Raw genomic sequence first — 72,089 nt, 5'->3', positions numbered from 1 at the left:
ACCCTATGAGGGACATTTATCTCTTAGAAAATGCCAAAGTCGTTTGCAGAGTGTTGATTTCATGTTGCGCTTCAAGCAGCTTCAACAAGCATCAAAATACAATCAAGGCCCATGAAGCAGGAAAAGCAACACAGGAGACAAGGAAAACATTGTTCCCGTGACAATCGATGGCTCATGTATTTGAATTATGGGCCAGTCAGACAGCTTTTAAAGTCCTCCAAGCTGACCACACACCCCCAGGACACCTTCAGGAGTATAAAAATTGCAAATCTCTTTTTTATTTTTGCTGTTGGTTAAAATAGAGAAGGCTTCAAAGTGAAGACCCATGTGGGTAGCAGTGGTCAAGTGGGGGAAACTCTGGATTCAGAAACCTGGCTCCATTTCTCACTGGCTACGTGACCTTGGCTGAGCTACCTACCTCCTTGAGCCTCAATCTCCTCATCTCTAAAATGTGGATTATAATAGCGCCCATCGCATGGGATGGGAATGGATTGAATAAGGTAATATCTCTGAAGTGCTTAGCATAGCGTCTGAATATGGCAAGCACTCAATAAATGTTAACTTTTAAAATTCCAGTTGACCCTTGAACAACACTAATTTGAACTGGGCGGGCCTACTTATATGCAGATTTTTTTATAGTATGTATTTTCTCTTCCTTTTGATTTTTCTCAATGTGTTTTCTCTAGCTTACTTTATGGAAAGAATACAATTTTGTATTCAATTCAGCAGTGTGCACACATACAAAATATGTGTGAATCGACTATGCTATCAGTAAGGCTTCTGGTCAACAATAGGCTACTAATTAGGTTTGGGGGGAGTCAAAAGTTATATGCAGAACTTTGACAGCTCAGGGGATTGGCGCCCCTAACCCGCGCATTGCTCAAGGGTCAAGTGTAGTATTATTTTCTTGTTGTTAAAAGTAAAAGCAAAGATTATTTAACATTCTTTGTTTTTAAGTTTGAGAACTCCAGTAAATATTAATGCTACATGACCGGCTTCATTGCTATGTAAGGCCCTTGGGAGCACTTGGTACTATCCCTGAGGCACTTCTCTCTCACATTGAAATAAAACCACCAGACCCTTTGTGGGTCTTGGAGCCTTTGCTGTTAGCTCCCTGTATGCTGTGATCTCACCGGTGCATATAAATCATCTGAATGTTTCCTACCCCAATTAATTAGTAATTCATTTATACAGGCTGCCTTGCTAGGTTGCACATTATAAAGAGGGTTTTCACAGATCATCAACTAACTTTCTGGATGTGTTCTAGTGGCAGGAGGCTGCTACTAATTTTACCAGTGTCCTCAATTTTTCAAATTATTTACTATGGCACTGACTGGAGCAAGATGCTGGAAATAACCTAAATGTTATGTTTAAATAAATTTCAGCACATACAGTATCATGCAGCTATAGAAACAAATCAGAACATTCTATGTACTTGTAATGTGCTATTACCAAGATGCAGTTTTATGTGCAAAAGGCAAAATGCTAACCATGTGTGTACATGGCCATTTGTATGGGAAGAAAGGCAAGGAAAGTACACACGTACACACGCACACACCCACACAATATAAACTGGGCTACTGGGGGACAGTGTTTGCGGGGGACAGTTTCACCTCAGATCCTATTGACTTTTGAATTTTGTATCATGGGCTGATATGAACAATTTTTAAAACAATATTAAAATAAATAAAAGTTAATACATTATTTTGGTATTTAAAATTTAAGTAGAATAAAAGGATTAAGGGTGCCTGGGTGGCTCAGTGATTCAGCATCTGCCTTTGGCTCAGGTCGTGATCCCGGAGTCCTGGGGTCAAGCAGAGAGCCTGCTTCTCCCTCTACTTGTGTCTCTGCCTCTCTCTGTGTGTCTCTCATGAATAAATAAATAAAATATAAAAAGAAAAGAAAAGAAAAGAAGACGAAGAAAGAAGAAGAGAAAAAGAATTAAGTACAAAGTTCCCAGAGAAGGGATTATATCATAGGAAATGACAAATGGGCTCAGACACATGATTCGGAATGTTGTCACTAACCAACAAGCAGAGATAAGTGTCCTTAATCGGAAATTAGGTAAAGACTATTCATAATGAAAGCACAAATAAGTGCCTTAAACACACACACACACACACACACACACAAGTGCCTTAGAAGCAAGCTGCCAGAGGAAGATGCTGAGGAAAAACTCATCTTCAGAGGCTTTTCCCTCCATTCCTCTTAGTTTCCCACCTTAAGAGGGTGGGAAAAATGGTCATCGAGTGACAAAGATGGGGGCTCTCCAAGGGGCGTTGAGTGGTTTCTCCGACTGGAGGGCTGGGTCTGCAGGGCTCAGAAGGTTTGGGGGGAGATTCCAGCCTCTCTAGCCTGAAGAAAGCTTTCTCTTCTGTTGAATTTCTAGGACACTTTAATATGTGAATGGCTACTCTGAGCCTCCCAGAAGAAGGCGGTCATTTCCCAAACACTTGACCATCAAGAGCAGAGCACCTTGTTTGACCAGAACTCCTCAGAATGCTCGCTGGAACCCTGGCCCACTCAGAGTCCTGCCACCCAAGGCAGATAGAGATGAAGCGCCTGAGCTCACATGCACAAACCAGCTCCTGGTAGCAAAGATCCTTGCTTCTTCCCTGCAAGCCTCAACTTTGCCAACTGTAAAATGGGGGACAGAGAGAGAAATTCACAGCTACATCCACCTTCCTCATTCTTCCAAAGACTGCAGTATTTATCTTCCAAATGTGACATTTTTCCCATTCTCTCTTGTGTTGCATTTGCATGGATCCTTGTTCTATTCAACTCCAGTGGCCTGTAGACAACTTGAGTGCAGAGATTTTGCCTTTGTTTGCAAAGCATTCAAACACATGTAATGGATGAAATGCTCTAACTGTGCAACACAGACAAGAGGCATAAAAGGATTAGGGGAGGAAAAAGACAGTGGAGTCTGGTGGTGTTCCTGGCAGCAGAGCAGGAAAATACAATGAGCAGAGAGGAGCGATGGGATGGGTGGGGACAGGTTCAGAGCGGGGAATGGTTCAGAGGGGGGAATGGGTTCAGAGGGAGGCATACACACCTGAATGAATTACAGAAGCAATGAGCATAATGTCTACAGTGACTGCAATACAAGTTTGTTCTGTTATTTTTAAAATAAAAATCTTGGATCTTAACCATTTCCACACGGATGTACCCAGAGAGTTGGAGGCAAATTTTTTTAGAATTCTGACCACATGGAAAGGGAGGTGGATGGGGAGGTGGGGGTGACTGGGTGACGGGCATGAGGGGGGCACTTGATGGGATGAGCACTGGGTGTTATTCTATATGTTGGCAAATTGAACACCAATAAAAAATAAAAAAATAAAAAAATAAAAGAATTCTGACCACAATCCTCCCTTGGTTACAACCCTTCTGAAGTGTAGCCGCTCTGGAAAACAGTATGGCAGTTCCTCAAAAAGTTGAAAATAGAGGTACCCTACGACCCAGTTTTCCAGTCAGTGGAAAAGCACCTGTAGCAATTGCACTACTGAGTATCTACCCAAAAGTTACAAATGTAGTGATCTGAAGGGGCACGTGCACCCCACTGTTTATAGCAGCAGTGTCCACAATAGCCAAGGTATGGAAACAGCTCAGATGTCCATTAACAGATGAATGGATAAAGAAGATGTGGTGTGTGTGTGTGTGTGTGTGTGTGTGTCTACACACACAATAGAATATTACTCAACCATCAAAAGATGAAGTCTTGTCATTTGCAATGATGTAGATGAAACTAGAGGGTATTATGCTAAGCAAAATGAGTCAATCAGAGAAAGACAATCAGCATATGATCTCACTCATGTGGAATTTAAGAAACAAAATAGAGGCACATGGGGAGGGGAGGGAAAAATAAAACAAGATGAAATCAGTGAAATCATAAGAGACTCTTAATCATAGGAAACAAACTGAGGGCTGCTGGAGGGGAGGGCGGTGGGGGGACGGGGGTACTGGGTGATGGGCATTAAGGAGGACACATGATGTGATGAGCACCGGGTGTTATGTAAGACTAATGAATCACTGAACTCCACCTCTGAAACTAATAATATGCTGTATGTTAATTAATTAAAGTAAAAAAAACCTGCAAAAATAAAGTATCTTGTTATTGCTCTAATAATTCTCATTTCTTGCATTTCTAGTGACAGGGAGAATAGTTTCTTCAGTTTATTAGTCATCTCTATTTCTCCTAAAACAAGTTTGCACTCCAGCTTGACTTCATACCTCCTTAGGGCTGTTATCTGGCAACGGGGCTGGGGGTGGGGGTGGAGATGCAGACTGGTCTATGGTGGTTCTCAGACTGTGTCCCCTCCTCATCTGAATAAGAACTTTTCTTTAATGGTCCTCAAAACTGAATGGCTTCTCCTGAGCTGTGGGTGAAGAGATTCTTAGCCTTACTCCCTTAAAGATGTCCTAGGAATTCCTCTCAGCAAACACCAACCCACAGCAAAACAATGAGACTGGGGTTTAGCTCTACTGCAACCCCACCTGCCCCATCAGGGCTCTGATCCACCATATCCCAATATGCCCATACCCACGGCGCTGGCCATCTCCGTCCCTACCTGAGGAGCCCCACCTGGGTGCCTTCCTGGCACAGTCACACACCAACTTTTCTCTCTCATAACATAACCATCCTGCCTGCTTCAGTTCTTTTTTAATAAGTTAATTGTGGCTGTAGGTTAATGTGCTTGACCTGCTAAAAGACCTATTTACATTTGGACACAACAGCAATAGCTTAACCCAAAGGGATAATTTTAATAATAATAACCACTATTTAATAAGTGGTTAGCATATGCTGAGTATGCTAAAGACATTATCTAAATTACATTAAGCCCTCGAGTTAGGATATAATTACCTCAATTTTATACAGGAAGAAAATGAAGAGTTGAGAGCCAAGTTATTTGTCCAAGGTCACACAGCTGGTGGTGCTGAGAGCCATCTGTGCTCTAAATTGTGCCACCTTGAGGCATTTCAGCCTCTGGGAAAGTGAGAGAGGGAGAGGGTGGGGTCTGCAGCATCCTACAACCCCAAAAACCAAAACACTTGGAATTAGAAGGCCTGTATTCTAATCTTTGTATCTGTCTGCATTTCTTTCAAGATATTGGCTAAATTACAACTTTCCTGGCCTTAGTTTCCTCTACTGAAAATTAGGATAGTGAAACCTGCTTACCTTAAAAGACTAGAGAGGGCAGCCCCAATGGCCCAGCGGTTTAGCGCCGCCTTCAGCCCAGGGCGTGATCCTGGAGACCTGGGATCAAGTCCCACGTCAGGCTCCCTGCATGGAGCCTGCTTCTGCCTCTGCCTGTGTCTCTGCCTCTCTCTCTCTCCCTCTGTCCCTCATGAATAAATAAATAAAATCTTAAAAAAAAAAAAAAAAAGACTAGAGATACACCAGTGAAGGAAAAGGGAAAAGCAATTTTTTAGCTCTCGAATGCTGCACAAAATGAAAGGCATTTGTCTTTAGGGAGCAAAGTACTCTGGCTGCCTGTAGGACGAGGCCTGGTCAGCCCTATAGTTTACCAAGTTTCTGAGCTCAAGATGTTGAGTTTCAGTGGAAAAGCACCTGTGATCTGACTTCCAATTGCATATGTTTGTTTGACATTTTATATTCATAAATACGATGGTGGACATTATGTCTCTTCTAGTAGTGATAACTCAATTTATGTGTTTTCCCTGAATTACATTCATATTACGAATAAATCAAAGGTATCACATTAAAGCTTTCTTAACTCTTTTACCTTCACTCCTATGGACCACAAAACTGACACTTTTACCTTGAGATGACTAGAAATTGAAGAAAAAGAGGAAACTAAGAATAAGTCTATAAGTACAAAGTGGTTGGGATTTTGATTACAAAGAGATCAAGTTCCCCCAAAAGAAAGCCCTGGATTCTCACTCGAATGCTGGCCCCATGGTGTCCCTTTGGGAACAGCCATATTTAAGTGACGCTTCTTCAGGACCAATTTTATGTAGCTAGGCCTGAAGATTTGAGGACTTCAGCTACATATCTTGTCATTTAATTTAATGGGACCTCTTGGCCACAGAGAATTAGACAAAAAGGGAAACAGTAGGCTGGACAGTAGCCTACAGTGCAATAGGAAGGGTTTTGACTTCCTGGATCAATTCAGTTTCCTCTCTTCAAAAGTTTGAATATGGCTCCCTAGTGAGAGAGCTAGTAGTTGATAGTGGAAGGAAAACTAAAAAATCATAGAGGAATAATGTGAGAAAGTAGCAGCTTTGTGTCCAGAGAGGTCTGAGCGACCAGGTTGAGCAGAGTGGCCCCCCAACCTGTGCTGGACATGTGTTGTAAATAAGGTAGAAATGTGTGTGCTCCCCCACTAACGTGCTGAAGTTGTTTTTACTACTACTGACTGATTCAGTTCCTTTCCTTCCTTTTAGTCTCAAACTAGGACTGACCTTAAAGTTTTCTCATTTTTTTGTCGTCTTATTCGTTCTCTACATTTCATCTCAAGTATGATCATCCTGCTTTGTGGTTTTAATACCAGTTTTATAGAGATGCTTCCTAAGGAAGCTGTATACCCGGATGCCTATAGCTTCGCTTGAATTTCCAGCCATCACTTAAAATCCATCCAGTTCTATTCAAAAACTATGCACCTGGCTTTATGCTGGTTGCTGAAGATGCAGAGGTGAATAAGACAAACAGATACTTAAATAGGTAACCTTAATTTAAACTCCATAACTTCAACAGCAACAACAACAAAAAACTCACTATACTTCCTACACAAGTAAGACATGTTTGCCTGAATACCTGGTAACTATACCATGGACAGTTCTTTCTCCTCATTCCACCTTAGCCAGCATGGGAGGTAGTATTGGCTCTCTTCGAATTCTCTCTCCTTCCCCCGAATCAAAATGGGCACAAGTTCCTTTGTTCTTTCTGAGGAAATGCTACTCAGAGCGCCCTCTTCATCCCTTGGGCATAGCTTGGGTCCCTCATTTTTGCCCCACAGCTATCTGGCTTCTCTGCCTCTCTCATCCCCAGGTAGATACATCTAAATTTCTAAAACACCAATGCCTTAGTATCACCCATTCAGGAACATTAAATGACTTTCCTGACATTCCAAACCCCATTAAATCTAAATTCTTCATTGCAGTTTTCATCATCTACCCCAAATGTATGTTTCTACTTCTCTACATAACAATAGTAATTTATCTAAATGTATTGAGCCCTAAGTATGCAGCTAACACTATGTTAAATTCTTTTGTTCACTCCTTCATTAAATCCTTACTACTATTCCATGAAACAGAAGGATTATTAACCTCATTCACAGGCGAGAAAACTAAGACTTGAAGAGGTGAAGCAAGCCCAAGGTCAAATAGTAAGTGGTTTTAAACTTGGATCCTAAATTATGCGCCCTTCTGTAACATGGGAGCAGGAATCATACTTCATACTTGCTTATAAACCCACAGCTTTGAGCACAGTGCCAAGCAAACAGTAATTGCATTTGTAATAGTTATTGATTGATTAAAATATTGTCTCTAAACTATTCTGGTAAAAATATATATATATGCATAAGTTGATTTTTTTTTTCCTAAAAGAGGCAAGATCCCTAAGAGATCAGGATGGACAGGTCTGAGCCAGTAATCTGGAAGTTAAGAAAGAAGAAGACAAAAGAGTCATGAAGGAGCTAAAAAGTTAGTTTGTCCTCTCAACTTTTTCGGGTTTTTTGTTTGCTTCACATTAAGAGATTTTACATATCAGATACTGCCTTGGAGAATTCCATTAAGGGGAACTGAAGAAAGCTGGATGGATCGGGGTGGGGGGTGGGGGTAAGCTGGTGCCAAGAAAGTGAAATGTGGCCTAGCCTATCGAAAAATCGATATTTTTCCAAAGAAGACATAGATAGCCAACATACACATAAAAAGATGCTCAAACTTTGTGAACAAAGTTAAGGGACTCTTAAAACCTGAGGTGTGATTCTGAAGTTTATGTGAGGTCCAACCTTTACCCTAATTCACCCTGCCTAATTAAATAACTTTCTAAAAATTCCAATTAAGGACTTGCCATGTGGGGAACCAAAGGACTGCCTACCCAAAAGAAGAGATATTTTGAGTTCCATTGAGAAAAAAAGGGAATAACAAAGCAGGAGTGAGGAATCCTCCTAAAATACCTCCTGAACCATTCAAGTATAGAGTGAGACTGAAATGAGGTTGGTGGCTAGGAAGTGTTACCAAGTGCAATAACAAGAATTGCTCAGTTTTCAGGATATGATGGAATGATCAAACATTGAACAGTTTTATCTGTTGATCTCTTGAGTCATCACTGGAAACCTCAACTATCCTGTTGCAGATAAAATATGAAAATACTAACTAATAGTGATTCCTGTTTGATGGACGCTGAATAGAAATGGTAAGTGTGGTGAAAAAGAAAGTAGTTAAATCCAGAGACAGGAGCAGAGCCCTGGTTATATCTGCAGCTTGCTCTGATGGCCTCATGTCTGGCACTAAAAGACTCAATTCCTATACATGTAAAACAAGAAGGTTGGCAGCCTCCAACATCCTTTCCAAATCAAACATTATATTATTTGATATATATGGCATACCATATATGACAGGTCATATATGACAGACCCATGGCTGCCATCGTACTCAATGCAGGAAAGCTGAAAGCAACAAGACAAGGATATCCACTCTTGACACTTTTATTCAACATAACACCGGAAGTCCCAGCCACAGCAATTAGAAACAAAAAGAAATAAAAGTCACCCAAATTAGTAAGAAAGAAAGAAAACTGTCATTATTTGCAGATGACATGATGCTATATATAGAAAATCCTAAAGATTCCACCAAAAAACTATTATAACTAATAAATGAATTCAATTAAACTGATGGATACAAAATTAATATACATAAATCTGTTATACTTCTATACATTCATAACAAAGTAGCAGAAAGAGAAATTTGGAAAACAATCCCATGTACAATTGCACCAAAAAGAATAAAATATATAGGAATAAATTGAACTAAAGAGGTGAAAGACTTGAACTCTGAAAACTACAAAAGACTGATGAAAGAAAGAAATTGAAAGCAATACAAGCTAACGGAAAGAGAGAATATGCTCATGAATTGGAAGGTTTATATTATTAAAATGTCCATACTACCCAAAACAATCTACAGATTCAATGAAATTTCTACCAAAATACCAATAGAATTTTTCACAGAACTAGAATAAATAATCCTAAAATTTGTATGGAATCATCAAAGATCCCAAATAGCCAAATCAATCTTGAAAAGAAAGAACAAAACTAGAGGTGTCATAATCCTAGATTTCAAGAAACACAATGGTAATCAAAACGGTATGGTTACTGACACAAAAATAGACACAGGATAGATCAATAGAGCAGGATATAGAGCCCAGAAATAAACCTATGCTTATATGATTAATTAATTTATGACAAAAGAGACAAGAATATAAAATGGGAAAAGACAATCTCTTCAATAAATGTGCTGGGGAAACTGGACAGCTACATGCAAAAGAATGAAAGTAGACAACTTTCTCACACCACACACTAAAACAAACTCATAAATGAATTAAAGACATAAATGTTAGACTTGAAATCATAAAACTTTTTTTTAAGATTTTATTTACTTAAAAAAAAGATTTTATTTATTCATGAAAGAGACACAGAGAGAGGCAGAGACACAAGCAGAGGGAAAAGCAGGCTTCCTGTGGGGAACCCACTGCAGGACTCAATCCCAAAACACTGGGATCACGACCTGAACCAAAGGCACTCAATCACTAGCCACCCAGGTGCCCCGAAACCATAAAACTTTTAAAAGAAATCATAGGCAATAATCTCTTGGAAATCAGCCTTAGTAACACTTTTCTGAATATTTCTCCTCAGGCGAGAAAAACAAAAGCAAAAATAAACTATTGGGAAATACAACAAAATAAAAAGCTTTTACATAACAAAGGAAACCAACAAAACAAAGGCAATCTACAGAATGGGAGAAGGTATTTGCAAATGATGTATCCAAATAAAGGTTAATATCCAAAGTATATAAAGAACTTATACATCTCAACATCAAAAAATAAATAATCCAATTTAAAAATCGATATTTTTCCAAAGACATAGATGGCCAACATACACATAAAAAGATGCTCAACTTCACTAACCATCAGGAAATGCAAATTGAAACTGCAACGAGATATCACCTTACACCATTCAGAATGATTAGTATAAAAATACAAATTTCGGTAAGGATGTGGAGAAAAGGGAACACTTGTGCACTTTTAGTTGGAACGTAAATTGTGCAATCACTGCGAAAAATAGTATGGAGTTTCCTCAAAAAATTAAAAGTAGAAATATTATAAGATATAGTAATTCCACTACCAAGCACTTACCCAAGAAAAATGAAAACACTAATTCAAAAAGATATATGCGCCCCAATGTTTATTGCAGTGTTACTTACAATAGCAAACTAGAAAAAACCTAGAACGAAAAAAAACTAGAAAACTAGAATAGTAGCAAACTAGATATCTATCGGTAGATGAATGAGTAAAGAAGATATGATAGCTATAGACAGATATAGATATAGATACAGTGGAATATTACTCAGCCATGAAAAGAACGAGATCTTGCATTTATGACAACGTGGATAGACCTGGAGGGTATTATGCTAAGTGAAATAAGTCAAAGAAAGAAAAATACTGCATGATTTCACTTATATGTGGAATCTAAAAAAATAAAGCAGATAAATAAACTAAAAAGAATCATAAATACAGAGAACAAACTAGTGGTTGACGAGGGGAGGTGGTTGCAGGGATGGCTGAAGTAGATGAAGGAGATCAAGAGGCACCAAACTTCCAGTTATAAGACAAAGAAGTCATGGGAATAGAGAATATAGTCAATAATATTATAATAGTGTCATATGGTGACAGAGGGTAACTATACTTACCGTAGTTTGCATAAGTTACTGCATAGAATTGTCAACTCACTATGCTGTAAACCTGAAGCTAATATAACATTGAGCGTCAACTATACTTCCAATAAAAATGTATATTGTTTGAAGATGTTTTAAAACATGCTTTAAAATAAAATAAAGAAAAATAAAATAAAGTAGAATTAATTAAAATATGTATAGAATATTTTGATTCCTTCTTTTCATTTTCTTAATCACGTAATGCCATTTGAAGAAGAATTTTAAAACTTTTCATCAACTATGGGAAATTATTTTCTACAGAAAACTACAGGAAAATATTTTCTTTAGGAAATACACTGAAAAAAAGGACAGTCGGGTGAAGAAGACTAGGAAGGCATAGGTTGAAAATGGCTCAAGAGACACATCAATGAATTACGGTGCGTGGGCCTCATTTTGATGATGACAAACTATAATAAATATTGAGAAAATTGGGGTAATTTGAAAACTGACTGTATTTTGGATGATGTGGGATCATTTCTATTTATTCTTTTACTTATTGTGATTCTGATTTTTTTTTTTGTGATTGTGATTTTTAACAAGAGTTTGTTACTTTCAAAGCTGCTGAAATATTTACTGATCACGTGATCTGATGTCTGGAATTTGCTTCAGAATCATCCATTGAGGAGAGGGGAAGGTAAGGGGTGTAGACAAAACAAGACGAGCCATGATTTGATAATTGTTAAAGCCGGTATGTGGGTGTCAAGGGGAAAGGGTACTATTTTAGTGTTTGGGTAAAATTTTCCCTGATAAAAAATTTGCATAAAACATTACCACTTTTACTAAAATATGAGACATTGATTTGTTATTACCAACCTGATCTGATTTGATGAGACATGGTGACACACGAGAGAGTTAGGACGGAGCAGTGACAGGGTTTGCTGATGGACTGGAAACGGGAGAGGATATGCCACTTCTAAGACTGGGTTATACGAGAGGTGTCAAGGATGACTCCCCTGGCTTCTGACCTTCAGAACTCCCGGGTGTTGGTGCCACTTATTGATACAGAGAACACAAGAGAAGAGAACATCAGCAGAGGTTTGCGTGGGAAGATCCTGACTCAGGTTTTAAATGTGCTGAGCTTTAAATGGCCTCTCAGGTGTCAAGTAGGTTCAATAAATGTCTGTTTAATGAATGAGTAAACCAGCCAGCCAATGCTGTAGGGACGTAGAATTCGATAGCAGAGCTTCTTAAACTTTTGGGGGTTATGGATTCTCTTGTGAATATATTGAAAGCTGTCAGCCTTTATTCTTCCATAAGCACAAAATTTCACATCACTTCGGAGCCATGCAGAGAACCTCTAGGGATACTTGGACCCCAGGTGAAGAATTTCCTTTGCCTTTCATTATTGCAATTGTATCTCCTCTCTCTGGAACGTGATAACTCTCTCTACAAAACACAAATGGTAGAAATTTGAATGTTTTTAATTATCTTTCTCACTTCCTCACGCTCTATACAGCATAAATCTCAAAAGTTAAGGAAAGGTTGTAGCCATCCTCTTGTTCCTTCGCCAAATAACCCAGTAACTAAACGCCCAACAAACTTGAGATATCCACTAGCTTCTCAGTACAGCCACCTCTGTGCTGCCATGTAGAAGAAGAGAATGTACCAGAATAGGGGTGGAGAGATTTGGGTTAACTGCCAACCTTGGGCAGGCTACTTGTCCCCCTTGTGCTTTGTGAGATGAAGATGTTCCTAGCTTCACCGTCAACTCTGCAGGGTCCCTGGCCATCTTAACCACAGAAAGAATTCGACTTGTTTCTCCACTGATTGCTCAGGTGGTTTGTCTTGGTTCTTGGATCTAAAGAGGAGATGTGGGTCCTGTTCATATCTCTCTGCTTCATGGGTTGGACAATCTTTTGACTCATAAAAAGCCCTATTAGCCTATGCCTTCTTGGGTTTTCCAGCCAATGGTAGATAGGCTGGATTCATTTGTCATGGTTTTAGCACCATAAGAGCACGTGGTTTAGCGGTTCAGACATAGCCGGCTATAGTGGGTCATCCTCCAGCACTGGGCCTGCTGTCTGCTCTCTCTGGCTCACCTCCAACTAAATAGTTTTTACTCATTATCTCAGCACATGAATCCTCATAACCTCCCTATGAGACAGATGCTATTATTATCCCAATTTTATAGATAAGGAACCCAAAGCTTCATGAGGTTAGGTGATTTGTTCAATGCCACATAGCAAATAAGTGGTGGAGATAGAATTTGAAGAAGTAGTCTGACCATGTGTTTCACTGCTATACTACTATTATTTCTCCCAGACCAGAGAAACAGAAACCTTTCTAGATACACAAGCAAAAAGAGACGTACTGCTCTTTATGTCCTATTATGTGTTACAAAACTATTCAGAGTTACGTGCTTACAACTATGTGCTTCCAAATTATTATTTGTGATTATGCACTCACAAAAGAGTTAGAAGACCTGGAAGAGAAAAGCCAGGAGGATGCCAAAAAGTTGTTTTGGTCATATGGCCACAAGCTATGACCCAGAATTTAGGATGCTGTTGGTGCCGACAAGAGACCAGAAAGCTTCAGGAGCCACTGCCAAAACCAGCGTTGCCCCACAACACCAAAGCCACCAAATGGCAGAGGGAGGCAGAGTCTGGCTAGACACTAGAAAACTCATCCACTGAAGCCCGTATGTACTGCAGGATGAATGGCTTCTGCTTCTGTCTGCTTCCCAAATATCAACTCATTCACCGAATCTAGATCATATCCAGAACCCTGATGGGAAGGGAGTCTGAGAAATGTAGTTCCTCCCAGGAGGAAGCGTCCAAGGAGTGAGCGTAGGTGCCAGAGGGCAAGCGTACTGCACAGAAAATATCCAGTGCTTCTAGAGGTCACATAGGAGCCAGCCTCCAATTTGGCTCTCAATGATCTCGGGCTCCTGGTGTCCACACGTGTAGACCACGACCACACTTTACCAAGGTTAGTCTTTGGGACCAATAAGACATGGAAGGAGAGGATATGCCACTTCTAAGACTGGGTTATAAGAAAACTATCACTTCTGTCTTCAGAGTACCCTCTCTGTTGGACCTCTGGCTCTGGGAAAAGGGAGTTACATGCTGTGCAGAGAATCAGGTTGGGGCCAGGGAAAGAAGAAACAAAATGATAAAGAGGAGCAGAGGAAGAGCAAGGCAATGGGTCCTGAGACTTGGAGAACACTCAAGCGAAGACCAGAAAATCCTAAGGTGGCTCTGCATTCTGAGGTCACAGGTCCTCCTGCAGACTGGTTGTTTTATCATACCTTAGGGCCCTTGAGGGGCACTGGCCATGTGGCTAAGTCCCTAATGATCCCTAAAGTCCTAAATTCAAATTCCTCATTACTGCCTGAGGTAGCATGAGTGAGTCTACACTCCTTGCAACGGGGCAGCCTAACCAGCACACGCTGTTGACCTGACTACTGTCTCTCATTACGTATTCAAGAAAGCCTCCCATCCTCAGTGCCTTGACTGCCAGAAAAATCCATGTGTGGCCCACACTTTCTCTGGTGCTAATGTGAAGTGGAAGGCCCTTGCCGGAAGACTTGGCCTGGCTCCGCCATGGCTCAGGTCCCAAGGGTGTGGATTCTCTACAGAAGGATTCACCTCCAACAAGCCAGAAGAAGGAACCCAAGGTTGGTGAAGTGACACAGCATATCCAGCCACCATGCTTAGGAAGTCACTCCACTTCTTTCTTTACTGGAAGCTCAAATTAGTACAAAGTCACCTTGATCAAAATCCTTACAATTGCGTGTTAGCTGCCCAAAGCCTTTGCCAGTGCATTTGCCCTGGTGATCCTCATTCATTTTGAGGTCTGGCCTTTGGGTTTTTCTACAAACACTTTTAGGGCACTGACTAGACGTCTTCACTGCTTTTCTTTGTCCCAAGGGCCATGACTCTTCACCTTTCTCGTTCTTCCAGGGTCTCCTCCGTGCACACTTGCCTTGTAAGAACATTTCAGCTCATGTGCTTGGAGTGCTACCTGCAGGGGGAGATATGCTTGTAAGAACCACCTGTGCTTCTAGAGTAAAAATGGGGGCGGGGGAGGGGGAGATGGGATAAAAAAAAAAACCTGGAGGAAGCAGGACAAAGGTGTAGAGAAAGCAAAAGGGAGGAAAAGGTAGGTTTTCTAGTCTGAGCCAAGTCACCCAAGAGCAACTCCCAAGTCCACCTCATGGTGGAACATTTGACTCAAGCCAGGACATTTTTCTCAAAGGTCTCTCCTTTGCCCATGTTGAAAAGGCTGTGTTGCTACAGGCTCTGCTCTTCCCTCGTCCAGGAAGAACTAGCTGAGATCAAATCTCATCTTTTACCGCCGTCATGACAATTCCTGACACTACCAAGGGAGAGTCCAGTAAAGTGGAGGGACTCAGGGTCCCAGGGGAGGAGGCTAGGCGAATATCTGGTCCCACACTTCCCAGGGGCCTGATTTTTTTTGAAGGGGCCACTTGACTGGAGACTTCTGGTGAGGTGGGGGGACCACAGGGCAGGCTGGTGGGGCCTGGCCATAGAGAGTGCCCCTAGCACAGCCTGTGTATCCTATGTTTTGCTGCTGGCTCAGGGAGTGGGTGATTCTCTCAGGAACAGCCTATTTTCGTAATTACACTGTGTTTTCAGTATATTGTTTGTTTTCCACTTGTTCAACTTATTAATCAGATTATAAATGTGCAGATCTAGAAATACACAGAATCTTAAACACATCCCTTTAGAAGTATTTGAATGCATTTTCTCTCTTCCTCTTCAGAGAAGAACAGCCCAGTTTGGGGAGATCTGGGAAGTGGGCAATATGCTGCTTCCCACCACGGCAGAGGTTGCTGCAGGACAAAACCTACTCTCTGCCATACGGTGAAGAGCAGAGGGATCCAGCCGACGCTCCCCAGGGTGGACAGCCCAGTCTGGGCACAGAAGAGTGGGGCTCCCAGCTCGGGGAGAGGAGCCAAGAGATCTTGCCTTATAATTACAGCACACGGGCAAGGAGGCCAGAAACCACAGGCCAGCTTACAATTTTAACCATGGCCCTGTCACCAAGAGTGAAGGTAGGCAGAGCAAGCCAGTACCAACAAGCTGCAGACACTGGCTGCCAGGGAGAGGGTCTCTAGGGATGAGAAATGGCTCTTTGGGAGACCCGTGGTGTCACGCAGGAGAAGGGTGGTGGCACCGAGGAACAGACTTTGTTTCTGACCTTCATGACCCAAGTGGCACATCCTAGGGCAGTGGAAGCTGACTCAGGAAGGGACCACGGCCTTATACTCACGTGCAGGAGTGCAGTGAGGTGAAGGCCGGGCAAAGGCTCCGTTTTGTCCATCTCCTGACTTCATGCTCATCACATGCCTTTTTCTTTGTCACCGACCTGTATATTATTACATACATAACACATACGTGTGCGTCACAAAACACTGGAAACTCGATGCACGCTTCTCTTACTTACCTCCTTCTGTGCCCAGGTGTCATCCTCCCACCGCCCATGTTCATGCTGGCCACTACTGTCCTGACCTCACTTCAGTGACTATGAGTGTTTGCCAGTTTTCATGAACATGACAGCAGAGCGGGCGCAGGGAAGTCACAAGGGGGACCATGCTGCAGAGCACACGTCATTTCACTCTAAAAAGTTGCCTCTTGCATTTTTCTCTCCAGAGCATTCCCTTTCGTGCTGCCACTTGGGATTCCCACTCCATCTTGGCCTCCCCAGCCCTCTTTAGAGTGAACACCCTTCCTTCCTGTTTCCCACCCAACAGCTACCTCCCCAACACCCACCACACCCCTTCCCCCAATGCACACGCTTCTTCCCTGAAGACACAGAGGCAGTCAACCCTCTGCCAAGCTCGGGAGGTCCAGCTTCTTCACAAAGCAAGCTTACGGCACTCTCTTCTCAACCATTGAAGGCACCTCCATAAAGGATCCGCAAACCATTTGTGACAAGGTAGAGATTTCTTCACTATATTACATTTCTCATCATGTTGGGAGAAGAGTTACAGCAGTTGAGTTTGGTGCTTCTTGCCTATTCCACACTTCAAAAGCCTTTGCACTTCGGTTTCCTCACCTGTAAATTGGGGGTGTTACTAATATACCTTCTACAATGGTTTCTGAGAATTGAGTTAATGAAGGCAAAGTGCTTAGAACATTATCTGCCACATAATAAATTTTTAAATGTCAACTATTTCTACCATTTTCTGTTATGATCTTTTTTCATGCTAACACACACAATTCATTCCACGCTAAGCCATACACATGTGCCAGGGAGAGGGCGAGTGACAGGGGCAACCTTATTTTATCAGCTGCCATGTGGAACAGGATTGGTGAGTCTCTCACTCTGTGCAGTAACAGGTGTGGTCGGTGAGGGCCCAAGAACCCTTGTTACACCTCACTGAGACAGGTGACTTCAGTGACAGATGACAGGGGACGGGAGGTCCAGAATTAGGAAACTGGATAAATCTTTTTCTTTTTATCATTGATCACTTATTGGCTTATTTTGTATCTACAAAACACATTAGTCACTCATCATTTAAATATCTAAATTCATTAGAAACCATTTTAACACTTTCTCTCCCACCTGCCATAAAAGTGCAATAAACCATCTGCTTTTAAAAACAACAATGAACACGTACTCCAATTCCTTCTCACCCAACTACTATGTCCCTCAGTGACAGCAGTTTGTAAGTCAGTAAGACAGTAGGCTAAAGACTGGGGTTCAAATGATCTTCCAGTTAAAGTGTAAACAAGCTATGGAACCTGCAAGTTACAAAGCTGCCAAACACTTCTGTGATCTTTTAGGGAAAAATCCTTTCTAAAAGCAGCCAGTTTCCATGGGACACCTGAGTGGTTCAGTGGGTTAAGCGAGCTGACTTATGATTCTGGCTCAGGTCGTGATCTCAGGGTGGTGAGATGGAGCCCTGGTGTGGGGCTCTGTGCTGGGCAGGAAGTCTGCTTGGAATTCTCTCTCCCTCTCCCTCTGCCCCTCCCCTCAATAAATAAATAAATAAATAAATAAATAAATAAATAAATAAATAAAAACAAATAAATAAATTTTTAAAATCTTAAATAAAATAAAATAAAAGCAGCCTGTTCCTTCAACGGTCCTCTGAAAAAGCTGCAATGTCTACCCGGCTAATGGCATTTCCTGAAGCAAAGCAGAATAAGGCCAAGTCAACTCTCCTCCTGATTGCCAATGCTGAAGATTTTTCAGAGGTGCCACCTGTTTAGTGTAAATGAGTACATGTTGTCAACTATAAACCCTATACCAACGTTCAGTGGAAGTCTCCCCATCATCTTCTGTAAGTGACAGGAAGCGAGACTCACTCACAGCTCTTGCTGCCACCACCATCTCACCGTGCTTGAGTGGCCTTTGCCTGCACTTCTCTGTCTCTCTCCCCACGATGTCCCTGGTAAGACTCATCTTTTTTTTTTTTTAAGATTTATTTATTTATTTATTTATGATAGACAGAGAGAGGCAGAGACACAAGCAGAGGGAGAAGCAGGCTCCATGCAGGGAGCCCCACACGGGACTCGATCCTGGGACTCCAGGACCACGCCCTGGGCCAGAGGCAGGCGCCAAACCACTGAGCCACCCAGGGATCCCAAGACTCATCTTCTTCATGAGCTTTGACAGCTCCTTCTTGGGGAAGTCTTTTCCCGCCACCCCTGGGAAAGACAGCGGCTCTGTCTATTGAGCCACACCGCACTGGGTGTGCAATGTTATCTCACACTGGACTGTCTGCTCACCTAAACCCTGAGCTCCTTCCTCATATGCCCAGCTCTCATCAGTAGGTGGTGAAATCTTGTAGAATTGACCTGGACTGGAAAAAAAAAATTGACCTGGACTGCCAGTCGGTGTATCAGCTGATTTCTGACCCATCGATATTCATTGCACTTTTTAAAAAAGATTTTATTTATTTATTCATGAAAGACAGAGAAAGAGGCAGAGACAGAGGGAGAAGCAGGCTCTTTGCAAGGAGTCCAATGTGGGACTCGATCCCAGGATCCTGGGATCATGACCTGACCCAAAGCAGATGCTCAATCACTGAGCCACTGAGGTGCCCTGCTCATTGCACTTTAGATGCTTCATCTGTAAAATGATGGTAACTCTGCTGTCTTCAGATTTTAAGATGACTCCGTGAGCTATGGTGAGATAGCTATGGTGAGATCAAATCTGACCCAGCAGCATGTACAAAATTCCTCTCAAAGCAGCTTACTGGGCAGCCTGGCTGGCTCAGCGGTTTAGTACCTCCTTCGGGCCAGGGCATGATCCTGGAGACCCGGGATAGAGTCCCACACTGGGCACCCTGCGTGGAGCCTGTTTCTCCCTCTGCTTGTGTCTCTGACTCTCTCTCTGTCTCTATGAATAAATAATAATAAATAAATAAAATCTTCAAAAAAAAAAAGCAGCTTACTTCCCCTCTCCACCAGTGTAGGCTGGACTTAATAACTCACTTCCACAGAATAGAGAATTGAAAGGGATAAATCATCCTTTACAGTGGAGCAACCTGGCAGACAGTACTTTAACCAAATGATCAAGGTTAACAGCCCCCCAATAAGTCATATAGATGTCATAACACCCCTGATATGAAATGATAAGGAGGGCTCTTCACCTCTATGGACTTCTTCTCAGAAACTACTAAACTAAAAAAAAAAAAAAAAAAAAAAAGGAAAGCAAGAAAGAGAAAGAAAGAAAGAAGGAAGAAGAAAGAAAGAAAGAAAGAAAGAAAGAAAGAAAGAAAGAAAGAAAGAAAGAAAGAAGAGAAAGAAAGAAAGAAAGAAAGAAAAAAAAACTACTAACCTCAGTTTCTCCATAAAAAAAAATCAGGCAAATTCAAATTGGGCTTATTCTATAAAATATCTGGTCATTACTCCTTAAAACTGTCAAGGTCATGGCAAACAAGGGACATCTGGGATATTGTCAGAAACCCAAAGACAGTAAGGAGACATGATGACTAAACCCAATGAGATATCCTCGACTGGATCCTGGAGGGGAAAAAAAGGGGGTTGCATGTGTGTAATAATTTAGTGTAAAAACTGGTAAAATCCAAATGAAGTCTGAAATTTAGTTAAAAGTAGTGTACCAATATTAATTGCTTAGTTTTGATGAATATACTGCAGTTATTTAAGATGCTAATATGATGAGAAACTGGATGAAACATATACAGGCGCTCTGCATTATCCTTGCAACTTTTCTATAAGCACATGACAGAGGATGGTCACACCCCAGCTTAGCACTTACACAATTCAATTCATGAAACCAGTAGAAAACTGACTAGTATCTCTGAGTCCCAATTACAAATTCCCAATAGAGAAAATCCGACTGGTCCAGCTTGGGTCAAGCACTCTCTTATGATCTAACAGCCTGTGGCTGAAGGAAGCAGTCATGGAGTACACATATGGCCACAGGAACCTATTATTCTGAAAAGAAGAAGAGGAGGGTCTCAGAATAGGAGTCTAAGGATGGGGAAGCCACTCAAAAGCTGTCTATGGTGGCGCAGCGGTTTGGCGCCTGCCTTTGGCCCAGGGCGTGATCCTGGAGACCCGGGATCGAATCCCACGTCGGGCTCCCGGCATGGAGCCTGCTTCTCCCTCTGCCTGTGTCTCTGCCTCTCTCTCTCTCTCTGTGTGACTATCATAAATAAATAAAAATTAAAAAAAAACAAAACAAAAGCTGTCTATCTTAGTAGTATTACTCAAATTGTGGTCCATGGGTCAACACCATCAGCATCACCTGGGAGTTGGTTGGAAACGAAAATTCTTGGCCTCATCCCAGACCTTTGTAGTCAGAATCTAGGAGAGGAGAAGTGAAGGGGCTGTGAATTGGTTTTAACACAAACTTTCAGGGTGATTCTTATGCATGCTATATTTTTCATCCATGACCAAGAAAAAAAAATATCCTCTAAAAATCCTGGAGGAGAATTAGACTACTATACATAAAGAATTAGATGTCTCAAAAACAAAAAGACAAACAACCCAATTTTTTAAATGGGCAAAGGACTTGAATAGTCATTTCTCCAAAGAAGATAGCAAAAAAGCTAACAAAAAGACATAAAATGATCAACTTCATTAGTCAGTTAGCAGATGCAAATCAAAACCACCATAAGATACTACTTCGGACCCACTATGATGGCTGGTAGCAAAAAGTCAGATAATAACAAGTGATGAAAAGGATGTAGAGAAACTGGAGCCCTAGTACAGTACTGATGAGAATGTGAATGGCTCGGCCACCAAGGAGAATATTTTGGCAGTTCCTCAAAAAGTTAAACATAGAATTAAAATTTGACCCCACAGTTCAACTCCTAGGTGTGTACCCCCAAAATTGAAAACAGGTGCTCAGACAAGTATATGTACATACATGTTTATAGCAGCACTGTTCACAATAACCAAAAGGTAAAAATAACCCCGGGGTACCTGGGTGGCTCAGTCAGTTGAGTGTCCAACTCTTGATCCCAGCTCAAGTCTTGATCTTGGGGTCATGAGTTCAGGCCCCACACTGGGCTCCAGGCAGTGGTGTGAAACCTACTTAAAAAAAAAAAAGAGGTAGAATAACCCAGATGCCCATCAATTGATGAGTGGATAAGCAAAATGTGGTAAAAATATGCACTAGAATATTATTCAGCCATAAAAAGGAATGAAGTACAGCTATAGGCTTCAGTGTCAGTGAAGCTTAAAAACATCATGGTAACTAAAAAAGCCAGACACAGAAGACCACATATTGCATGATTCCATTTATATGAAATACCTAGAACAGATAAATCTATAGAAAGAGACTGCAGATCAGGGGTTGCCAGGAGTGGGGGGTAGGAGAGAATGGGGAGAAACTGCTGAGTGAGTAAGAGCTTTGACTTTGGATTAATGGAAGAGTTTTGAAACTAGATAGAGGTGGTGTTTGCACAACATTGCAAGTGCACAAACCCCACCAAACTGTTCACTTTAACATAATTAAGTTCATGTCATATGGATTTCATCTCAATAAGTTATATGATGATGGCATTTTTTCCTGATCACCTTCCATCGACAGGTGGGAAAAGATCCAGAGAGATTATGTGATTTTATCCAGGACTGACCTTAGCTCAAGCATTATTCAGTCTAAGACAACACACAGGTCTCTGGCCTACTCCAAACTCTTTCCCTCCACCCTGTTCCTAATTCCTAACAATTCACTCTGAGATGCTTGTTCCTACTGGAGAGGAACTATTTCCAGTTCCTATCTGCTTTACTGGAGATAAAGATGAAACAGATATGTTCTTAGAAGGATGGTGCTAAGATTCCACAGTCGATGGGGAGAGGGGGATCTGAAGCGTCACCTAGCACCTTCTGTATTTGTTGCCATAATGATCAAGAAGACATCCCTGCCTGTGGTTGAAGTCCATTCCTCCTTTGTCAGGCCTCTGTTGAGGTAGAGAACCACGACAGTTGTCCTAGTAGTGCCTGAAATACAAGACAGCTACTAAATCACTTCCAATCCTTCTCTCTTCCAGGTGAAAGAATGTCAGGCCCTTTGTCCTTTTATTCAAAGGAATGATGTTCTGGCCCTTTAATCAATGGTGTGGCATTTTCTCTGATCCTCACTCCTGTTTCCCCTCGCCTGTCAAATCTTGGGGCTGTAAACTACACAAAGTTCTTGTATAAGGGCCAGACTGATGTCAAGTAAAGTACACAGAGCATTTCCCAGCTCTTGCATGTTACATTCCTATAGTTCAACCTGGTAAGGTTTTGACATGAAGTAATTCTCTTCCCTACTCTCCTCTTCCCTTAACCCTAGCATCTGTTCTGGCTGGCCCTGGAACACAGAAATCATCTTCTCATGGTTAAAGTCTTGTCCTTACTGAACTTCTTACAGAGAGTTGGTTGTTGCTGTGACTCAGATGTTTGTTTGGCATTACAGTCCTGAGAAAAAGTGGCAAAGTCACAAATGCATTTAAGAGGAATTTCCAATTTCCTTCTCAAAAGGGCTCAAACTAAGTACTTGGTTTTCTATATCAGGTGAGCCATTTGCATTCAGATTTTTGCAGGTAAAAAAAAAATGGTCCAATAGCAGTGATTTCATATTGTTCAACCTAATGAAAGAAAATAAGAGCAACAATTCACAGGTGGCAACATAGAATGTATATGGCATTTTTTCAGAAGTGCAGACAGAGCTTATCTGGAAAATCAGTGTAAGCCACATTGGTGTGATTACAGAGCTTCTGAGCAGCACCCTGCCTGTCAGAAAACCCTCTCCTACTTATGCCCAGAAACCTCCACCTGGCCTGAAATTCACATCAACCTTTTGGGGATCACTGACCTGCTGAAAGCTATAAACTCTCTTCACTGTAGGTACAATGAAAACATAATTACCCCTGGAATAGAACATAATGACTTCATTTAGCCAACATGCGAGCTACATGTATAATACCCAATGCTGATAATCTTTAATGCAAATAAAACACAAAATAGATTTTCTTGATCCATAGAACAATCACAGTTGTGAACCAGAGGTCAGCAATGCTTTGAGAGCAGACCTTTAGTGAGACAAGCCATGTATACAACTGCCAAGGAGATACCATGGAAAACTCACACCTCCTGGCATTCTGCAGCTCACAAGTCTCCTGAGTCCAGATCAGTCCTCATATATTTTAATGCCTCTGAAGCCAAAATAAGGGACTAAATAATACAGCCTGTAAGGTTGGGTTTTCTCAATCCCAGTAGTCATGGATTGGAGTATAACCCAATACAAAACCTAGGAAACAGAAGCATTCCCTATGATCTGATGGTGCTAAGCTTGGAAACAAGCCCTCTTGATATTGGCCCGGCCCACCAACCTTCAGAACCCAGAAGGTTCAGAAACTTCCGTAGATGCACAGTGGTGTTTGGGGCCAGGACTGGCTCAGAGGCAAAGAGCAAGGAAAGGCTCCTGTCTTCTGCCTATCAACCCACTCTGCAGAGATAATCACTTTTAACAGCACAATTTTAGTTGTGTGCTTTAGGTTGTTTGACTCTTAAAAATAACAATAATAATAATAATAAAGAAAATAAGTTTTTTGAATCTCATATACTCATAATACCGGAAATGAGGCTTAAAGTTAACTTTTGCATGCAGTGATAGTTTTCCCTTTTAGACCAACTTTATATTTTGTTTCTCTTCCTCAGCATTCGGGCCGTGCTTTATATTACAGGCATTTGTCTATCCGACTATCCTCTCCAGCTATAATTTCCTGTTGGGCTGAAACCAGATCTCACTATCTTCACTGCTTAGTATCATCTCTGACATAAAATGGATTCTAAAAACTGTCTTTAGAATGAATAAATAAATAAGTGACAGGTTTAGTATTTAAGCTGAATGTCAGCTGGTGTTGAGATAAAAGATGTAAGCACGTAGCCATCACTTTGACTTTCATAGTGAATATTGCCTTAGATACTATTTTTCAGTTTTGTGTATTAAATACATTGACTGTGCTGATACAATTCAGTCGTATGTAATTGTAAGCTCCAGCATTATCTGCGTCTGGTCCATAATTCTAAAGATGCTTCCTGAAATAGCCTAAGTAAAATATAAAGTCCTTATTACAGTCCTGTCATGCTCAGACTTCCTTGAGAGATTTCATTTCTGGAAACAGAGGCAACTCTATTTCAATAGCCTTAGTGTTTTTTTTACTGATGTCCTTTCTTAGCCAAGACTTGTCATCTGGCAGGCAACAGACCATCCCACTCCCTCCTTGACTAATTAAAATGTGTGATTCTCCAGAGGTGAAGAAAGCAACGTTTGGCAACAGATTGCCAGAGTGAAGCACCAACAAATAGAAATGGTATGTGGACAAGTCAGCAGCACCCTCCTCTCTCTGGTGTAACAGTTGATATCTACACTGCACTTAAGAATTCACAACTGCTGACACTCTTTTAGGTTACACACAAGACCCTGTATGACTCCCACCATTTTTTCACGCAACAATAATTTGATTCCAGCCACAGCAGCACATTAAAATCATACTTCCAGAAAAAATCTCTTTCTGTCGTCTTTTTTTCTCTCCAAGGTGCTCATCATGGCGGCCCTGTTCCTAAATACCTCTAGACTGGTCATCCATTAGAATGGAAGCTTCCAGATTTCATGGTGCACCAAGGCCAGCCTAACCACACGTGGTAAGTTAGGAACAGGCATTTGGCCAGACATGTATTTAAAACAAGGACACATTGCCCAAAAATTGCATGAAAAAATACTCAGCGTCACTTTAGCCAGAGAAATACAAATTAAAACTCAAAATGCGATCATGCATGGGCCTATTAAGGTGGTGGAAACAAAATGAAGTACTGTATGTAGTTGCGTCCAAGAGTCTGAGATGTGTAAATTGATAGTCTTTGTATCAGATAGCTTATCAATATTGATAAGAGCCTTTTAAAAACCACATGCCTTCTGACTCAGTAGTTACATTTATAGGAATTTAACCCCAGAAAGCAGCTAACCATGTGGATAAGAGATTTAACTATAAGACTTTATTGCAGCGCTGTGGCAAAAAAATGAAATCCGCCTCAATATCCAATATTAGAGAATTTATTGAGTACATTATGCCAGAACAAAACACCACAGAAGCCATTAGAGAAGCACTATCGACTTGGGGAGATGTGCATGGAATATTTTGAATGCAGCAACCAGTTCACAGGAAACTTTGTATGGAAAGATCATATATAGAAGAGTTATGTCCAAAATATATACAGTGGTCCTATAGCTCAGAGGTGGAATTATGGCCGCTTTTTTTTATCTCCTTTGGTTTATTTGATCACATGATTTGTCTACAATGAATATGAATCCCTTGTGTAATAAAAGCTATTTAAAACAAAATATTATGATGCAGATCGCATGCCCTAAAAGATCCCAATAAGCTGAAGAGCTGCATAGCCTTTGAAATCGGATAATGATTGAGTACATCCCACAAATCCCCTTATGGCAGAGATGATGACATTATCTGGGCCAGCTCCAGAAACCCTGTGAGTGAGTTCTGCTCTCATCAAGGCTAAACCCTAGGACGAAGCAGCCGCTTCCAGAGCAGGATTTGAGGACCTTTCCACACTGAGGCATTGTATTAGTCAACCCTTTGCGTTAAGCTCTTGACAGCCTCTCTTTAGAAGCATAATAATACTTTTACATTTGAAAAACCTACAACGTTGGTTGGGAAAATAATTATACCTTATGCTGTCAGCAGAAATGAAATACAAAGACTCACACTAATGACTACAACATTGCACACTCTTCTGGGGCAACAATTAAACAAATATCTGTGTATGAAGAGGGACTGGGTAGCCTGATGAGGAGCCCATGAGCTTTGAAATCCGGTAGACCTTGGTTTGAATCCCCAGATCAGTCTCTCACTGGCTGTGTGACCTTAAGCAAGTTACCTAACTTCTCTGAACCTCAGTTTTCTCACCTGCCAAATAGGAATGCAATATCGTAGCAATATTGTGGGATTAAAATGAAATATGTAAACAGGTGGCACCATAGTGCCTGGCATCAAACAGACCCTTAGTGGGGGTGGGGGGTAATTATTAAAACGGATGTCATTTTTTGCCGATAGATGCTGAGTTCATGGAGTGCAGGCTCTACGATTTTCCTGTTTAACAACTCAAGACCTAGCACAGCAGATCCTCAGAACACGTTTGTTAAGTGAACTGCTCATCCCTAAAATTGTCCTTAGCCTTTGATTCAATTCAATTCTTTGGAAGTCATTCGAAAGGAGAAAAGAATTTTTCAAAGTTGCTGATAATGGAGAAAGATAGAAATAACCCACATATCCAAAAAAGGGAAGAGTGGCTAAATAAGTCATAATATAGCCATGGTATGAAATAGCATGTGATCATTAAACATGATGATTCTGAGATCCGTGTAACCACACGGCAAGCTAACATAATCACATGCTTTAAGCAGAGGCCGAATTGTCGATGTGCTATGAGTTACTACTCCGTAAAGCATGTAGTATATGGAAAAAGACCAGCAGGGAACTTAAGGAATGAAAACAGTTGGTATGTTCAAGAATGGAACGGGGACGGATTTTTTTTACCATTTTTTTTACCATTTTTTTTTACCATTACACTGCTTTACAATGAATAAAAGTCAAAAGCTAGATATACAAAATTATCATGTGGAACCATAAAGACATCAGGCCGTTATTCTCGTTTTATCTCTCAGTAAAGGTTCAGATCACCATCTTCCCAGCAGAGTCCTGGAGAAATGGGTGAGGGGGTGCTGAATGTTTGGACAAAGGAAGGGAGCCAGGAAAGGTTTGAATCCATAAGAATTGCCCAAAAGCTGTCTCAGGCTACCAGCACAACACTGAGCCGAGTCAGGGATGGATAAAGGAAGAGAAGGCACCAGAACCAGAGAGAAAGCAAAACATTCAGGGTGAGGCCCCAAAGGCTAATTTGTCCTCTTCCACAGCTTTGCCTAGGCCAGTCCTTTGTCACTTTGCTAATCGCTAATCACCGTAGCCCCTGTTAATAGGAAGGGAGAGACAGGTGCTTCAGCCAACACTCTGTTCCCTGGTGCCAACAAACACTTCTCCTGTGAAACACCTTCAAAATAGCTCATTTTGTAAGTGCTGGGAGGCCAGGACAGCACTTGAGTTTCCCTGAGAGAAAAACCCTCTCAAGAGCCTCAGCTTGGGTTCCTCTCCCTCCGCCAAGGCTCCACCAGCCGAGGTGTGAAGCCCGCATCATGGAGCAAGGGAGGAGCCCAGGACTGTGCATCAAAGGACCAGCCATCCACAGCCCAGAGGGGGCATTTGAAGAAGTCATCACTGCTGTGACAGGTGTTGTACATCTCATGCTTTTGTTCATGCCAACCGCTCACACTTCTAAAACTCTCTAAAAGCTTGTCAAGTGTGTCCACCTACATTATCACCCACCGCCACCCTAAGGTTGTAAGGACCTACTATTAATTCATTTCCCAGCTGGACAGATCAGAGGATACAGCAGTCTGAAAGGCAGAGACAAGGCTCAAGCCCAAGGTCTTAAACTCCAAGATGAACCTTCTGTTCGTGACAAAGTAGATCCTCAGGAATTAGGGTAGCAGGTGAATGTTTCTGGAGAGCCCACGGGTACTGGTTCTGGAAAAGACCGAGTGTGTACTGAGGCAAGGAGACAGTCCAGAGGGCAACCAAGGGCACCAGGGTGGGGCCCAGCAAGGAACAGATGGCAAGCAACCTCAAGTCCTTTAATTTCCCGAGGGCCCAGGGCGTGTGATCATCCAACAATAGAGCCCTCGCTGAGTCAGGTGATGGTTTTGCAGAGACCTCCTGTTGATGGAAAAATTGAGCACACATTTTTAAAGCCTCGATCTTTTCCCCTTCACATTTAATTTAACAACCATGCAACACATTCTGTTCCGAATCAGCTGTCTCATTGTCCCTTTGTTCAAAGGAGGAAATTAAAGTCTAGAAAAGAAGACAGGCGCTGGTCTGCTGATGTGTTTTATATTTGGCCCTAGGAAGGTCATTAAAATGCACTTCCAGCTCCTGCAGGAACATTTACATTTGAAGCAAAGTTAATTTACTTCCCTGCCCGGTAATATCCATTTACTCCATTTATTTTCATTTACTAATGAGCTATCCTCTTGTATTCTGGATGACTACTTCACTCACTATCATGGAGAAGTTGTGGTGAGCTCACTAAGCAGGGGCAGGGAAGATGTCTCAGATGGAATGCTAAGGGGAAGTCCCAAGATGCAAAAAAGTATACACAGCACAGCCTGAGCAGCTGCTCCGACTGGCCCCCAATCCTCCAGCCTTCCGGGGCCTCCCTTTCCTGTGACATCCAGAGAATGATTCAGGTCTTCATCCTCTAGGATAGTAGCCTCCCAATTCTAGTGGCCTCCCAATATTTTCAAAGTTTCTTAAGGAGTCCAAGATCATGCCATTCTTCACTTACTGAGGACATCCTTTTATTTTATCATGCAAAGCAGCCTCGTACTTCCTAGTCTCAACCTCTGCCCATGGACAGGGCTCTAACCTTGGCTCTGCATTTTCAAAGAGCCCTTGAAAGGGTTTTGTTTCCCTAAACAAAAGGATGATCTCTTCCTAGAACAAGGGGCACATACATCTGACAGCTCTGAAAGATCGGTTTTTCCTGTTTCTGCTAAAACTATATACAGATCTAGAAATGGATGATTAACTTTGAGTAGACCGAGGAGAGTTTAGAAGGCTCCAAGGCCATCTTTTATGTGTGATCTTTTGAATCTGGTGAGTGGGATGGAGGAGAAGAGGGCAGGAATAAATGTTCTTATTTTACCTGATACCTCTGTATTGCTTGAATTATAGTAGAATAAAAATATTAAACTATAAATATATTATTTACCATTTTCTCTCTTCTCCTTTAAGGAGTTTGAGCCTGGCATGTACACTATTTGGAACAAGCATCCTAGACAGAGGGCAGGGCTAAGGGTGGGGTGGCTTGGGGAAAGGGATTGGGAATGGTGCAGCTTGGACCTGACAAGGCAAGGGGATTCATTTGAGGACACCTTTTGTGAGAATTGTGGGAGAGGGAGAGACCTCTAAATGCGATTTGGGGGCAGTGGAGCCATGTGCTCCATGGCTGTGGAACGTCCTCCTCTGAACCCACCAGAGAGGTGTTTTTCTTTTTCAAGAACAGACATATTTCACTTTAAAAGCACTCAAGCACCTGCCTTTGTCTGGTGGCAGTGGTAAGGATTTTAGAGAAAACACTCCCAGATCCATGGCAGCCCTCCAGGAGCTCAGTCTCTGAGACCACACCACTGAGTGAAAAGTGCTGAGACACACTTCACTTCATGGGATGGATTTTTGCACGTCCAGCTAGCATTTCTTGTGGCCTCCAGGGCATATATACACATCTAGTTTGGAAGGAAATGCATTCTAATAGGCAGCTCCCTTCAACTCTCCTTTGAGACTGCCCATCCCCCTCATCCCCACTTTGCCTTTCTGAGTTCCCAGGATATTGGTATCTTCTGCATTCTGCGCAAGAAGCTAGGTCTCCGCAATTAGCCAAAGCTGGGTTGGAACCACATTTATGCTGACTTCCACGTGTGTGTCTGTGTATGAGTTATTTTTAACCTCATTGAGCCTAAGTTTACTCATCTGTTTAACAATTGTTACACCTCCCTTAATCGTGGTTTTTAAAAATTAGAGGTAATGTGTTAAAAATCATTTAGCTCATAGTAGATTTTCAAATAAGATGTAAGTAATCATGTAAGCTCTACAAAACAATCAGAGCTGGCCACCAAATAAAGGGATATATTTCTGAATAGCTCTCTTGTATAAGAATTTCCACAGCCATGGAGAGAGAGTTTAAAATATAGATTATAGATATATAGATACAAATATAGACATAGACAAAGACATAGACAAAGACCTAGACCTGGACCTGGAGATGGAGATGGAGATAGACATAGACATAGACATAGACATAGACATAGACATAGACATAGACATAGACATAGAAGAATCTCTACCTTCTGGAAGGTTTAACCTAATTGAGATGAAATACTTATGTGTTAAACAGTAACTGACAACACAGGACAGTACATAAACCATAGAAAGCATCACTAAAATGAAAGTCCAGAAACTGTAAAATGACTGGAACGGCTTTGATGTAAGGAGCCTCACATGAGAGGTCTTTCAAGACAGTGTTAGCAAGGTCAAGATTCTAATGAAGAACATGGGGAGGTTTTTTTTTTCCAATTTTTTAGTAGGTGAGTAACATTTCTGACTTCAATTTATTTAGTACTTTTTAAAAACTGTCTTTCACAGCAGTTTTAGGTTCACAGCAAAATTGAAAGGAAGGTACAGAGATTTCCCATATACCCCCGTCCTCACACATGCAGAGCTTCTCCCATTATCAACATCACTCACCAGAGTGAAATATTTCTTGTAACTGATGAACTTATACTGACACATCATCATCACCCAAAATTCATAGTTTATATTAGGGTTCACTTTGGTATTATACATTCTGTGGTTGGACAAAGGCCTAGTGACATATATCCATTATAATATTGTACCAACTATTTTCACTGCCCTTAAAATCCTCTGTGCTCTACTTACTCATCCCTTTCCATCAGTCCTTTATGAGATGTGTGTTTGTAAATATTTTCTCCCAGTCTATAGCTCATCTTCTGATTCTCTTGACATTATCTATCACAGGACGGAAGCTTTTTTTTATTTTAATCAAGTCCATCTTATCAGTTATTTCTTTCATCGATAATGCCTTTGGTCATATCTAAGAAGTCATTACCATACCCAAGTTTATCTGAATTTTCTCCTATGTCTTCTTTTTTGGAGTTTTATAGCTCTGCCTTTTACATTTAGGTTTATTACTGATTTTGAGTTGATTTTTGTGAAAGGTATAAGGTCTATGTTTAGATTCATTTATTTGCATGTGGAGGTCTAGTTGTTTGGCACCATTTGTCAAAGAGATTATCTTTGCTCCATGTGTTGCCTTGGCTTCTTTGTCAAAGATCAGTTAACTATATTTATGTGGGTCTATTGTTGAGCTCTCTGTTCAGTTCCATTTATCTATCTATTCTTTTACTAAAACCATATCATCTTGATTTCTATAACTTTGTAGTAAGTCTCGAAAGCATATAATGTCAGTTCTCCAAATTAATTTTTCTTCTTCATTATTGTGTTGGCTCTTCTGGATCTTTTAACTCTTCATATAAACTTTAAAATCAGTTGTCATTATTATTTATGATATAACTTCCTAGAGTTTTGATTGGTATTTCTTCGAATTTATAGAACAAGTTGGGAAGAACTGACATTTTGACAATATTGAGTCTTCCTATCCATGAACATGGAATGTATCCATTTATTTATGCTAGAAATATCTGACACCAAGCTCTTAAATTTCTTAGAATTTCCTGGGATATAAGAATTTTTTTTTTGTTCTAATGAGACTGTTGGTGGGCTCGTGGATGGGGGTTGATCACCAGAAAGATCAAGCCATTATTATAAGTTCAGAACTTTCAGCTCCACTATCATCCTCTGGGAAGAGTTAGAGCAGCTGGAGATTGAATGAATGATCTATAATACTTACATGATGAAACCGCCATAAAAATGTCAAAAGTACAGCATTCAGGGAGCTTTCAGGTTGGTGAACATATTTACATGTCAGGAGGGGGGTGCAGCCTAACCCCACAGAAACAGAAGCTTCTGTGGTCAAGACCCTTTTAGATCTCACCCTATGTATCACTACATCTGGTTGTTTATCTGTATCCTTTATCATATCTTTTATTATACAATAAAAATTGATAAATATATTTATTATACAACTTAAACTGGTAAACATAAGTAAGTCCTTCCCTGAGTTCTATGAGCTGTTCTAACAAATGACTGAATTCAAGGAGGGGGTCATGGAAACCTCCAATTTGCAGCCAGTAGGCAGAAGTTGTGGATAACCTGGGGACCTACTACTTATGGTTTGCACCTAAAGTGGAAGGCAGTCTTGTGGGACTGAGCCCTTAACCTGTATTGTCTGTACTAACTCATGTTAGTGTCAGAATTAGAACAAATTGTAGGACACCCAGCTGGTGTTTGACAAATTTGTTTGACATGTGGAAAACCTCCACCACTGGTATTAGAAGTATTGTATGATAGCAATTCAAGCACAAAGGAGAAACACAGGAGTGTTTTCCCAGTTTGCAATATACATTCACAACTCATAGAAGTCCATTTTCAAATAACGCTGTATTATTTCACAGGTAGAGTGAAATAATAAGAAATAATTATAATTTCTTATAATAAGAAAAGTACTTTTAATTCCTCTTTCCCACCACTGGCCTGGTGCCAGTGTCATTCATTTCACTTATATGTAAGTATATATAAATATATTTATTAGTATTATTATTTTGAACAAACTAGTATGTGAGAGATCCATTAAGAATAAGAAAAATAAGAGTTTTATTTTACCCTGACTTAATCTTTCTTTGATGCTCTTCCTTTCTTTAGTAGATATCAGTTTCTGAACTATGTTATGTTCCTTCTCTCTACAGAACTACTTCTTTTAACATTTCTTGCAAGGTAGGTCTAGTGGCAACAAATTCCTCAATTTTTGTTTGTCTGAAAAGTCTATTTCTCCTTCACTTTTGAAGGATGCAGAATTCTATGTTGGCAGTTGTTTCTCTCAACACTTTAAATATTGCCATCCACTGCCTTCTTGTTTGCATGGTTTTTGAGGAGAAGTCAGTGGTCATTTTTTATCTTCATTCCTCCATAGTGAAGATGGTTTTTCCTCTGGCTTTTTTCAGCACTTTGATTTCCTGTGGTTTGAAAATGATATACCGAGGTGTAGTTTGGGGCAGATTTATCATGCTTGGTGTCCTCTGAGCTCCCTGGACCTGTGGTTTGGTGTCTGACATTAATTTAGGGAAATTATCAGTCATTATATTACAAATGGGTCTTCTGTTTCTTTCTCTCTTCTCCTCCAGCAGTCCCATTACATGCATGTTACACAGTTGCAGTTTTTCCACCATCCTTAGATATTCTGCTCTGCTTTTTCAGACTTTGTTATCTTTGCTTTTCAGTTTTGGAAATTTCTATTGAGATATCCTCAAGGTCAGAGATTCTTTCCTCAGTCATGCGCAATCTACTAGTAAGACCATCAAAAGCATTCTTCATTTCTTTTAATGGTTTCTTTTTTTTTTTTTTTAATCGCTAGTATTTCCTTTTTGTTTTTCTTTTTGGATTTCCATCTCTCTACTTACATTACCCATATATCCTTGTATGCTATCTACTTTATCCATTAGATCCCTTAGCACATTAATCGTGGTTGTTTTATATTTTGGATCTGATGATTCCCAGATTCCTGCTATGTCTACTTCTGATGCTTGCTCTGTCTCTGCAAATTGTGGAGTTTTTTGCTTTTGAGTATGTTTTATAATATTTTTCTTGATAGCCAGACAAGATGCACCAAGTAAAAGGAACTGCTGTAAGTAGGCCTTTAGCAATGTGGTGGTAAGATGTGCACAGAGGGGAAGGCATTCTACAGTCCTATGATTAAGGCTCATCTTTAGTGAGCCAATGCCTCTGAACTGTGACTATCACAGGTATTTAGACTTTTTCTCTCCCCCCACTGTGGGGAAGAGGATGGTTAGAGTAGACTAGGATTTCCCCAGGCCAGTTAAGCTCTGATAACAGCCCAACAGGTCAAGTTCTCATTAACTAGTTTTTCCTGAGGACAGACCTTGTTAGGGATGGAGTGCTCTGGTATATTTCAAATTGATTCTTTTTCCCTTTCCCTGGCTAAGAGCATGAGGGGATTTTCCCTTGACAGTTGCTGTGAGAACCTGAACAAGCTCCTGGAGGTAAATCTCACGAAAAATGCTGAAGACCCTGGAGTATTTAACTTATACTTGTCACATGGAGCCTCCAGCAATTGGCCTATTACAGTTGTAGTTTGCCTACTTGGCACTAGCTCCCATGGTGGTTTCTGAGTCTCTGCCTAGGTAAGTTGTTATTCTCTGTATTCACTGCCTATTTTCCACTCCTGAGAGCTGCTGTATGCCCTGCTTCATCATTTCTCATGTGGTTCCTGGAAGAGTTGTTGATTTTTCAGTCTGTTCAGCTTTGTTGTTGGGACAGTGCGTGAAACCCCCAATTAATTTTTCCTGTGTAATGCCATCAATCCTCTAATCACCTTTGTTTGCTTGTTTTCTTATTGTTACTACAGGAAACGTCGACACTACACAACAGCTGAGAGACTAGAACAATGAACCTCATTGCCCAGAATCAACAATAAGCCTCATGGCCATGTTATGAATTCATGGACAAATCTAAGATGTTTTGTCCACAGATTGTTCAGTGCATATCTCTGATAGACTCCAAAATATCACAATATTATCACCACACCTCAAAATTAATGGTAATTCTATAAAAATCACTAACATTCACTATTGTCTCAATGTTTCATAAGTTTTTTTAACATATTGTTTGTTCAGGACGCTTGGGTGGCCCGGCAGTTGAGTGTCTGCCTTTGGCTCAGGGCATGATCCTGGAGGCCTGGGATCAAGTCCCACATCAGGCTCCCTGCATGAAGCCTGCTTCTGCCTCTGCCTGTGTCTCTGTTTCTCTCTCTCTCTCTCTCTCTCTCTGTCTCTCTCTCTCTCTGTGTGTGTGTCTTTCAAGAATAAATAAATTAAATTTTTTTAAAAACATATTGTTTGTTCAAGTCAGTATCCAAATAAGGTCCATGAATTGGAACAGGTTGATAATTCCATAACATCTCTTTAAATCTATAGATCTCTAAGGATAATTTTAGTGATTTAAAAAAAAATATTCAACAACCTTTAAAGCTGTAGGTAACCTTATTTATTTAGAAGCAGAAAAAGCTATAGGTGGGTTTGTTCACAAATTATTTGGCAAACATAGTTATGTCAAATAAAATAACTTAATAATTTTCATTTTTAAATGATTTTTGTCATAAATGGAGCAAAAGGTCCTGATCTCTAAAAGAAGATGTCGTCTTTAATTTTCACCAAATTGTAAGAAGCAGGAAGAAATTGGAAAATTGAAGAAATCATCAACATTATAGCAAAGAAAAAAGAGTCCCTGGTTTCTGAATATAAGTCCTTCTGTCTTAACAAACACATGTCAAAGACCCATTTTAGAAAAGGAAGTGAGGGGGAGAAAAACACATTTCTTTATATTAGACGTGTGTTACATGAAAGTTCACCTAATCTGTCCCCCTTTTGAGCTTCCACAATACATAATTTATGGGGAAGGGGCAACATCAGTTTGAAAATATTTAGCCACAAATACCAGGAACCCAACCAAGAGAAACTAAACACATAGACATGAATTTTCCTCACATTACCAGAAGTCCAGGGTTTTTTGGTCCAAGGTTGGGACAGCTGTTCTATGGTATCATCATAGATACCTTCCACTCGGCCATCTTTTGTGTGTGGTTTCAGTCTTCCTGGTTACAAAATGGCATAAAGTGTCCCACCTGAAGACATGCAGCCCAGGGGAACATGCCAGGTGGGTGCATCTACCCGTGAGATTAACCAAATCTTTCTGAGATTAAAGTAAAAGCACTTCCTAGAATCAGTGTCAGGATTAAATAATAGAGCATAGCTGAAACACCAGGGTCAATGCCTGCCACCCCAAAGTATTTATCATGAATTTCATAGTGACCCTTATAAAGTTCACTCCAACTTCTAAGGTGGGACTTGAACCACGTGGTCTAACTCTGAATCCGAAGCTCTATCCACTTCGCCACTCTGGTTCGCCACATTTACTCCTCAAGTGAATCAAGAATCCATCACTCCATTTAAAAGTCATCTAGATAAAGAAGTAGTCCCCAACATGACTCATATATTTAGTCCCTGAGATTCCCAAAGATAATAAATACCCCTCACATGTGTCAGGGTTGACATGTTAGTAGATACTTTGATCAGGTTAATGTCAAGCCTCTTAGACAAAAATCATTCTATACAAGCCTCAAAAGACATCTGTGATTAGCATCCTCCCATGTGAACTACTGAGAAAGAGTCAAATAAAGTAGCCTGTACATAATAATCAACCATTGCTACATTTCAACTTTGAGTAAGGAAGGGAAGTTGTATTTAACGATGTGAAACGTACTTTTAGTGCTTCAGCTTAAAGAGTCAGCCTGTCAAAACAACCATTCATTTTCCCCACCACTCCCCAGCCCCACTTGAAGTGGACGCTGTACAGATGTTTTACAAAAAAAAAAAAGCTTCCCCTTCTCCTCTTTGTTCTCCCAGCTTACATGATTCAGGCCTCGGTTTCCAAAGAAACAGCTGAGATGGGAATTGTCCGGAGCTGAAGAAGATGTTCCTGGGCCTTTCGTGGGTCTGTCTCTGAAACAGCATGCCCTTTACGTAAAGACAGGGGCACTGGAAGCCCAAATCACTCACTCAACCTATTCCTACAGTCTCCATAGCTGAAAGCTTGCTACATTAAAAAAAAAAAAGAAAGAAAAGAAAAAAGAAAAGAAAAGAAAAGAAAAGAAAAGAAAGAAAAGAAAAGAAAAAAAAGAAAAGAAAAAAAGAAAAGAAAAGAAAAGAAAAGAAAAGAAAAGAAAAGAAAAGAAAAGAAAAGAAAAGGAAACAAGACCAGCAAAAAAAATTGAGGGCATGTTTATTGTCAGCTGTTACTGAAACTGCCCCCTCACGTTAAGAAGAGCCCTACTTAAAGCTGGAGACCTAGGTACCCTTACCCAGAGATGTGCACGAGTCAGCAGACAGCGTCCTGGCCACAAGCTTAATATCCTTTTCAATGCAGCCAGACACAGTTGGCTTTAAAAAACAATTGACCCGGTCATGGGCACTGGGGGGCACTTGACAGGATGAGCACTGGATGTTATACTCTATGTTGGCAAATCGAACTCCAATAAAAAATATACCAAAAGAAAATTTTTAATTAAAAAACAAAAAACCCAATTGAGAAGCAGCATGTCTTAATGAAGTCTCTGCCAGGATGTAGAATTCTGATGGAAGGAAGAAGTCAGGAAGACAGGAAGGCAGGCAAGCTGTTACTACTTGTTGACTAGTTCTTGAACCCGTTCGCATGTCCATCTGACCCTCACAGTGGGCATGGGACAAACTCGGGGTTCTCTGATTCAGACTCATGCCTTTTCAACCACACTCAAGTAAATTATTATGGTTTTAATGAATAACTTTTTTTAAGATTTATTTATTTATTTATGATAGACATAGAGAGAGAGAGAGAGAGGCAGAGACACAGGAGGAGGGAGAAGCAGGCTCCATGCTGGGAGCCTGACGTGGGACTCGATCCCGGGACTCCAGGATCGCGCCCTGGGCCAAGGCAGGCACTAAACCGCTGAGCCACCCAGGGATCCCCTTAATGAATAATTTTAATTCTAAATAAATTAATAAATATTTACTCCCCCAGACCTAATATTGTTAAATAAAATAGGAAAGGTAAGCCGCCTCACAACACTTAGTACCACATCTTTCCCAAGGAACAAGGACCAACCTAGGCCAATATGGGTCCTAGGGGGACTTAATTTGTAATCTTTTTTAAGCTGAAGACCTATGCATCGCCCCCCAATAAGGGAGATATGACAGGCAAAGACTGCTAGTTGTCACCCAATATCTCATCCTTCTTTGATAACAGAACCCTAATTTTTGCTAAGCACATTACCACCCAGCTAAGATTACATTGTGTTTTTGTTTGGTCTCCCTAGCTGTGGTCATGTGACTACTTTTTTTGGGCAATGAGATGTAACAAGCATTATGTGCTGTTTCCAAGGAGTCTCCTCTCTAAAAAGAAGACCAGACTTTCTCTCTCCCTTTCTCGGTCCCACTGCCTGGAACACAGATGTGATGGCTGAAGTTCTGGCAGCCATTTTCTACCATGAGAACGAACGCCAAACCCTAGGGATGGTGAAGGAGGGCTAATAGGAAACTTGCTATTTTTAGACTCCTTGTACACAAGGAAATAAAATCAGGAATGTTGAAGTCACTATTGTTTGGGTGGGAATTATTCATCTTAGGAATGTCAGCATCTTAAACGCTATCTCATTAAAATCTCTAACAAATTGAGAACACAGAAAAACCTGGCTGTGATTTATGTATCAGTGGGCAGCACAAGCTGGGGAGAGGGACCTGGTGAGGTACTCTGGATAATAAAATAGCACCCGGAGTAGTCAGCTGGTGCAGCCCACTGCGGAGGAGCTGCTATTCCCTGCCCTGTGGCTCCCTATGGCAGGTCACATTGCATCATGAAATGCAACGTGAAATCCCTGATGGAATCTTGAGTGGGGGGAGAAAAATTAAGTTATAAAGGGTTGGGGGAGGGAGACAATTAAGGAAATTAGAATATGGACTGTGTCTCAAATAATGTTAGGCATCAGTGTTAATTTTCAATAGCAAATGATTGGGAACTCTGGGTAAAAGAATTCTAGGTATTTACTATATCATTCTTTCGATTTTTCTGTGGTTCACAATTTTTTCAAAAAAAAAAAAAAGCTGGAGGTTCGGAGGAAAGAAGAGAAGAGAAGGGACTGAGGCCCCAAGTTAAGAATCAATCTGTCATCTTCCTGTTTGGGGAGAAACTACGATTTCAGATCTTTGATACTGATCACTGCCCAAGTCAAGCACTTTTTTTAAAGATTTTATTTATGTATTTATTTATTTATTCAGAAAGACAGTGTGAGCTGGGGGAGAGGCAGAAAAAGGATAGAATCCCAAGCTGCACAGAGTGCACAGCCTGACACAGGGCTCAATCTCACGACCCTGAGATCATGACCTGAGTGGAAATCAGGAGTCAGACACTTAACTGACTGAGGCATCCAGGCACCTGTCGGGAACTTTTTCAAAAGTGAAATTATTCAAAACTGATGTGAACCCCTATGGAAAGCATTCATCCGGGTTACATTTATTTATTAGCAGCTACTGTGGATTATCCTCTGTGCCTGTTGTAGAAGAAATAAGAGAAAGGAGACGGAGTTTCTGTCCTTATAAACACAGTGGCCAGCGGAGGAAACAAACATTGAAGTAGAAAGCATTTTCTGACAGCATGGTGAGCTGAGGTACATTACTCTTGCCTTCAGCTCCCAGAAGATTCTCAAAGATCCTTTGGGTTAGGAATGGAAACGGGAGGGGCAGACCAGGAGCAGAGAGCCAGCAAGCGAACCCCATGCTCCCATCTCGCGTGGGGTATTGCCGAGTCCATGGTTGGGCAAACAGCCTACGCGCATTTCAGGAATGGGTGGCCTTAAACAGCCCCCATCTTACTGAAGAGCTCACTTTCTTCTGGAATCCACCTGGGAGCTGAGAGATGAGTCCCCTACAGTTGCTCATTGTGAAAAGCAGGCATCAACAGGGACGAGCAGAGCAGGCCAGCTGTCTGGCAAGCTGAGGCACACGGCAACTGAAGAAGGACGGAGTTGCCGTCCAAAGGTGCCCCAGGAAGACTTCCAACCAGAGAAGGAGCAGTTCCAGAATAAACCATGTCCCAATTCTGAGAGACTGTTAGAAAATTTGTTCAGAGCGAAGAGAAGAGACAGAAGCCTTTAAATGGGCCTAGACTCTTTGGAGTCCCTAAACTTCATTTTAATTCATACAGTATCTACTTCTTCTTGTATCTTCTAGAAACTAGCTTTGTAAGCAATGTGATTCTATGTTAACAATGAGAGGATTTTCGGAACCCGTATTTGCCAAAGTATTCTTGAGCCATTAATGGGTTTTATGGGGGAGAAAACTATTACGTGGTCAAGAAAATTTGAGAAATACCAGATTAAAGAAAGACGTAGAAGTTTATTTACTTTTCAGAGTCCTCGATATGCTAATATTCACTTTGAATCTCTGAGAATATCCTGTGCAGCATTTCCCAAAGCTCTTTCACTCTTGAATTCTTTTATCACAGAGCACCTCATAAAATTAATGCTCTTTCTTTTAGGTCACTGATTCTGTTGTACCTTATCTTGGTAACCTACCTAGGTATCCAATCTGTCCTAGATCACTGACCTTCCCTTGCCTGTGCATCAAACCCCAGCTGGGATGTGTAGTCACAAGGCATCACTGTAAATTCACCCTTTGTTTTCCTGGCCTCCCTACCCTATTTGTTCAAACACTTAGAAATGGCCTAAAAATTTAAAAAGAAAACCAAAAGAACATTGTCAGATTCAAAAACAAGAATAACACCTCTGAAGGCATGAAGTGGAGCCAAAAGCCAAAGTGCTATGCAGGAAGACAATCACAGACCTGCCAGGGCTCTGTTTCCAGAGCAATCTGAACAGCCAGACACTTTAGGTCCCATGGGATCAGAGACTATAACAGTATCTCATTCAAGGGAGGGACCTGGAGCCTGGACTTGCCGGCTTAAAACTCAGGGGCTGGGGTAGGGCCATGCCAACCGTTAGCTGCCACCAGCCGTTACTAGGCCACACTCCTAGGCAGACAGCAGCAGCAACAGTCAGGACCTGGCTCAAGCTTCGCTTCCCGCTGGGGCCAGCTCTGCAATCCCCCCCTCCAAGAACTGCATGGAGCTGCAATCCTACAATAGCACCCCCACCCCATGGGAAGAGAGCCCTGAGCTGACACAGTAAACAACTAGGGGTGAAGAGGAGAGGGGTGGTGAGCACAGAAAAAGAGAGGAGAAAGAGCTCCCCAACAATGCTCTATCCTCACACTCCCACCCAGCACTGGAGACCCTCCAGCCCCATCCATTCCTCAAGCCCTAGCTCAAAGGTCACTCTCTTAGTGACTCTTACTTGGTTCCTCCAAACAGAATCGTCGCTCCCCCTCTGCACTTGCCACCCTTACCACTCAGGACTATGGTCCCTAGGACTCAGCCCCGTCTTTGGCTGCAGGTCTGAATTTCCCGGCAGCCAGCAGCACCATGTGGGAAAGGACTGTGTCCAGTGTGCCCTGTGTCCCAGCTCAGCACGGTGGCTGCCAGGAGGACACACCACCGAAGCCTGCTGCATCCGTGAAGCCTTTCATCTCAGACCTGTTTGGGTAAGCCAGCTATCTGAAATGAGATTTGGGTATTATCTCTGAGTGGGCCTTTAGGCTACGTCACTGAGGACCTCTTTTACGTATAGAGTGACAGCCAGATCACACACCATTCCAGAACCCTGAAAATGGAATGAGGCAGAGGCATTGATGGCAAAAAAACATGCTGCATAGACGTGCGAGCTCCTATGCATTTTTTAAAAATAGCTTTTAAAATTTATTCACCTGCTCTAAAATTCATCCACTTAAAGTGCACAGTTCAGTGACTTTTAGCTTATTTGACGTTGTGCGACTATCACCGAAATCCGGTTTTAGAACATCTGCGTCACCTCCAAACGAAACCCTATACCCATTAGCCAGCACTCAGCCTTCTCCCCCACCTTCCACCTATCCCCAAGCCTTGGCAAATACTAATGTACTTTCTGTTTCTATACATTTGCCAATTCTGAACATTTCATGTAAATGAGATCATGCAATGTGTGGTCTTTTATGACCACTTCTTCCACTTAGCGTAATGTGTTCCAGGTTCATCCATGTCATAGCACATATCAGTACTTCATTCTTTTTATGGCTGAATAATAGTCCTTGTATGGATCTACCACATTTTGTTTATTCTGATAGAAATTTGGGTGGGTTGTTTTTATTTTCTGGCTATTATGAATAATGCTGCTTTGAACAGGGATGTACGAATTTTTGTCTGGACACACATTTTTATTTCTCTTGGGTATACACCTAGGACTGGAATTGCTGGGTTATATGATAACTCTGTGTTTAATCTTTTGAGGAAATCCTAAACTGTTTTCAAAAGTGGCCACGCTATTTCACATTCCCACCATGTATGAGCCATGTATGAGCATTCCAATTTCTATACATCCTTCTAAACACTTGTTTTCTGTCTTTGGTTATAGCCATGCTAGCAGATGTGAAGTGCTACGTCATTATGGTTTAATTTCCATAATGACTAGTCATGTGGAGCATCTTTCCTTGTCCTTATTGGCTATTTGTAAATTTTCTTTGGAGAAATGTCTTTTTAAGGCCTTTGTCCATTTTTATATTGAGTTTTTTTCCATTTTTATTAGACTTGGAAGTTATTTTATATGTGGTGAATAAAAGTCCCTTATCAGAAATACGATTTCAAGTATTTTCTCACATTCTACAGTTTTTCCTTTTCCTTTCTTGATGGTGTCCTTTAAAGCACAAATGTTTATAATTTTGATGAAATCCTATTTATTTTTCTTTTGTCACTTGTGCTTTTGATTTTTTTGTCTATGAAACAGTTATCAGGGGGCACCTGGATGGCTCAATCAATCAGGGGCCAACTCTTGATTTCGACTCAGGTCATGATCTCAGAGTCCTGGGATCAAGCCCTACATCAGGCTCTGCACTCAGCTTGGAGTCAGCTTGGGATTCTCTCTCTCTTCCACTGCTTCTCCTTCCCTCACTCATCTCATGCTCTCACTCTCTTTCTCTCTCTCTAAAATGAATAAATAAGGTTTTTTTTTATATAAGTTTTTTTTAAAAAAAGGGAAGAAACAGTTGCCTAATCGAAGGTCATAAAGATTTGTTCCCATATTTTTTCCAGGAGATTTATAGCGTTAGCTCTTCTATCATCCATTTTGAATTAATCTGTGTGTGTGGGGTGAGGTAGGACTCTAAAGTCATTATTTTGTATGTGCATATCCATTTGTCCCAGTACCATTTCTTGAAAAGACCATTCTTTGTGTAATTGTCCGGGTGCATTATAAAAAAAATCAGTTGAACATAAATATGAGAGTCTATTTCTGAACCCTCAAGTATCCCACTTACTTATATGTCTATACTTACGCCCGTCGTACACTGTCTTGACTACTATAGGTTTGTAGTACCTTCTTCAATCTGGAAATTAATCCTTTAACGTTGCTCTTCTATTTCAAGATGGTTTGATCTAATCTGAGTCTTCTGAATTTCCATATAATTTTATGATCTGCTTGTCAATTTCTACAAAAAAGGTCCACTGTGATTTGATAAAGATTCTAAGGATTATGTTGAATCTGTAGAACAGTTTGGGTGGTATTGCCATCTCAACAATGTTAAGTCTTCGCATTAATGAACATGATGTCTTTCCATTTACTTAGATCTTCGTTTTCTTTCAATAGTGTTTTACCGTTTTTAATTATACAAGTCTTAGATTTCTTATGTTAAATATATAAGTATTCTATTCTTGTCGTTGCAATTGTCAATGGAATTGTTTTCTTAATTTCATTTTCTGATTATCCATTGCAAGTGTATAGAAACACAACTGATATTTGTACATTGACCTGGCATCTTGCTAAACTCATTTATTAGTTCTAATGATTTTTTAGTAGATTCCTTAGGATTTTCTTTATGGAAAATCAGATCCTCTATAAGTAGAATATCTTATTTCTTCCTTTACAATCTGTATGTCTTTTATTTTTTTTTCTTCCCTAACTCTAGCTAGAATCTTCACTACAATGTTGAATGGAAGTGGTAAGAGTGGGCATCTTTGTTTTGTTTATGACGTTAGAGGGGAAACATTCAGTCTTTCACAAATAAGTGTGACGTTTATCAAGGGTTTTTCATAGTAGGTTAAGGAAATTTCCTTCTTATGTCTAGTTTGTTGAGTGTTTTTATCATGACAGTGTTGGGTTTTGTAAAATGTTTTGTCAATATCCTATGTGTTTTTGTATCACATATTTATTGCTGTGTAACAAATAACCGAAAACTTAGTGACTTAAAACAACATTCGTTTTACTGACTCTCGATTCAGTAGGTCAGCAATGTGGGCCAGACTCAGCTAGATTATTCTTCTCTTGGTCTCGCCTGGATAGTCTCAGATGGACTCCCTCAGATGTCTGACATTTGGTGCTGGCTGTCAGCAGGGTCTCTTTTCATGTGATCTGTCATTTTCCAGGTGACTCAAGCAAACTTCTTTACACGGCAGTGTCAGGGCAATGATGCAAGAAAATGAGAGCAGAAGTTGCAAGTCCTCTTGATGCCTTGCTTGGAAATCACACTGTTCTATTTGCCAAAGCTAGTTGCAAAGTATAGCCCAGATTCAAGGACTGGTGTACTAGGCTCCACCTCCTCTTGGGAGGAATAGCATTTAATCCACCAAACCCATCAAAGGTCCTGTATTCCCTCCTACTGAGAGTCTGAGTTACATCTTCCCATAATCTTCCTTCCCCATTCTTCTTTCCTTGAAATTCCAGGCACAGAATTTTCTTGGGTAGATAAGAACCAATAAAGATCATTTGTTCTGTGGTTTATAACCTTCTCCTCAAGGGAGAGAAAGAAACTAAATAAATTTCACTCTTCGAAGATAAGTAGAAATGTCAGATCAGGGCAACGATGAAGTGCAATGTACTGTTTGATACCAGCTCCTATAAATGCAAAGGAAAAGCATAATCTGGAAGACTGTAAACAGAATTCAGTTTTTTCTGTTTTCTTTTCAGAGCCTGGTATTTCTCCTAATTACATTTACATGATTTGTTTGTTAATTGTTTAGAAGCAGCTGGTCCAAAATAAATAGAGACAATGATAGTAATTTGCATATGTTTTTTTATTATAATTAAAGTTCCAGACACAAGTTTGAGCCCTTACAATGTAGAGCAGTTATGTAACACTTGTGTTTTGCAGAATGCGCCCATGAAAAGCAAAGAATGTTGACACATTGGATTTATTCAATTGCCTAGCACCTTAAAGTTAACTGGATTTTTCAGCACTCCATTGTGGAAAAAAAAAAAAAAGAGAGAAGCAAGTCATTAGAGAACATTGACAACTCGACTGACTTATTAAAAACAAAACAAAACAAAACTTCTTTTTACAAGCAGTACACGTTCAATTTCAATCTCTTGCAATTAAAGAGGAGGCACTCGGGTCTGTAAATCAAAAAAAGGTTTAATTTTAATCAGTATAAGGATGGATGAGGCATATTAAAAGGCTTAAACGTCAGAGTGGAAACAAAGGACCCTCTGGCACTCAGTTAACCAGAGAAATCAAATAATCTTGAGAGCCTTATCAGTCCAATAATGCAAGTGAGTTAGGATTTATTTTTGTTTAAAGTAGAGCCAATTTTATTGTCATTGATAACAATAGCTACCACATATTGAATATTATCACATGCTTTGGTATATTATATAAATTATGTAATCCTCACGACAGCTCTACGTATTCGTTTCCTAGGGCTGCCATAACAAAGCCCCACAGACTGGGTGGTCTTAACAAGACAGATTTATTTTCTCACAGTTCTTGAGGCTAGAAGTCCCAGAGCAAGTGTCCATGGGCTGGTTCCTACAGAGGGCTGTGGAGGGGAGGAGCTGCTCCCGGCCTCTCTCCTTGGCTGTAGATGCCCATCTTCTCCCAGTGTCTTCACATCATCTTCCCTGTGTATGTGTCTGTGTCCAATTTCCTCTTCATATAAGGACACCAGTCATATTGTACTAGGGCCCACCCTACTGAGCTCATTTAAACTTAATCATCCCTTTAAGTACTCTGTCTCCAAATATAGCCACATTCCGGAGACGCTATCTCCCAACAATACTGGGGGTTAGGATTTCAACATATGGATTTGGAAGGAGGACACAATGCGACCGGTAACAGATCTCTATTCCCCACTGTACAGCTGAGAAGATAGGCCCAGAAAGATTCCTATTTGTTCCAAGTGTCCAGTTAGTGGTAGTAGAGTGGAAACAAACTCCTATGTGTTGATTCCCAAAGCCCCGCTGTTAACCATGGCACTACACCACTGCACTTACTAACAGATGGATGTTTTCTCACCAGTGACCCCACCGATCTCCCACACTAGCCTCCACTTGCCCCCACCCTGCTCCCCAGGTCCAGTTGAACAGCCTAGCCAGGACTTTCCCCCGTGAGGGTCTCCCGAGTGGTTCCCCTCATTCCCAGCCTTCACCCTCCCTGCTCCCCTCACTACCATCTCCACCTTCCAAATACTCACAAGTGAGACACCCCCAGCTTTCTTTGAATCATATTTACACTTTATCTCACGAAGACTCCCTGGGCCTTCTCAACCCACTAGCCGATAAATTAGGCCAAGATAATGAACTGAGGAGAGCATTTAAGAGGTGCTTACTACACACCTGTGCCTGCCTCACAACTCACCTGCATGGTGAGCCTTTCCTGACTCTCCCAGCCTCTCCCAGCAGAACGACTTACCCATCCCGTATGCCCCACAGGGCCAGACAGGCTTTTAGCAGACACCAGCACTACTTTATTGTGACTATTTATTTTCATATCTGCCTTTCCAACCAGACTGAGACAGAAACGTCTTATTCATCTCTGAACTCTTAGGGCTTAGCATTGTTCCAGGTGCTCACTGGCAAGTATTCAATACCCGCTTGGCGAATGAATGAATGAATGATTGAATCAAGTCTCTACACATCAAAATGCTTCTTCACCCAGCTACATGCTGCATAAAACCATAAGATTAGATCTTACGAGATTTTTCTTCTTTTGGTTTAAGAATGTGTACCTTAATGAAAAGATGAACACTTTTCAGTTGTTTAAGCCACAGTATGGCGTGATCTCCTCAGGGGCAAGGTGGACGCAGGTATTAGGAGAAACGAGGTGCCTTAATCAGGAGAGAAGATACAGGGGAAGATACAGAAGGAGAATCAGGAGAGAAGCTTTTTCTCTCCAACAGCTTTTCGGAGGAGCAGCTCTGGTTGCCATAGCAACAGCAGCACTCTGTGGTACTTCCTTCCAGCTTCCTACCTGCTGGAGGAGGAACTGAAAGCCACAACCTGTTAACCCAGCGGGACATTCTCCTGGCATCTCTGGCGGGTGCAGCCAGCGGGGAGACTCGAGAGATGGCAGCCTGCACCCAACCAGCAAGGATGGCAAGGAGACAAGCTCCAGGATGGGGGGGGCGGGTGAGGGGGGCGGGACCACACTGCTGCCAGGAGGTGAAGGCTAACGCGTGGGCACCAGTGACACAGGGATAGGGCGGCAGCTGCCACAGTCGGCAAATAATCACAGCTGGGGCAACAGTTCTTGGAACTGATTACCCAGAGATCCTCTGACTTAATTGATTTTATACGACCTCCTGACTGCAAAATTGGGAGCCTCCAACAATAAAGGCAATTTCCAAAAGGACAGCTGCTTGCTCAAAGGGACACCCCACACGGAACTGTTTACTGGAGCCTCTAATGACTTGTTCTTCTCAACTGAGCCAGGAAATGTTTTTCTCAACAAGAAATGGGGAAAATGCCAGACCTATGAATAGGAGATTGTGCGTGAGGGTGTTGCTACAGCGTGTAATTAGTAGTCTTCCTAATCAAATCAGCAGCTTTATTGTAAGATTTGCCCATTTCTCCAGCAGAAATAGGATTTGGAAATGCTCTCCAAAGTATCATCTTTCTAAGTTCTTCTTGCTCATTCTAAGTCTTCCATTAGAGAATTCTGATGTAATAATCTTGCAATGACTATTTTGCTCATATAGATTTAAATGAACCTGGATAGGACAATGTCACTGCTCCTTTTTTTTTTTTTAAGGTTCGATTTGCCAACATACAGTATAAGTCTTGAGCATAACTCAAATCAACAGTATTTTTTTGACATGGTATAAAGAAAAGGGAGAATTAGAGGTCATCATAAATTATATTCGATACATCTATTAACCAGTTTGATTCGTGGATTGCTGTGTAACCAATAATCCAAAAATGAAGAAATAAGGAGATTGTGGATTTGGAAAAAAAAAAAAAAAACATTTGGAGCTTATAAAGGTTTTCTCTTAAGAGAGGATTTTCTTTTCTGTCAACACCAAAGGGAAAATTTATCCAAACAATTCCTAGAGTTGATCACGGTTCATTGAGGAACAACACAGCAGAAACATATAATTTCATGGCGACTCCCACCAAGTACAACCTCTCATTACCAGCGACAAGCCAAATAATTTACTTAGCAACCCTGCTGCTGGCATTTAGCCTTTGTCTTTCTCACATCTGGTGCTCCGAGTATGATGCACTTAATAAACATGTTGATAAGCTGATAATTTATTTCTGGTACTATTTTTGCTTCTTTTTACACCAAACTTCATTCATGGGGTGGAAACCTATTGATTGCCCCATTGTTAAGTGACCTTTCTTACTATGTTGATAGGAGATTTTACAAAGCATGCGAATGAGGCTGGTCTTAGAAATCAAGCCTAGTATCAGCTACAGGCTGACATTTCATATCCCAGGCAGAAGTAAAGCAGGACGCCAAGGTGCAACGGGAGGGAAAGGCACCTCACCACGTTCCCTGAAGGCATCTCAGAGTCACAGCCACACGGGGAATTGATGTGTTTATTCCATGACCTCTAGATGACAATGTGCATTTTATTTTAACACCGCACGTTAAGATGGAAAATCAAATAGAGCTAATGTGATTTGGTTTATGACATTTTTCTGCAAAAAAAAACAAAAACAAAAAAAAAAACAGACAGATGGCTATGCCAGATAGTCCCAGAACAACCGAAGACTGTTTGATACGGCTTCTAAAACAGAGAGTCATTCTGCAAAATCCAAATGGACCTTCTTTGCCTAAGGATGTCATCCATGCATCCATGTGGCTGCCTTTGACTCCATGAGGGGACAGGATGCACCAGCGGTCACTCTTCAGAAGACAAGAGCTCAGCTCCTTGAGGGGAAGGCAGGTAGATAGATTCAGGAATATGCTATGATAGACAAACACCTAGACCAGGAATAAGAAGCAGCCGGATTCTACTCCTAGCTCTGCCACCAACAAACTGTCATGTAACCTCACTCCGAGTCTATCAGTTAGCTGTCGCCACAGAGCAAGCCACCCAGAACCTAATGGCCAAAACAACAACCACTTATGATTTCCCACAAGTCTATGGCTGGGTGGTTCTGCTGATCTGAGAGAGGCTCAGCTGAGCTCAGCTGGGGTCCATTGGCAGAGCATCTGGGGGCAGCATGGCTTCAGCTCTGACACATTGGTTCTGCTTCAGGAGGTTCATCTCAGCTTCCACCAGGCTAAATCAGAATTGGTCTTATGGTGGGGGACAAGGGAGAAACAGGGGAAGAGAGGAGGGGAGAAGGGGAGAGGAAGGAAGAGAGGGGACAAGAGAAAGAGAGGAAGGAAGGGAGGGAGAGAGGGAAAGAAAGAGGGAGGCAGAGAGAGAACATGGTCTCTTGAGAGAACTGGCCATCTAACACTTCTACCACATTCTCTTTTTTTCTTTTTTTAAGATTTTATTCATTTATTCATGAGCGACACAGAGAGAAAGAGGGGGAGAGGCAGAGACACAGGGAGAAGGCAGGCCGCATGCAAGGAGCCCGACATGGGACTTGATCCCGGGACTCCAGGATCAGACCCTAGGCCAAAGGCAGGTGCTGAACCGCTGAGCCACCCAGGGATCCCCTCTACCACATTCTCATGTGCCCTTTACTCAAGTTTGTTTTGAGAATAAGCGAGTGGATCTTTGTGTAGAATTTACAAAGTAAGTTGTGAAATATCTTAGATATAATAAGGCATCCAATACGTCCTTAGTGCTGTCCTCCATAGGATACACAGACTTCTATCCTCATGAGACATGAACTCAGTAATGACATCTAGAGTCAGGGAATGTCACAGGAGATATGTACGTTTGCTGTGTTGCACAAAGCTTTGCGCTGGCTTGTACAAGAACGCATCCACAAGAATACCAGCGTGCCATCAACGCAAACAATGAATAAGAACTGAGAAGGCCACAACTGATAGTAGCAAATCAAGACCCAGGGTGAGGAGTGGTAAGGGACTCTAACCCTAATACACAAGCCCTAAGGACAATATCATGACTATAGCTGAGTCTTATATTTAGTTCTGTGTTTCCTAGAAGCAAAGTAAACAACAAAAAAAAAGATGTGTTTCCTCGAGTATGGTGTGCAAGTTGATCTGTGAAGGCTGCGCCTGCCAGCGGGCCAGCACCCTCCTCCTCCCCACCCTCTGTGTGCTGGTTGCTGAGAAGCCTGTCGCAGGTGGAGGGCGATGCACTTTCCTGTCCATGGTGTCCCTGGGCTGCACTGAATGCTGGGCATGGCAGGGGGGTGAGCCGGGGGCACTCTGGGCTCTCAGCTGCGAGGTGCAGACTGCGGTCAGAAGAACAGGGCTTTGGCAAACAAGTTGAAGGGAAGTGAGACGGATTTTTCCATTCATGCCAGTGACACAATGGTTCCTTTTTAAATAAATTTAACCTATAAGTCAATACAGATATCAATATTAAGAATATAGAAAATGCGCGATGCCCGGTGGCTCAGCAGTTGAGCATCTGCCTTCAACTCAGGTCGTGATCCCGGGGTCTGGGATCGAGTCCCGCATGGGGCTCCCTGCAAGGAACCTGCTTGTCCCTCTGCCTGTGTCTCTGCCTCTCTCTCTGTGTCTCTCATGAATAAATAAATAAAATATTTTTAAAAACAGTAATACAGAAAATAGATAGGTAAGGCAAACTTGTGAAGTTATTATGTAAACACCTGACCTCTGAGAAGCAGCTTTCTGGGACATCCATTTATGAGCAGCACTGGGAAGTTCCCAGTGAACTTTACAGGACGAGGTAGTAGCAAATATGTCTCTGACTAGAGTCTGTGCACTCTGGGGGCCCTGTAAGACAGTGGGCATCTATATCTGTATTTATAAGAAGCAACACAAAATGAGTCCAATTTTCCTACTATTTAAACATTCTCATTGATGCAGGCACCTCACCTGCTTGGTCAGCCCAAAGCATCCCCCTGTGGTTCTTTAGGTCTCTGGGAGGGAAAGTGGAAGTTCCCTAAGCAAGGAGCTGATGCATTTTTGTTGTTGTTGTTCACTTTCATTGAATGGCCACATGTTGGAGTCCAGATGTGTCTCAGTGGGTGTGTGGCATGTGGCATCTGGTTCCAACTAAACTACCTCTCACACAATGGAGAGGAGTAAACACAAATCCCCCCAGTAATAAGCACAACCAAACAAAAGAAAATGGCACAGTGTGTACATCTCTGATTCTTAGGACATGCAAGCTTTTTATCAGCCACATTATGAGGCAAAGCAAGGTTCTGGTCTATTTGACCAAAAGTCAACCTCCAAACTTAAACTTAGTAGAAAGACTACTTAAAATGTGGATTTACCTCCCCTCTTGTTAATTATGAACCTTGCCTTGAGTTTGTGTGGCGCCTGTTTTATTAGCCAAAGGGGGAACATGAAGCCATCAGGATTAACAAGGCGTTTTTAAAAGGAATGAGCTTTGAATGTTAATTCATCATCATAATTGAGTGATATTGTTCTAGTAATGAATAAAATAAGAAAAAAAGTCACTGACTTTTATCTCTATGTCACCCTTTTAAATTGCTCTTTTATGCATGCTTTCTAATATAGATAACATATTGATATACTGGCATGGGTATATAATTTATAAATAAATCCATATGGATTGGGAGAGTGTGCTGATACATTTTTTTCATTAATGAGGGATATAATTAAAACAGTTGGGATACTGCTGCTTTAATTTAAAAATTAGATTATTAAACTTAGAATCACTACATTTGGAGAACAGCCACATAATAATTATTTTCATTGTAAAGTAGTCGACTGAAGACTAGTCTCGCCTGGTGTGGACACTGGGACAGGTGATGACCGCTGCTTCCATTGTGTCCACATCAGCCACCGGGCTGCCCTGGCCCTCGAAGAGCTGCCACCTCCGCCATTGCTCCTTCCGCCACTTGGCAGTTCCAAATGAAGCTGGTGTCATTTCTGGAAGGAAACTTGCCCAGCAGATCAAGCAGGAAGTGTGGTAGGAGATGGATGAATGGCTGGCACTGGGCAACAAGTGGCCAAAGTGATTGTGAGCGTGGTTCTGGTTGGTGAGAATCCTGCCAAGTCACTCCTACACCCTCAACAAAACCAGGTGGCTGCAGATGTGGGAACCACCAAACCATTGTGAAATTAGCTTTAGTTTCAGAAGAAGAGCTGTGGAATTTAATCAATAAACCGAATAAGGATAATACAAGTGGCCTCCTTGTTCAGCTGCGTCTCCCAGAGCACACTGATGAGGGCGAGATCTGTAATGCTGTATCTATAATGCGATAATCCTCCAGACAAGGATGTTGATGGCTTTCATGTCATTCAAGGAGGGCGAATGTGTTTGGATCAGTATTCCATGTTACCAGCTATCCCACGGGAGGTCTGGGAAATAATTAAGCAAATTAGCATTCCAACCCTAGGGAAGAATGTGGTTGCTGCTGGAAGGTCAAAAATGTTGGAATGCCCATTGCAATGATCCTACACACAGATGGGGCGCAGGAACGCCCTGAAGGCAATGCCTCCCAAAGAAGACCTGAAGAAAAATACCGTTCTTGCAGATATTGTGATCTCTGCTGCAGGCAGTCCAAATCTAATCACAGCAGATATGATCAAGGAGGGAGGAGCAGTCACCAGTGTGGAAATAAATAGACTTCAAGATTCCATATCTGCTAGTTAGTTGGAGATGTGGATTTTGAAGGAGTCAGAAAGAAAGCCAGTGACATAACTCCAGTCCTGGGGGTGTTGGTCCCAGTATAGTGGCAATGCTAATGAAGAATACCATTATCACTGCAAAAAACAAACAAACCAACAAAAAAAACCAAAAACAAAGAAAAAAATGGTTCTGAGGCTTAAAGAGTAAGAATTATTGAAACCTAAGGAGCTTGGAATAGCAACTAATTAATTGTGTTTTCCATCATGAACCACACTCCAAGCTAGTTCAAAAGGCAAAACAGACCAATAGAAATGCAATATTTTCTATTTATTTTACTTAAATGGTTTTAAATAGTTTAAAATGGTTTGTATTTCAAATCAAAACCACAAGGAGATACCACCTCACACCAGTGAGAATGGCTAAAATTAACCACACAGGACACAATTAATGTTGACGAGGATTTGGAGAAAGGGGAACCCTCTTGCACTGTTGGTGGGAATGCAAGCTGGTGCAGCCACTCTGGAAAACAGTGTGGAGGTTCCTCAAGAAGTTAAAAATAGAGCTACTCTATGGCCCAGCAATTGCAGTACCGGGTATTTACCCCAAAGATACAGATGTAGAAAAATGAAGGGGCAACTGAACCCCAATGTTCATAGCACCAATATCCACAATAGCCAAATTGTGGAAGGGGCCAAGATGTCCTTTGACAGGTGAATGGATAAAGAAGATGTGGTCTATATATATACACAATGGAATATTACTCAGCCATCAGAAAGGACAAATACCTACTACTTATGTCAACATGATGGAACTGGAGGGTATTATGCTGAGTGAAATAAGTCAATCAGAGACAGAAAATTATCATATGATTTCACTCATATAAGGAATATAAGAAATAGTGAAAGCCAAAAAACAAAAGAAACAAAAAATAAAATAAAAAATAAAAATAAATTAAAAAAAAAAAGAAATAGTGAAAGGGACCATAAAGGGGGGTGGGGCGGGTGGAAACTGAATGGAGAAAATTAGAGAGGGAGACAAACCATGAGAGATTCCTGACTCTGGGAAACAAACAAAGGGTTGAGGAAGGGGAAGTGGGTGCAGGGATGGGCTAACTGGGTGATGGGCACTAAGTAGGGCATGTGATGTGATGAGCACTGAGTGATATGTTGGCAGATTGAATCTAAATAACAATTTTTTTAAAGACTGAAAAAAAATGATTTGTATTTCTTGAAAGCTTAAACAGGTGGGTGTTAGTGCACATAGTTCTGCAGTATCCCACCACAGAGACCGCCATTATCCCTCCAAGCTAGCTTAAGAAGCAAAACATGCTGGGTCATGCGATCCAGCCAAGAGAAGTCATTAACCCAGTAATTAACATGGAGGACATTGTCCTATTGAGAACAGATGCTTAACTTTGTCAAGCCACTTCAGTTAAAATTTGCCTTTTCTGCTCTCCAAGGTGGAGTCAGAGAGGGCTCTTGGGCTCGGCCCTGAGGCGCCCACAGGAAGCCCGGACCCCTGCGAAGGGCCCTCAAGGCTCAGCCTGTGCGACCCTACTTGCAAACAGGCTTGGGGTTCGGAATGTCACGGGGGTGGGGGGGTGCCTCACCAGTGAGGCTGAATGCCTTCTGCTTCCTCATTGAGAGGAGCCATGGGAACCTGGGCATCTAGCCTCATGTCCAGGATGACTGGACTGGTTTAGATGAAGATGAAGATGGGCATGTCTGGGAGGATAATTGGGATGATGACAATGTAGAGGATGACTTCAATCAGTTATGAGCTGAACTAGAGAAACATGGTTATAAGATGGAGGCATCATAGCATCCAGAAGAAGTGTTGAAGCAACCTAAACTTGAACTGTTTATTAAATTCTAGGACAGACAACCCAGGATGGGGTACTTAAAAAAATGTTTATTTCATTACCCATTTGGATTTATTTTTGTTTTTGTAACAAAAAAAAGTTTTGATCTAAAAAAAAATTGCCTTTTCTAGGATTGCATTTCCTGGGTGGTTTTCCAATAAGAGTTGATATTCATTTTAGGTTCCAAAAGTTATGAGTTCAACTGGTCAAACCAAAGGAAAAATGTTGCTAGAGAAAATTAGGGAAAAGAGCAAAAGGGATGTGGGGAAGATGGCGGAAGAGTAGGGTCTCCAAATCACCTGTCTCCACCAAACTACCTAGAAAACCTTCAAATTATCCTGAAAATCTATGAATTCGGCCTGAGAATTAAAGAGAGAACACCTGGAATACTACAGTGAGAAGAGTTCGCGCTTCTATCAAGGTAGGAAGACGGGAAAAAAGAAATAAAGAAACAAAGGCCTCCAAGGGGGAGGGGCCCCGCGAGGAGCCGGGCTGAGGCCGGGGCGAGTGTCCCCAGGACAGGAGAGCCCCGTCCCGGAGGAGCAGGAGCTGCACCGACCTTCCCGGGGGAAAGGGGCTCGCGGGGAGTTGGAGCAGGACCCAGGAGGGCGGGGATGCCCTCGGGCTCCCCGGGACAGTAACAGCAACTGCGCGCCCAGGAGAGTGCGCCGAGCTCCCTAAGGGCTGCAGCGCGCACGGCGGGACCCGGAGCAGCTCGGAGGGGCTCGGGCGGCGGCTCTGCGGAGGGGGCTGCGCGGCCCCGGGAGCAGCTCGGAGGGGCTCGGGGGCGGCTCCGCGGAGGGGGCTGCGCGGCCCCGGGAGCAGCTCGGAGGGGCTCGGGCAGAGGAAGAGGCTCCGTGCGGAGGGGGCTGCGCGGTTCCAGGAGCAGCTCGGAGGGGCTCGGGCGGCAGCTCCGCGGAGGGGGCTGCGCGGCCCGGGAGCGCGAATCCACCAGCGCAGGACCCGGAGCACAGGGCGCCGGGACACAGCCCAGGATCCGGCCTCCCCCGGGACAGGCAGAGGCCGGGAGGGCCCAGGACAGCAAGGACGCTCCTGCCCCAGCTGAGCACATCAGCGGCCCCGCCCCGGAGCCTCCAGGCCCTGCAGACGCAGTTCCTGCCGGAGCTGAATCCAGGTTTCCAGAGCTGCCCCGCCACTGGGGCTGTTCCTCCTGCGGCCTCACGGGGTAAACAACCCCCACCGAGCCCTGCACCAGGCAGGGGCACAGCAGCTCCCCCAACTGCTAACACCTGAAAATCAGCACAACAGGCCCCTCCCCCAGAACACCAGCTAGACTGACTGACAACTTCCAGGAGAAGCCAAGGGACTTAAAGAACACAGAATCAGAAGATACTCCCCGGTGGTTCTTTTTTTGTTTGTTTGTTTTTGTTTTTGTTTTTGTTTTGTTTTGCTTTTTGATTTGTTTCCTTCCCCCACCCCCATTTTTTCTCCTTTCTTTTTCTTTCTCTCTTTTTTTTTTTTTCGTTTTTTTTTCCTTCTTTTTCTTCCCCTTTTTTTTTTTTCTCTTTCTCTTTTCTTTCCTTCTTTCTCTCCTCTCTTTTCTCTTTTTCCCAATACAACTTGCTTTGGCCACTCTGCACTGAGCAAAATGACTAGAAGGAAAACCTCACCTCAAAAGAAAGAATCAGAAACAGTCCTCTCTCCCACAGAGTTACAAAATCTGGATTACAATTCAATGTCAGAAAGCCAATTCAGAAGCACTATTATACAGCTACTGGTGGCTCTAGAAAAAAGTATAAAGGACTCAAGAGACTTCATGACTGCAGAATTTAGAGCTAATCAGGCAGAAATTAAAAATCAATTGAATGAGATGCAATCCAAACTAGAAGTCCTAACGACAAGGGTTAACGAGGTGGAAGAACGAGTGAGTGACCTAGAAGACAAGTTGATAGCAAAGAGGGAAACTGAGGAAAAAGAGACAAACAATTAAAAGACCATGAAGATAGATTAAGGGAAATAAACGACAGCCTGAGGAAGAAAAACCTACGTTTAATTGGGGTTCCCGAGGGCGCCGAAAGGGACAGAGGGCCAGAATATGTATTTGAACAAATTCTAGCTGAAAACTTTCCTAATCTGGGAAGGGAAACAGGCATTCAGATCCAGGAAATAGAGAGATCCCCCCCTAAAATCAATAAAAACCGTTCAACACCTCGACATTTAATTGTGAAGCTTGCAAATTCCAAAGATAAGGAGAAGATCCTTAAAGCCGCAAGAGACAAGAAATCCCTGACTTTTATGGGGAGGAGTATTAGGGTAACAGCAGACCTCTCCACAGAGACCTGGCAGGCCAGAAAGGGCTGGCAGGATATATTCAGGGTCCTAAATGAAAAGAACATGCAACCAAGAATACTTTATCCAGCAAGGCTCTCATTCAAAATGGAAGGAGAGATAAAGAGCTTCCAAGACAGGCAGCAACTAAAAGAATATGTGACCTCCAAACCAGCTCTGCAAGAAATTTTAAGGGGGCCTCTTAAAATTCCCCTTTAAGAAGAAGTTCAGTGGAACAGTCCACAAAAACAAAGACTGAATAGATATAATGATGACACTAAACTCATATCTCTCAATAGCAACTATGAATGTGAACGGGCTTAATGACCCCATCAAAAGGCGCAGGGTTTCAGACTGGATAAAAAAGCAGGACCCATCTATTTGCTGTCTACAAGAGACTCATTTTAGACAGAAGGACACCTACAGCCTGAAAATAAAAGGTTGGAGAACCATTTACCATTCGAATGGTCCTCAAAAGAAAGCAGGGGTAGCCATCCTTATATCAGATAAACTAAAATTTACCCCAAAGACTGTAGTGAGAGATGAAGAGGGACACTATATCATACTTAAAGGATCTATTCAACAAGAGGACTTAACAATCCTCAATATATATGCTCCGAATGTGGGAGCTGCCAAATATATAAATCAATTATTAACCAAAGTGAAGAAATACTTAGATAATAATACACTTATACTTGGTGACTTCAATCTAGCTCTTTCCATACTCGATAGGTCTTCTAAGCAAAACATCTCCAAAGAAACGAGAGCTTTAAATGATACACTGGACCAGATGGATTTCACAGATATCTACAGAACTTTACATCCAAACTCAACTGAATACACATTCTTCTCAAGCGCACATGGAACTTTCTCCAGAATAGACCACATATTGGGTCACAAATCGGGTCTGAACCGATACCAAAAGATTGGGATTGTCCCCTGCATATTCTCGGACCATAATGCCTTGAAATTAGAACTAAATCACAACAAGAAGTTTGGAAGGACCTCAAACACATGGAGGTTAAGGACCATCCTGCTAAAAGATAAAAGGGTCAACCAGGAAATTAAGGAAGAATTAAAAAGATTCATGGAAACTAATGAGAATGAAGATACAACCGTTCAAAATCTTTGGGATGCAGCAAAAGCAGTCCTAAGGGGGAAATACATCGCAATACAAGCATCCATTCAAAAACTGGAAAGAACTCAAATACAAAAGCTAACCTTACACATAAAGGAGCTAGAGAAAAAACAGCAAATAGATCCTACACCCAAGAGAAGAAGGGAGTTAATAAAGATTCGAGCAGAACTCAACGAAATCGAGACCAGAAGAACTGTGGAACAGATCAACAGAACCAGGAGTTGGTTCTTTGAAAGAATTAATAAGATAGATAAACCATTAGCCAACCTTATTAAAAAGAAGAGAGAGAAGACTCAAATTAATAAAATCATGAATGAGAAAGGAGAGATCACTACCAACACCAAGGAAATACAAACGATTTTAAAAACATATTATGAACAGCTATACGCCAATAAATTAAGCAATCTAGAAGAAATGGACGCATTCCTGGAAAGCCACAAACTACCAAAACTGGAACAGGAAGAAATAGAAAACCTGAACAGGCCAATAACCAGGGAGGAAATTGAAGCAGTCATCAAAAACCTCCCAAGACACAAGAGTCCAGGGCCAGATGGCTTCCCAGGAGAATTTTATCAAACGTTTAAAGAAGAAATCATACCTATTCTCCTAAAGCTGTTTGGAAAGATAGAAAGAGATGGAGTACTTCCAAATTCGTTCTATGAAGCCAGCATCACCTTAATTCCAAAGCCAGACAAAGACCCCGCCAAAAAGGAGAATTACAGACCAATATCCCTGATGAACACGGATGCAAAAATTCTCAACAAGATACTGGCCAATAGGATCCAACAGTACATTAAGAAAATTATTCACCATGACCAAGTAGGATTTATCCCTGGGACACAAGGCTGGTTCAACACCCGTAAAACAATCAATGTGATTCATCATATCAGCAAGAGAAAAACCAAGAACCATATGATCCTCTCATTGGATGCAGAGAAAGCATTTGACAAAATACAGCATCCATTCCTGATCAAAACTCTTCAGAGTGTAGGGATAGAGGGAACATTCCTCGACATCTTAAAAGCCATCTATGAAAAGCCCACAGCAAATATCATTCTCAATGGGGAAGCACTGGGAGCCTTTCCCCTAAGATCAGGAACAAGACAGGGATGTCCACTCTCACCACTGCTATTCAACCTAGTACTGGAAGTCCTAGCCTCAGCAATCAGACAACAAAAAGACATTAAAGGCATTCAAATTGGCAAAGAAGAAGTCAAACTCTCCCTCTTCGCCGATGACATGATACTCTACATAGAAAACCCAAAAGTCTCCACCCCAAGATTGCTAGAACTCATACAGCAATTCGGTGGAGTGGCAGGATACAAAATCAATGCCCAGAAGTCAGTGGCATTTCTATACACTAACAATGAGACTGAAGAAAGAGAAATTAAGGAGTCAATCCCATTTACAATTGTACCCAAAAGCATAAGATACCTAGGAATAAACCTCACCAAAGATGTAAAGGATCTATACCCTCAAAACTATAGAACACTTCTGAAAGAAATTGAGGAAGACACAAAGAGATGGAAAAATATTCCATGCTCATGGATTGGCAGAATTAATATTGTGAAAATGTCAATGTTACCCAGGGCAATATACACGTTTAATGCAATCCCTATCAAAATACCATGGACTTTCTTCAGAGAGTTAGAACAAATTATTTTAAGATTTGTGTGGAATCAGAAAAGACCCCGAATAGCCAGGGGAATTTTAAAAAAGAAAACCATATCTGGGGGCATCACAATGCCAGATTTCAGGTTGTACTACAAAGCTGTGGTCATCAAGACAGTGTGGTACTGGCACAAAAACACACACATAGATCAGTGGAACAGAATAGAGAATCCAGAAGTGGACCCTGAACTTTATGGGCAACTAATATTCGATAAAGGAGGAAAGACTATCCATTGGAAGAAAGACAGTCTCTTCAATAAATGGTGCTGGGAAAATTGGACATCCACATGCAGAAGAATGAAACTAGACCACTCTCTTTCACCATACACAAAGATAAACTCAAAATGGATGAAAGATCTAAATGTGAGACAAGATTCCATCAAAATCCTAGAGAAGAACACAGGCAACACCCTTTTTGAACTCGGCCATAGTAACTTCTTGCAAGATACATCCACGAAGGCAAAAGAAACAAAAGCAAAAATGAACTATTGGGACTTCATCAAGATAAGAAGCTTTTGCACAGCAAAGGATACAGTCAACAAAACTCAAAGACAACCTACAGAATGGGAGAAGATATTTGCAAATGACATATCAGATAAAGGGCTAGTTTCCAAGATCTATAAAGAACTTATTAAACTCAACACCAAAGAAACAAACAATCCAATCATGAAATGGGCAAAAGACATGAACAGAAATCTCACAGAGGAAGACATAGACATGGCCAACATGCATATGAGAAAATGCTCTGCATCACTTGCCATCAGGGAAATACAAATCAAAACTACAATGAGATACCACCTCACACCAGTGAGAATGGGGAAAATTAACAAGGCAGGAAACAACAAATGTTGGAGAGGATGTGGAGAAAAGGGAACCCTCTTACACTGTTGGTGGGAATGTGAACTGGTGCAGCCACTCTGGAAAACTGTGTGGAGGTTCCTCAAACAGTTAAAAATATACCTGCCCTACGACCCAGCAATTGCACTGTTGGGGATTTACCCTAAAGATTCAGATGCAATGAAACGCCGGGACACCTGCATCCCGATGTTTCTAGCAGCAATGTCCACCATAGCCAAACTGTGGAAGGAGCCTCGGTGTCCAACGAAAGATGAATGGATAAAGAAGATGTGGTTTATGTATACAATGGAATATTACTCAGCTATTAGAAATGACAAATACCCACCATTTGCTTCAACGTGGATGGAACTGGAGGGTATTATGCTGAGTGAAGTAAGCCAGTCGGCGAAGGACAAACATTATATGTTCTCATTCATTTGGGGAATATAAATAATAGTGAAAGGGAATATAAGGGAAGGGAGAAGAAATGTGTGGGAAATATCAGAAAGGGAGACAGAACGTAAAGACTGCTAACTCTGGGAAACGAACTAGGGGTGGTAGAAGGGGAGGAGGGCGGGGGGTGGGAGTGAATGGGTGACGGGCACTGGGTGTTATTCTGTATGTTAGTAAATTGAACACCAATAAAAAAAAATAAATAAAAAAAAAATAAAATAAAATAAAATAAAATAAAAATTATTAAAAAAAAAAAAAAGAGCAAAAGGAAGAAATGGTAATTGAGTAGAAAAAATTAATTTACATACATACATATTGGGTGTAAAAATTACATGTTAATGGTGTCCAAAGCTGTCATTTGTTACTTAGTCATTGGGAAAATGTTTAGGGTTGTTCCACGTGTGGTTAGTTCTCTTTTCACGTGTTATATTCATGAGGTTTCCCTTTTTTTTTCAGGATTGAAAGACTTATTCTATTTTATAGATTATTAGTATGTATTATCATATTTGGCTTTTCCAATATCCCTTGGATTTCATTGTGTTACATCACTGTACTCTTGGGGGTGTCTGTGTGGTTTCTTTGGTATATCTATATATACCAAATATACTAGTATATATATATTACAACCTATTTTTGAAAAGCAAAACTTGGACTTGATAATCATTAGGGCAGCTTGTATAAGGTTGCAACTTACTTTTCCACTGAAGACTTGTCAACCACTGTCTGCTTTTCCCTGACATACTTGTTGTCTTTCCCCGTTGGGTTTCCCCATCAAGAGCTTGAGTTAATATTGAATTTAATCAGACTTTAAAACTTTAAAGGTTTTTTTTTTTTTTTGTCTGTCTCATTAACTTTTTTTTAATAAAACACTTCTGACTGGTGTGGAAAAAAAAAAAAAAGACTAGTCTTACAGTTAGTGGTGTGATCACAGGATGCATCACCCACACAGGCCACTTCCAGTCTGTGACATTAATATTAGTGTACAGGAAGAAACTCACTCAATCTTTTTCTATGGCCAACCAACAGACATTTACATTTACTAAAGTCAGTTTCAAATCATTAATATTGAATTAATACAAAAGGGGTTGCAGAACACAACCTTGCTTTGTGCTACTGAATACTGTTAGTTGACTCATCAAAAGAAGCCAGAAACAACCTAAGTGTCTGTCGAGAGATGAATGGTAAAGAAGATGTGATATATATATAATATGTATAATAATGTATTTATAATATTATTCACCCATGAGAAAGGAATCTTGCTATTTGCGACAATCTGGATAGACTGTGAGGACATTATGCTAGATGAAATAAGTCAGATAAAGAAAAACAATATGAGTACATATTATCTCACTTATAGGTACAACCTAAAAAAGCAGAAGTCTTAAAAACAGTGAGTAGAATGATGGTTACCAAGAACTGGAGGTGGGAGAATGGGAGAGATGTCCAATGGTACAAACTTGCAACCAGTAGGTAAATAAGTCCTGGAGATTTAATGCATGGTATGGTGACCACAGACAACAGTCCTGTATTGTGAACATCAAACTTGTTAAGAGACTAGATCTTAATGTCTCCCACCACAAAAGAAGAAATGATAATTATGTGATGTGATAGAGGTGCTAAGGGTCACCACAGTAACAATCGTGACTTGGTTATCAACAACCGTGAATCCATGCTGAACTCATTCAGCCTGGGCCATAGCTGGCTACTGTCAAATAGCCACATATTGAGAAGAGGTCAGTAAAAGTTTCAAGCAAGTTGGAGGGTGCACAATAGCCATTAATGGACAAGCCAAGGCAAAGTTCATTTGCTCCTCATACGAAATGTCAGCCTGGAAACCCACAACTGCAGGATATGAGAGCTATGACAATCAGGCAAAATGCCTACAGTGCATAAAATGGTTGTCATTTTAAGCATGGGGTCCCATGTTCTAATCAGATGGAACTGGAACTGTGTCTATTGCAATGAATGTTTGTGCCCCCAAAATTCATACTTTGAATCCTAACCCCAGAAGGTGATGGTGTTAGGAGATGAGGTCCCTGGAAGATGATGAGGTCATGAGGTATCTGCATTGTAGAATCAGAGCCTTAAGGAAAAATCTGCACAGAAGTCCCTAGCCCTTTCCACCGTGTGAGGACACAGGGTGTAGTACCAGCTATGGACCAGGAAGAGGGCCCACTCCAGAACACAACCATGTTGGCACCTTGATCTTAAACACTCCAGCATCCAAAACTGTGAGAAATAGATATCCCTTGTGTATAAGCCATGCAGGTGGTGGTATTTTGTTATATAGCTGGAATGAACTAAGACATCTATGGAGTTTATTGAAGTTATGAGGTTGATAAGGATTAGTGCTTACCAATATGAAAAATTGCAGACTGGTTCCAGCGGCAAAAGGTATTCATCTGCTATCTTATTTAAAAAATGAGAAGTGTTACTGGATCTCAGCTGGAAGGTGCATGGGGTCTATTACATTTGAATCACTTTCCCAAAGACCTTAAGAAATAGGTCCCTTGGGGCGCATGGGTGGTTCTGTCATTTTCAGCGTCAGACTCTTGATCTCATCTCAGGTCTTGATCTCACGGTCATGAGTTCAAGCCCCACATTGGACTCTGTGCCCAGCATGGAACCTACTTACAAAAAATAAAAAAGGAAATAAACAGGTCCCTTAGGGAAGAGCAACCTACAATAAAACCAGTTAAAGATGATCTGTAACCTTGAAGACATGTAACTCAGAAGGGGAAAATGATGAAATGAAGGAAGCTCCCTTGGCCGTAAGCCTGGCCATGGTTCCCACAGAACAGGCAAAGCAGACTCAGAGAGTAAAATTTGTAGCAGTTCTTCAGGATCTTCCAAAGAAAGGAGTTTCTGACATTTCCTTATTCTTTTAATGCAACATAACCATAAATATAGATGAATCATAAATAAGGAGGGTCTTTTGAGAATAACCAGCTCTCTTTGCTCTGGTTCCTCATGCATCAGGCAGTCTCCTGAGTAGTCATTGGGCTCCTGCACAGATGTGTACACCACAAGAGGATTCCTCTCCCCAGAGGCAGGAGCTGGACCGGGGCCCGGTGTGGCTCACTGTAAACAACTAAGCAGGACAGAACAACACCTGCTGAGTTTAATTCTTGTCACTCCCTCCAAATCTGATTTTCCACATGTGTACAAATACAACTAAGCTGGGTAGCCAGCAAACTGAGGCATCAAAACATCAAAAGCTCATATCCCTCAAAAGGATCTGCCTGCCTTACCTATTTCATCATTCGTTAATTTGTTTAAATATTTATGGAGTACCCACTGTGTGCCAGGTAGTGTTCTGGGTACTGGAGTGAACAAGAGATAAAGATCCAGACATACAAAAAATAGATAAATAGGTCAATTATAGAGTTAGACAATGATAAGCACTATAGTACGGGGAAGGAGAAAAATTGAAAAGAGGGAGAGTGCCAAGGGGGGGAGAGAAGGGTGTCATTTTAGATAATGTGGCCCCAGAAGTCTTCAATGAGAAGGCCATATTTGAGCAAATTCTGGAAGGAGATCAGAAAAAGCATTGTGATATTGAGGGAAATAACATTCCAGGAAGAGGCAACCGCCAGTGCAAAGGTCCTGCAGTAGGAGTGTGCTTGACATGTTTAAGGAAGACCTCAAGGAATGAGCAAAGAAGAACTGTAGATGAAGCAGGAAAGATAATGAGGCCACAGGGAGTGGAGTAGGGGGAGGCACACTGTATAGGGCCTTGGGAGGAGTGGCGGGAGGGAGGGGGTTTTGTTATTACTTTAGCTTTTTTTATTCAGTGGGAAGCCACTGGAGTTAGTCCCCATAGTAACCCTATAAAATCGGAATGATTACAGGTGAGGAATGGAAGGCTCACCAAGCTCATGAGCTTGCCCATCAAGGCCATAGACAGTGAGGAGTGACCCAGGTGTTCAGAATTCAGAGTCCAAACCCCTAGTCCTCAGGCCACAGGGCCTCGCTTTGGCTTTAACACCCACACAAAGGATGTCACAGGAAGAAGGCTCCAGCAGGAACCTAGCAGACGGCCCTCACTGGCTCCCCAGGATGGGTGGAGATAGAATCTGAGGAGGCCTGGAGCTGAGGGCCCAGGTGCTCAATGTGCTTGTCACAAGGGAAAAAAGCAAGATGGCAGGGTGTTGGTGGATGGCAAGGAAGACCCAAAGAAGATCCAAAGAGAGGAGGGTCCCACTGCAGAGCAGCTGGAGGTGAACTGGAAAGGAGAGGCTGGGCCAGAGGACAGGTGGCAGTCTTAAGTGCATCTTCCGGGCCAATGGCTTTCAAATTCGGTGTGGTTGCTCTGCTTTTTAGCAGTGAGATGCGATAAAATACAATATTACATGGGAAGTCCATAAACCAAGCAGGTGAGGAGAAGCAGAGGGCCGGAATTCCTGCAGATGTGGCCCCTCACCCCCACCCCCGAGAGCTGTGGGTGGGGTGGGCAGCCGGAAAACCCTTGGAGGGGGGAGAGCGGACACAGAGGTGGGGAGGGGAAGCAAAGGAGAGATTGCTGAGAGCTGAGTTTTTGTCTTCTTCCTTCCTGTTTTTTCTTTCCCTTCCTCCCTTCCTTCTTTTCTTTCTTTCTTTCTTTCTTTCTTTCTTTCTTTCTTTCTTTCTTTCTTTCTCTCCTTCTTAATAATTTGGTGCTTGAATACAAGCACCCTAGGCTTTCTGATACCCACTGAAATATGGAAACCACTGCTCCGGGCATACAGGGTTCGGAAGGGAGCTCTCCTCTCTTCTCTTTACTCCTCTCTTCTGCTTTCTCCATGTTCATCTTGTCTTTCTTTCTTTTTTTCTTTCCCTTTTTTTTAATGTTACCAAAGCATCCAATAGCCACCGAAGAACACACTGTCTTTTTTAAACATCAGCATCCGGAGCACCTCGGGGTGGAAGCCAGGTGTGAGGTGCATCAAAGCCTCGGGCCTAATCCAGAACCTGCCCTAGAGTCCACACTAGATAAGTGTTGAATTATCAATGACATGGGGGATAATATGTAGAATTTTTAAAGTTTCTTAAGTTCAGACACTAACTTCCTTTACCCTCCTAGGAAAAGAATTAGTAGCCGCATTTTTCAGCTGTACAATTGCTCATGACTGATTTTGACATTTCTCATTCCGAGCTTCTCGTAACCAGCACTGCCTGGCTTCTACAGAATAACGGCTGCTCATATTCTTGATAATGAGCCTACAGCTCTGCAAAACCCTGAATCACTACAGGAGCACAGATTATGTTGAATTTTAGAGCTGTGTGTTGCCTTGTGCCCAGCATACACTGGTAGGAACTTCAATGCCTCACTGGAAATAGCAAAAAGACTGAATGGGGGTCAGAGGCAGGTAGAAGGAACTCGTACAACTACAAGGGGAGGGAAAAGGCAGGCTGGATGGTGTCGTGCTCTGCTAATAGAATATGCCATGGTCACGATTCGTAATTTTTCAAAATTGGCAAGAGAATACAGCAAGGTTTATATCAATAGGAAACTGGTTAAATAAATCCCGTTCTACTTACTGGAATACCACACAAGGAAGGAGATAGGGAAAGAAGCCCATGATCTATTTTCTTGAAATAGACTATAAAATAGAACATAATAACTTTTCTAAAAATTTGCCATGAAAACGCAATTAACAGAAGATTAGGTATATATAAACAATTTTCATTTTTAAAAGTAAATTTTGGGTGTTTTGGGAAAGAGATAAGAGTTTTAAATGTCCATATAAAAATCCAGATGGCCTTAGGCCAGGCTATTATTGGTAGCGAGCTCTGGGAAGTGAGAGCAGAAGGGGCCGGGGAAGAGGTGGGCTTTCGTGTTTATATACATTATACTTACTCATATTGTTTGAAGCTTTTACAGCTATGTAGCATTACAGAAATGTACATTATCAGTCGCATCAAGTCACCTACTTGTGAGTTACCACTCATGTGACCAACTTCCCATCAACCCACACGAATTTCCTGTTTCTTACACAGGCCAGCTCATCCCACTTGGAGCTGAACAACAGCCCAGTCAGAGGCAGGAGACCCCCTCTACTCCGCCTTTGCCCCAACCAGCTGTGTGTCCTTAGACAAGTCACTTCAACTTTGGGGGCTTTATCAAGAGGATGGACGCAAATTCCTTCTGCATTTCTTCCTAAGCTCAGAATTCCTGAAGACAAAAGAAACTTTATATAAGAGTCCAAGTAGAAACCTGATTCAGCTGCACCTACCTAAATAGATTTCCTCCATGAATCAAACAGTTCAAGACTTTGAAGAAAAAGGATTCAGTGGGAATTTTTTTAAAAATCCATTGGACTTTTACCTCTACTGCTGATTTTCCAGTAAACAACCAAACTCATTTGCTCACAAGACAACCTTTCTCTGTTCTCTGATCCCGAGTATGGCTTGCCCAAAGTTACCAAGAGCTGCAAGTTGCTTTTTCCTACAGCCTCCTGCTCCATGCATATCTATAACTTCTGTCTTCTTTTAGGGAAAAAAAAATATGGAGTTATAAAAGAGTTTGCTGTGGGGCTATCTAACCAGCCGTTAAACCAAACAAACTTCATGACAAAGCAAGAGTTATGAAAAGAGATGAAATGATTCATTCTGAGCCTAACTAAACATTTGATAGTAGAGTGGATAATATATCAACACCATGAGATTTCATGTAAACCCAAGAAATTGGTTATATTTCAGCAATGTTTTAATAATAAATTAATTTTTAGTCCGAGCCAGTCCAACAGATTGTGTTTATCAGTCAGATGGAGCATAACTAATAAATAGGCCTGCTTAAATGCCTTTTTAAATTATTTGACTACTGCGTGAAGAAACATGGCCTGGAGCATAAATATGTTGTCAACAGTGACGTTAACGCAGGATTTCCATGACTCTCCAGTGTGCAGGGTGCATCACAGAAGGTTTGTGGCTACTTGGACAGTCAGGCCTGGGTTGCACAGCCACACCAGGCCAAGACCACCTTTGCTTGAGGGAAGGTCTGTTGTGATGGCTCCCGCTAGGAAAGTCTAGTCAGGAATTGTATTCCACGATCCCGGCAGTTCTGGGCTTTGGAGCAAGAGGAGACAGGTTCAAGTCTATCTCCACCTCCCAGTAGGCAAGTCACATAAACTTCCTGAACCTCAGTTCTCTCATCTGTGAAGTGGGAATAATTCACACATAACAACACAGGGAGGTGGCTACCCACTGGGAAAGAATACAGGTAAAACCACTCACCCTTGGTGTAAGCACTCCATAAATACTAGTTTCCTTCCATCCAAGCAAAGATTTTGCTTCCAAAGCCTCTGAATACCAGGGTGAATTTAAGAACTACTTTACACTCTTGGTCTGATGATTTTGCTGAGGCACGCTGGACTACCATGTGTTCCTAAGTAAGCTGCTCAGGCCCCCTATCTATTTCTCATTTATAAGATCGGAATGACATCTCCTTGCCACCCTACTACTGCATAGGGGGGTCACGAAGACTGAGATTTTCTAGTTCTATAAGGAATGAAGTGCTCATGCAAGTGTAAGCAGTAACATGATTATCGCCATCCCTTCAGATGAAATTGCAGGTACTGCTTAAAATTCTAAGGTGAGAAAGAACCTCGTAGAACATGTAAGCTCTCTTCTGGATTTTGCCATTGGCAAGGAACACCTCCTATGTAGCGCCTCACCAGTGGCCTTCTGGAGGTGATGGCTAGCGACAAACTTCAGGCCGGTGAGCAAAGAAGATAGATACTCAGGGGAAATGAGGGTCCTCAGAGCAGCCTGAGTCCCCCCAGCCCTTGGGCACACATCTGCATTCAAATGAGCACCAAGAAGAGAAATAAAATGCAGACAGTACACAGCTTGAGAATAGAGCCTACCAGCTTTGCGCGACGGTAGGCCCTCCAAGACTTTGGGAAAGCAACAGCCCATGCTCCTTCTGTAAGGAGCCACACTTCCCAGCGCCTCGGTGGCCAGGAAGCTCGCCCCTGAGACCTCAGAGCCGATTGCTGACATTTTGTTTCCATTTGATTGTTTTTATTTAATGTCCAGTCCAAGACTAACAACATGATACACTTTTATTTTTCTTCCAGAAAGCAACCAAATATAAGGCTTTGCTCAAGGAGAGAAGATAAAAAAGCCAAATGTGGCTATTCTTCCTCATTAAAATCTAACGTGTCAAGCTCTAAACCCCAAGGAAGAGGCCGAGAGGCAATAGCTGGGAGACATTTATTGACTAGAGAAAGGCAGTGATGGATAGAAAGAGAAGGGTAATGCGATTGTGTCTTCCCCATCTCTCACTAATGTTTTCCAGGCCTTGCTGTGGGAGCTCCCATTGCGTCCTGCAAGCGACATTTGTCATCCTGTAACCCCAGCTGCCTCCAAATCGTGCCCCCCTCCTTCAGACCAGGAGGGGTGAGATGGGGGTCCTCGAAGCACAGTGAAGGCCGCCACTTGGCCGCTGGGCCTCAGGCTCCAGACTCTGTGGAACGTTCCTGGAACAGCATTCATAAAAGCAAGAACTCGTCGTCTCATTTAATCCTCACTACAGCCCAGTGGGGAAATACTCTCTTCATCTCCATTTCGTACGTGAGGAAATTCAGGTGTAGAGAGATTAAGTAATTGGGAAGAGATTAAAACTGTTGGTTGAGGACTCAGGATGCAGTCGAGCAGCCTCCTCTCTGGGGGCCCGGGAGTGGAAAGGGCAAAGCGCGCCCTTTTCAGAAATGCTTAGGCTTCCTCCATTTTCTAGTCATTCTTGAGTAATGGAGGGACAGGTAGGAACGTCGAGAACACAGGAGATAGCAGGTGGGAGGAGCACGGTGGCCCACAGTAGCCCCCAGGTGGTGGCAGGTGTCCTCATGAATCCTCACAGCATCCCTGTGAGGAATCTGCTTCCACTCACCCAGGAGGGGGCTGAGGCTTCACCACACAGAGGTGGGCCCATGGCCATCCAGGTAGGAGATGGAGTTGCTGGAAGGGGAGCCCAGTTCCCACCCAGTCTGGGACCCTCCCCACCACCTCAGCCACCCACAAACTCTCCTGGGGTACGCCCCCACCCCACACTACGTGCTTGTTATTGTATTCAGCGCACACCACAGCCTGGTGAAGATGGTGTGTCATTGTGCATGTAAAATTACCTGGGATGAGAGCTTTGAAACTTCCAGACGAAATGCACGTATCTCTACTTTTCGATCCTTGTTGTGGTTGCCAAGATCTGGGCATTCTGAGAACAGCTGGACAGGGAACACGTTGCCCATTTTTATAATATTTCCGGTCTGGAACTGAATGACTTAAATTAGAAGAGAAAAAAAATCAAATAAAACAGGGAGAAGATTAAATTTCTCAATTTGTGTGTGTGTGTGTGTGTGTGTGTGTGTTTTAGGGAGAGAAGCTTATTTCTCATTTGATTCAGGCAGCCCAGGTAATGAGCAATGCCTCGGGTCACCTTTTAACAGTGTTACAACATAATGACTCTGCAGACAGTCTCTTGAGACCCTAACTTTATTCACTGAAGCTGGCATTGAGGTTACTTTAAATAACATTTTAATTTCTTCACTCCACCACGATAGAATTATGCGTTTGCATCTGAAGATCCTTTATGACATTATGTTCTCGGAATTAGCTGTGAATCAGGAATGAGTCTGCCCCAGAGCTGCTCCATCTCCTTGATATGATAAAGTGAAAATCGCATGTCTAATAAGGCATGTCTGAATTGTACTGTTTTGTAAAACTTTGAGATGAAAATCTTTTGAACCAAAGGAAAAATGTAAAACTTTACTTCTGAGGGGTAGAGTAATACTCAGAAGAATACTAAGGGCAGGGTTCTGAACTTGCCATAGCCTTCTAAAACCTACTCTTCTGGGGAGGAAGAGGGTTGTGTCTTGGGGGTTGTGGGGGGGGCATGGAAGGGTCCTGGCTCACTGAGAAGGCTCTGGGTCCTGTGTGGGGCAGGGGTGGTACTGTCCAACAGGTCATAAAACTGTCCATCTGTTTTCTGTGTTTTTTATTATATTTAACAATTTTTTGAAGTTTGTTTGTTTGGGACACCTGGGTGGCTCAGCGGTTGAGAGTCTGTCTTCGGCTCAGGTCATGATCCCGGAGTCCTGAGATCGAGTCGGGCTTCCCACAGGGAGCCTGCTTCTCCCTCTGCCTGTGTCTCTGCCTCTCTGTGTGTGTCTCTCATGAATAAATAAATATAATCTTTAAAAAAAATTTGTTTGTTTGTTTTTAAAAAGTCCTACTATGGAGAAGGCAAGATACTAAGTTCCAAGGATTTCAGATCCCTTGTATCTGTTTGTTCACTGCTGAATCTTTAGGACCTAGAAAAGTACTTGACCCTCAAGAGGGACCTGGTCAATATTTGTGGAAGAAGATTACACTTTGAAAAAGACATTTGTTCATCCATTCCCTCACTGAGATAGCATACTTGACAAAATAAGATGACAACTAAGGGTTAGGCTCATTCAGTAGATCTGGGTTGGGGACTGGGAGTCAGAATTACTTTTAACTTTTTATTATGATATTTTCAAACATGTAGAAAAATAGAGTATAATGACACCCATATGCCTATTATCTAGGTTAACTGTTGTTCACATTTTTATCATATTTACCTCAAATTTTTTACTAAAGTATCTTTAATAAATTATATGAACATCACTAAAATACGAATATTTCCCTTGTTAAAATCAATACCATTATGCAGCTTTGAAAAATCATATTAATTCCTTATTATTATCTAATACCTAATCTATATTCAAATTTTGCCAGTTTCTCCAAAAATGTATGTTACTCCCATTTTAGCCCTACCAAGATCCAATCCACATTATGTACAGTTGATATATCTCTTAAGTCATTTATAGCCTAAAACAATGCTCCCCTTCCCCATTCTTTGGCATGACATTAACTTGGAGAGACCAGGCCAGGTGTCCCTTGGAATGGCTGACTTTCTGGTTTTGTAGTGTCGTGTAACTTATTCCACTCACGCATGCATTCCCTGTAAACTAGAGTTTGGATCTAGAGGCTGGATTACATCCAGGTAAATATTTTAAGCAAGATATCATTATTTATGCTATATGACGTTGCAACACATCGTGAGGCAC

General features: G+C 41.8%; 1 long non-coding RNA gene and 1 pseudogene across 1 annotated transcript; one reads left to right on the top strand and one right to left on the bottom strand.

Moving 5' to 3' along the window:
• The first annotated feature begins 51,947 nt into the window (after window positions 1–51,947).
• LOC112656578 (bifunctional methylenetetrahydrofolate dehydrogenase/cyclohydrolase, mitochondrial-like) lies at window positions 51,948–53,020 on the top strand (annotated as a pseudogene).
• A 16,150-nt stretch (window positions 53,021–69,170) lies between these two features.
• Window positions 69,171–70,543, bottom strand: LOC112656572 (uncharacterized). Its single transcript, XR_003134471.3, has 3 exons — window positions 70,436–70,543; window positions 70,128–70,279; window positions 69,171–69,482 (listed from the first exon to the last, which is right to left on the bottom strand). It is a non-coding gene; the product is annotated as an uncharacterized LOC112656572 (long non-coding RNA).
• Window positions 70,544–72,089: the final 1,546 nt, after the last annotated feature.

The sequence above is a fragment of the Canis lupus genome, chromosome 27 (genome assembly GCF_003254725.2).
Source record: "Canis lupus dingo isolate Sandy chromosome 27, ASM325472v2, whole genome shotgun sequence".
Taxonomy (NCBI): Eukaryota; Metazoa; Chordata; class Mammalia; order Carnivora; family Canidae; genus Canis; species Canis lupus.
This window is presented reverse-complemented; position numbering and strand designations above follow the sequence as displayed.